Below are 54,258 nucleotides of genomic sequence, written 5' to 3' on the forward strand. Positions count from 1 at the left end.
TTAAAACATGGTCATGGGCTGAATAAGGGCTAAATTGTCAGTTATTAAAGTGATAGTGCCAGTAATAGGTCAAAGATTTCACATCGCTAGTATCCATAAAAGCACTGAACAGATATTTCCTACCCTGTAATGAGTGTCATGATTCTGATCCATGACACTTCACATTTTTTGCCTGCATACAGGCACGCACACACTCACAGAGCAGATGTGAAAGTCACAAACCTCTAACGTAATTCATGCTCCAGTTTAGCAATGATGAGGGTATGCTAAAGACAACACTGCAACTAACATGTCCAATAAATTCCTAAGAGAATAAGACCAATTGTTAACAGTTCTGAGAAACTCTTCCTCTGGGTTATTATCCCATAGAGAGAGATAATGAGTCTAAGCAGTCTTAACCAAACAAACAGCTCTGAGAAACTAGAATATCCCTCTGAGATTAGAGCAAAGGAAATACATAAAAGCAGCTTGTGTTAAAAGTAGCTTGAAGCATACACGACATTGTCAACGAAGTGCTCGGACTTGTTCCTGCTTTTTACATCAGATTAGTTTCTATACTCTCAAAGGAAACTAAGTATTGGCTGGATAAAAATGGAAGTCCCATTTGTCCTGTTTTCTTTTCACAGCTGGCTTGATTCTCTACAGAAGAGCAGGAATGACGAATGGGTGCATGTAGTGACTATTACAGCAGCCAGAAAGCAATGCAGTGGCAAATCAAATGGGTGCCTGTTCAAAAGATTTGTCTAGAACCCTCTGCTGACATACACCAAAAGCCTAACTGAAAGGAAAGCTGCTAAAGATTGCACTTTCTTGTAGCTTTGTCCAACAACTTGAGCTAGCTGGCAAGCTAAAGACATGATCTAGTCCCATGGCAGAAATAGCCAGAAATAAAGTAAAAACCTACCTGATTAATGGCTTAAAATGATTGAGAATTCACAATTGCCAGCCTCCTTTTTCTAACACCACCTCCATACATTGCCTAAAGCAACTTTGCTAATTTTGACTTTGTGTTGTGATGGCAAAGTAACACTTTCCCATATACATGAAGTAATGCTGTTTCCTCAGCTGCCTCTCAGGCATTTTAAGCTGTATCCAAGCAATGAAGTTAACAGGGAAAATGGGGTGAAGAGAGACAGTTCTGTGACTAGGAAGCATGTTTAACTCAACTGTTGGTACTCCCAAAGATTTCCCTACTCAGTCTTCTGTGCTCCTTTTTTCCCTGAAAAAAAAAAAAATCAGTAAAAATACTTCTAAACTCTTAAGTTTTCTGTGTCATGTTTCTCATGTGCTGAGAGAACAATTAGCACAAACACTTGCATGTTGAAGATCATTATTAGTGTATTACTATGATTCCCTCTTCTCTGATGCATTTATATAACCCCAGAGCATCCCTTGAGAGAATACCTGATAGCATCACTCACCTGCATCGTTAGGCAGCATGTATGGTTGCAATATGCAGGCAGCAGGGAGCTAGAGCAGCAGCAGGAGTACAGCCTGCTGCAATTTCCCCTCTGGTGCTGATCTTGATGCATTTGGATAGTCTGTTGGTTAGGAAGTCTACAGCTTTGGGTGGAAGCACCCAAAGACCTAGTAAAGGAAGTACAAGAGAGCAGCTGCACTCTGCAGCTTGCCTACTAACAGATGAACACAGAATTACCAATAAAAAAACCTCAGTAAAAGGTAACTGCCAGTAAGGCCAGTGACTATTCCCTACTGTGCAGAATGAATTTTCTTTCCAGCTCCAGAAGGTTGGTATTCTGCTGCAAATGGACCAGTTCTTAAAGATTTACTCAGAAGTCTGCGTATTTCAGCAGATTAACCATTGTTACCCTAAGCAAAGAGGAAACAAGACTTTTTTCATTTGGCAAAAATCAATTTTATTTCTAGATTAGTTTTAAGAGTTAAAATTTTAAACATTCTAACACGTGTACCCTACCAGACATTAATTGCTTTACTGGAACAATACTGCAAATAAAACAAAGAAATTATTCATCTCCATATAAGTGCAGAGTTCTCAGGAATGTAATTGTTATTTTTGTGTTACATAAAGGAGGGCTTGCAAACTTTGAGAAAGACAGACAACTTCAATGGGAACTTGAAATGTCAAAAAAATATAAACTTTTGCTCTCATTAGTCCAGATTAGAAAAATGTGAACACAGTATGAAGACCACCATACAAACTGGCAAACACAATGCCTTTGCACAGCTGTTCTGAAGTCAGGTATTTCAAGAGGTTTCTAACAACATTTGGTCTTATTATATAACAAAGATATTGCATCTTCCCTTTTGTATTCTATATTTAAAACTACAGGGTATGAAATAGGTCAGATTTTAGGGCTAATTAAGAAAGCATTTAAATAATGTTAAATCTAGCATTAGCTTTAACCTATTTTTTCTTTTTAAAGTGTCTGAAGTTTTGTATTGCTTATTTATCTGTGTGTATCTTTTTAGGTTTTATCATCTATGGAAAACAATTACATTACCAAAGAGAGCTCTTGACAATTTAAAGAAATGACTAAGTCTACAACTTTAATCAGAGTTATCTGAAGTCAGGTTAATATAGATTCTATGGTCCAGAGGGAGTTGCTTAAGCAGAAGACAGGCAGCCCCTGACAGTAAAGTTTTATATTTAGTGTATTCCTGCAGTTTACTTCTGTGTTTCTCACTGAGAACAAAGTATGTAAGTATAGACTGTGAATCACACAAATTTTTCACCCACGAATAACTGAAGGAGCAATTTCAATCACCATTATGAAGACACAGTAGTATAAATGCAACTGCACATAGCAATTTTATCTGGAATACTTCCTAGCTAAGGAAAATGGACAAAATTTACTTGCTGGCATAGAAGATCCCTTATACAACATAAGCATCACTAAAATTATTCAGTATAATGACAGCACTCCTGCTATAGCTGATACAGAGGGCCCTTGCAGAGGCAGAGTTTTCGTATTCATAACATATGGGGAACAGAATCAAACACTAGAGACTTACAGGGATCAGTGAGAGCAGAAGCTACCCATATACACTCCCATTTCCCCATTGAAAAATACTACATACAGAGTAAAAATATAATCCTTTTGCCACCCAAACAGGACTGTGAACATGTAATCACAAACACTGTATGCAGGAACAGATATCTGTGTTCAATCCACATTTGTCATTCTGGTGTCCATTTCTAGGATAACTGGAAGGCAAAATCTGGCCCTCCAAAACGGAGAAATATAGACTGAGTTCTCACAGACCAAACTGTGCTCACTGGTAGTCTCTCTCAATGGTCTTAATTTATTGCTATATGTTTATAGAAAGATTTGCAATTATTCAAATTACCTGAAGAATATAGTCTCTAGTTCTATTTTCAGATCTGGTTGTTCATATTTCTTCCAATAAAGATGGATCCTACATGGCTATTGATATTGATTTACAGAACAGCAGGTTTCTGTTCTTTTCTGAAGGGAAAGACTTCATTTCTCCAGTGCAGCCTTCTTTATTTTAAAAAAATGTCCTGGCAAAGGGAAAAAAAAGGGGGGGGGGGGGGGAAGAGAAACAGCTGCAGTTAGCTGCAGTGTAATTTTCTTCTGCCTTTCTAGTAAGTACAGTTTTATATAACTAGATCTCAGCTGGCTCATTTTGATCTATATTACAATTAACAATTGAGAAGAACACAAATGCTTCACGCAACAGGAACTCTTACCTGTCTTTTCTAGAGATCTATGACTGTACTTACAGAAATGACAATATAAAGAAAGCATACATGGTTAATTGAGTTTGTGAAACCGATCATTTTGGGATAAATTCAGAATATAGTGAAAAATTAGCCAATTTCAGTGAAAAAACAAGAAGACATGAATATTTGCTTACATGCACATTGTAAATATAATAGAAATGGAAACTTGGAAACTTGTTCTTTGGACAAGCCTTACACGGATGAAGTAATTTTCTAGTTACTTATATACGTATGAAATCACAAAGCCACAGCAGTGGTCTTCAGATAAGGAAAAAAAAATAAATAAAAAAATAAAAAATAGAGAGAGAGATTGTCTAGGCAAGGCATATTTGTAGTTAGGTGGATGATGAACCAGTTCTGAAGAGGACCTCCAGGGGATGTTATGCAGTATAAACTAAATACTTAAATTTTTTTAGGGCAGACATGGCAAAAGCCCAAAGAACACTCCAGCATGCCATGAACAAAAGCAAACTGTGGCATGCAACGCACAGACAAGCACATGCTGGAAAATAACGCAGCCTCACAATGGACAGTCATGTTAACCCAGGTATGGCTATTCACCATGAGGGAACACTGCAGTGGCTACAGCTGCAGGAGATACCCTTGTCTGTACACAGGTGCACTGCCTTCAAAAACCTTTCTGTGTGTGTTGGGACTGACTGTTGATGAGGGAATAGTACAGCTAAATATACAGAATACGAAAACACAAATAACAATGGGAGTTATTTCCTTGATTATCAAGATTGTCAGCTTATGTACAGGTATTAAACATAATTTTATAGCAATCTTCAGTTGGTGTTAACCAGTAAACTATATTGATTTAGAACAGGTAATAGTCTAGCACTCTGCACAGAAGAAGAACTTGGGTTAACAGTGACTACAGAACTTCCCTCTATCGTTTTACTTGGTAGTAATGGTATCTTCAAATCTTTTCCTTCAGTCAAGTTAGGAAACAATGGTCTTGCTTTGGAAAGCTAGTTGTATCAGTTTGATACATCTATTAAACTTTAAGGCGTGGATTCTTCTGTTTCACACCTACACTGATTACCTTTAAAAGGAGGAGTCTTACTGAATGTCACAAATTGCCAATACACCCAAACCACTTAGACCTTCTGAAAACGTTACAGATAAGTTGGTTAGGTTACTTAAACAAAACTAACTTGATGTAGTAATAATACCCAGAATTAAAACTCTGGATGTGATGATGAATGTTTGTGGCCATTTCTCCCCCCCCCCCCCCCAAATTATGATCCACAGGACCACAATAAATTATCCAGACTTGAAATAAGCAGTTTTTCCAAAAACATTCTCTAACTGTAAACTGTAAATAAGAACATGTCGCCATGTACAACCAGTTGAGATTCACCATTTCAAGAAGTCTGGGAACCACTGCTGTACTGCATAATAGCTAATTAAACAACCATGTGATGCAGAAGGTTATGCAGTTTACAGTAAATATTTTAAACATTATCTGTCTGATAAAGGGCAAACTGTACAGATTGTTACTAGCAATTTAATTCTCACAGAAAGAAAGCTTATGCACTTACATTTCATCATCATATTCCTTTGGAGGTGACACTGCAATGACTAAGTCAATCCAATCCTGCAACAGAAATGCATAGACAAATATGTGCAGCTAAATACTGCTGTCAGATATGGTTATTGCACCACCATGGAATATCAGATAAAGAATCAGAAAGGTAATCTAGCCCTGGAAAAGGCAGCAGCACAAAGATCTCTTTTAAAATAGTTCTATAGGAAGGCTGTTTTAACATATGGCTGTTAGATCTGCATCCATAAATTAAAGAAAAATCTACTCACTTTACAACAAGCTTTTAAAATAACAATTTCAAAAAATCATCCTGTATTTGCAATTATTTCCAGCTCAGCAATTACTTCTTTCCAACTGAGCAATTAACATATTTCCTGCAGGAAAAAAATGCTCATGTAGCTGAAGTACAATGTTATTTGTATATTACTTCTCAAGGATTAGATAAACATGAAATGTTATCATAAAGTCCCTAGCAGCTTCCAAATCATTTTCAATATTAAAGAGACATTCTGCAGATAAATATACTGTGAACACTCAAAAAGTAATGCGTCTAAATACAGACCTTGACATATGGCTAAACGTCATCAACTTTCAGAGTAAATTACAGGCATGATTTTCAGAGAGGCTACATACCAGTACCTTTTGCAGGTATCAGCTCACTTTAGTGATACATGGCATATCTACACTTTAACTTTTGCAACCTTATTTGTATTGATGTGGTGAAACATCATGAAATGAAAATACATATCATATAAGAATTGTAGGTAGAAAAGTATGCCTAGCTACTTACCCCCCCCATGCTCCAAGATTTTGCAAGAGTTGCCTGTGCTTCTGCCAGCGTATCATCAACTAAAATCTTGCCATTTACAGCCAGTATTTCATCTCCTTTCACTATGCCTCCTGATGAAAGACCAGTCAAGCACACATACCATAGTAAGTAAAATAATTTGTGCCACAGTTTTCTCTGTCCCGTATTTATTTAGTACTAAGTACTTCATAGTACTAAACACTACAGTGAAAAGTAGCTTCTCTAGATGCCTAGGTTTATACTAAAAGTTGAAATAGATGAGGTTTGCTACAGGCAAAAGAAAAAGCAAGCTTTAGGAATGGAAGAGATGCCAATTCTTCTCTTATTGATCATGACCTGTAAGACACTCGTTCAATAGGATTTTCTGAAGCAGCAGAAGTCTGAGTAACCCACCAATACTGCTTATGTAGGCTGTTACTACCATGAAAATGGCAGCATTACTTAAACACCTCAATGTATAAGTGGTTTTGTCAAGGGTTTGCAAGATTGTCATGCCTCTGCAAAAGCATGTGCAATGCTTAGTCCTGAGAACTGATTTTGACTTGCTAATTTGTAATGAAGCACAACCAGCTAACTGGGATTGGATTTGAAGAGGAAAGAACAAAGGGACAGCCTCAGTTATAAAAACAGCCCACCACAGAGGAAGAATCAGAGAGGAACAGGGTACTTTGGGCAAGAGATCAAGTGGCTGAGATGTTTTCATAGCAAGATCGATTTGAACTTAGCTGCAGGTCTGGTCAAGGTCAAAAAAGACCAACTAAGGAGATACTGTCCTATCTATCTACCCAATCATCACCAGTGTGCTTCAAGGAAAGAGTGAGAGAGACTGGGCACTCTGAAACAAAGCCTGGATGCACTGGGATGCCTGCATGTATTCATGGCTTCCACAGAGCTAAGCCTTAAGTCAAAAGGCTGTGGTTTTTAATGGGATTTTTGAGAGTGGGGTCAAAAAGTTTTACAGAACTACTACTAGAAGCAGCAATGAGAATAAGACTAAGCAGTGTAGTATAGCCATAGCCTAGTTAACAGCTTTGCACATTTACATCCTACAAATATTATTGTTTAGGAAATGTGAGATAATGGAGACCAGATTCTACTTTCCTCAGTTAACTGGCAACCTCACAGTGTCTGTAACTTTTTGATGTTGGACTAGACAAGGAGACTTTTTAAGAGAATAGCTCTACATTTTCAGGTCATAGTACTGAAAATTATGCTGTCATAAAAGATACAGCAGTGACTACTTAAATACTATTTATACAGTTTGCATAGTTATTAATATAAGCAGTCTTCAAATCTTTGGCCTCTCTCCGAGTTGCCCTTACAACTGAAATGGACCCTGGCTGCTTTGAACAATCCGAGTATGCCTGTCAATAGTAGCCGTAGCAATGAAGTCAGCTAACAGCTCTCAGTCAGCATAAGAAGTTACATTGCCACAGCATTCAAATCCCCCCTAGTTACTCACCATGTTTGTCTGCAGCACCACCTTCATAGATGGCAGACACGACTATCTTTCCAATCGGAGAATCAATCCCTCCTTCAACTGCAAGGTCTAGTGATCCTTCCTATTAGAGAGTTTTAGTTCAGAAAATGCTGTTAATTCTTACCATCGCCAGAGTCTTAGTATTTTCTTATTCCCAGTGAAAAGGATTCTACATGAAAAGCATAGCATAGCAAATCAGTTTTGCTTTTTTGTGGTACTAAGGATGCACACATTCAAAAGCTAGTAAGAGGAACTGGTCATATTTTTACATTATAACTATAATTAAAAAAAAAAAAAAAAAAAAAAGATTAAACCCAACAGCAGTATGATGAAGTACTCTGTCTTGGTCATTCCAAGTTCTTGTCCTTTATTGCAAAACTCCTCCAATATTGCAAGACTGTGTAAAAATAAATAGCGCATCACACTCTGCTATCACACAGAAAAAGGCAGTGCTTACCGGAACCCTCCAAATATCTTCAGTCAGTAACACAATATTTACCTTTTTAATGCGTAATAGCCGTACATCTTTTCCCATAATCTGTTCTGGGGTAAACTATGAAAAGACATCATGGTTAGTCACTTCTACCTTGAAAAATTGGAAGCATAAAACAGTTAACCTGATGTATGCAGTTTACAAAGGAAAAGGGACCTTTCCCTGCTCCAAAAGAGTGTTAGAGAATGACCAGAATGTCAGAACATCATTTCCTATAAGAAAACTGTTTCAATGTGACTAGAAGAACAGTAAGCAAGCCCAAACAAGCCAATATACTAGAATCCTATCCCCTTCTGCCTGTTCTCAAAATCAGGGATGTGTTCTTCCAGTGTATTTCATATTAAACAATGAGAAATACTTGAATTTTCTCCTTACCATTGAATATGGGTCAAAATCCTCCACATACTTCTGGAAACCCTGAGAATAAAACAATGCTTAGTTATAAAACATCAGGCTCATGCAGACACTTAACACACAAATTCCATTTCATTACTGAGAGAACATACAACTCTGTAAGCTATGAAAGACTGTAAATGAAGAAAAGCACAGAGAGGTAGCAGATAGTCCATCCTGACAGTCGGAAGACATTTCAAAACCTTATAACAGATCAGCAATTAGAGCTCAGTGTACTGTGGAGCAACTCTAAGGAATGGTTCACCACTCTGGAGGCTCAGCAGCTCCTCTCTGCACTTGACAGAGCAAAAAAATCCTGAAAGCATTTTGGGCAGGTTCTGCTATGCTTTTCTGAGCAGCCTTTCTGGGGCCTATCATCATGTTGGGCACTACTTGACACAGGCAGAAGTGACAGGCTCCACTTCTCCTCTGTCAGTAACATTGTTTCATGGTGTCTGGGTTGCAGTACTCCCTTCCAACCTCCTCCTTTCTCCTTCCCATGCAGTTTCAGTGAGTTGAGTTGACTCCATACCACAAATGAATGAGGTAACTGATTTTGTTTTCATAGGATTTGTGGAAGACTTGCAAAGCTTTGGCAAGGGAGGTCTAAAATAAGAAGGACGATACTGCAGATAAGCTGAGCAAGGTTTGAGTCTTGAGAGGACCCATGCCTTCTTTAACCTTGAAAACCTAGTACATTACCCTTGTCAGACCAACAGTGAAGACAAAAGCATGAGCTACTTTCCTGCAAAGGGGCGAGCTAATGAATCAGCTATCAAAAAATCAATGGTGCTTGCGTGGTGGTTTCTTAAGGAGGGTTAGGAGTTATGAGACTACAGGCGAGGTTGCAGATTTATAGAAATTTGACATTTGTTTCACATGCTGGAGTTAGGACTTTGGGATCTAACAGAAATCTTTACTGAGGTACCCAAATGTAGCTCTGCCATAACTTGGAGATATGGGAACAATGTAGAACCATGCAACTCTCCACTGGCACAGCAGGCAAGCCAATATCTGACTTCGGCCAGGGGTTCAATGCTCACCAACAGTTCCAGTTGTCAGGCTCAATATCTTTATTAGCAGCTTCTTTCCTAATGGATCCATCTGATAGCAAAGTCTATTCCAGTCTCAAACTCTACTATGCTTTTTTCCCCACTTGTAAATCAGACACACAATTTACAGTTCCTCCTGTATCTAAGTGCTGATAAATGCCAAGCTGCAGCAGAAAACACTAATGCTTCCTCCCTTATGATTTCTCTGTTGCCTGTAAAATTTTTGTTGCCTCTATAATGTGACTATGAATGCTTCTCTGGAGCTAGCTCTCATCCTTAGCACCAGCATTTCCAACAGTCAGTGAGCACTACTGAAGTGCATCAGAGAGCATTAGCAGACCCTCAGAGGCAGAACAGTACTGCCTGTTTAATCTGTGTTTGCTACATAGAGCATGCAACTGTGGTGCTCATGTCTCTTGCGTGGATTGGCAACCATTACACTCAAGCCCTCCGATTTGTACAGCATAAATTCCAGCATAAATTCCAGCTTTCTTAGAGGCTGCTTGTCTCTCACCTTCTCTCGAGATTAGAGGATCAAATTAAGCAAACAGTGCCTTCATTTTGTGACTACAAACAGAAGAAATATTTACAAAGGTGGAAGCCTACTTCCACAGGCTCAAGAAAATCTTTAGTGCATAACTGCAAGACTTTGCTTACTGCTGTCACTTTTTTTTTTTTTTTTTTTTTTTTTTTCCTCCTCACAGGTAAAAAGGTATCAAAAGCTTATTTTGGAAAGAGGATCATGAGAGATTTTATTCAGTCTTTAAATTAGCATGGGCTGTATTTGTTAACTGCTAACTTTGAGGAACTATATCTAGAGTGTCATCTCTTTGCCACTTCAATGGGAATTTGATCACTGACTTTAGTGAGGCTAGGATTTCATCTTGGGAGAAAAAAAAAACCATGCATTTAAAAGTATAGTAACATTATGAGCACTTTTACTAAAACTGTAAGAAAACCTCTTTGCAGTAACAGTAAGGTAAACAGTCGACAGTTTGAATAGGTGAATCTGTATTTGACTTTCAGAATCATGGCTGAAGCAGACTAATGATCTTGGAGCAAACGATTTAGAGCAAAGAATCCTAATCTCAGCAAAGTCACTAATTTATTATGTAATCTAAAGCATGTCATTGAACTCTGTCCCAGGTCACCCTCAGGGAAAACAGATGTTGCCCTTGAAGAAAGTTTTCCTGGGAAAATAATTTTTGAACAGGGGAAAAAATCCCCACTCTACTCCCACAACAAAATACCTGCAAACAAAGAAATGATGCAATCTGCAAACAAACATACAAGTATGGCTACGATACAATGAAGACATACTCTAAACTGTAATAAATCTTCCCAGAAATGGGCATCGCTAATCCACAGAACAGAGGGCACTCCATAGCCAAGCAGGGCTAATTAACCAAGCAACACTGAGGGGAAAGCATAAGGCTAATCCTACTCCCTGGTACTCAGCTTATCTCAGGGGAAAAAAAATTAAGACTATTCTAGTCCTTTCTTGACTTATAATAATGTTCATAAGACTGAACATAAAGTAGAATATGGTACACTAGATATTTGACTGCACTGCAACAACTCCCTCCTTAGACTTTTAGTTGAAAGATAAAGCTGCTACCTTAAAAAAAAAAAGTCATCAGAGCCAGTGGTACTGCCCCACTGAAGTTTCTAGCATCGATAGTCAATAGCAAATGAGACCTGATTTAAAAAACAAAACCAAAGACCTCCACATTACTGAAAGAGAAACCTATGACCAGACATAACTGAATTTTCAGAAAAACACATTTGCTGAGAGCACAACTGTTTATAGACAGAACACATTAACATTCAATGGCAACTGAACAGTCCTAGATTTGTCACCCAACTCGAATCCAGTTTTCCTTTCTGACACAAAGTTCCAGCTCATACAACCTGAAGTACGTGGTTCCTCGAGGAGTACAAGAACTGTCAGTGGGCCTGTTTGCAGAACCACATCCTCACAAAAGAGTCACCCCACTGAAGTGGGGTTTTCTCTCACCAACTCCATGGAAAATACTTACTATTAAAGCTCATCTTCCATTAATTACAGCAGATGTAGTTTCTACTATGGACTAATGGAAATATTAATATTTGACATTTTGCCAGCATTTCAAATATTAGTTTGACCACATCTATAGAACAGTCCTCATGCAAAATTTTCATAAGAACACATTATGTTTAAGATCAAAGTTGGCCAGAAAAAATCTTTAGTTCTTCTTCTGATGTATAACAGTTTCACTTGTCTGGAAAAAAAACTCTATAAAACTATTTTATTAAGAAATTCATGTTAAATATCAAGAAAGATCAAAACTAATTGAAAGAAAAAATAGTTCTAATTTTTACATTTTTATTCCATACAGTGGGCTTTTGAATTCAAGCACCTATGCTGCAATATTTTCATGTAACATAGCAATCCATCTAACAACTTCCACCAGGTAAGGTGTTTTGCACAGAACCTGGCACATTTAACAGCAGCAGAGAAGTTAAACACAAAATATATTTCCTTATTATGTCCTTTCCTTAAAAAACAAGCTATTGAACCACAGAAGAGTCAACCAAAGAGAAAGAAATGAAAGTTTCACTACTTGTGTTATTCAAACTTTGAATTTGACAAAGTAGTAAAAATAATATTATGACAGAAAAATCCTGCACAATGAGGAGGAAAGGCTATATGAATAGGCGCTTTCCATCCTCAGTTCCTCTGATTTCCTACCAATAGTGACGGTATGATAATAGCTCTATTTGTTGAATTAATAAAATATTTTATTACTGAAAGCATTGTAACTGGAAAGTAAAAGAAACAAAAAGAAGTAAGAATATATAAAAAAAATGCTTGCCCAATATCAGATCAAAGTTCGACTATATTCAAGATTGCACTAAACATGTAAATAGCAACTGAAGATTCATCCTGAGGTGTTTACTATCCTCATTCCTCATTCTGCCTAGGCTATCGGAAGCCACACGCACACATTGAAATTTGCAGAGCCTAACAGTTTTCATGCGCTAGGGCTGCACTGCATTCTGTTTTAGCTGAAAAGCAGAGGAAGGAAGAAAAATTTACAAGCTATGATAGGTCAAAACAAGAAGTACCACACAAAATGGAGAAAGTGTTATTTTACTTGTTTTTTGTTAGATCTAAATGATGAATTGTAAACCACCATCCTTTTAAACATCTCTTGGGGCTGCAAAAGAAAGAAAATTGCCAAACGAGATATTAACTTTTCTCTGTAAACAAGTATCACCTAATCACGAATAATCTCATTGCTTTTTTGCTCTTAAAAAGCTTGACTCACACTTGCAGTTGCTAGCACTCATTCCCTATGCGATTTCAAAATGGGAGAACACACACAGTGAAATGGTACTAAATATAAAGAGAAAAGAATTCTAGAGAAACTACAAAAATAAGGCACATTTCCATACCACAAGATTTCTTAAAAACATTTTCCGTAACTTAGTTATAACTCAGTTTCCTCCTCAGTTTCTACAAAACTGTGCTGTGGTCTCTGCTGTGTCATTTCTGGTCAATCTTTGAAAAAAAACCAAACAAAAGAAAGCCAAAACCCACAAAGTTAGATCAGTAATTTCCAAAACATTGAAAACTAATGATAAATATACATTATACACTTAAGATTACTCTCCTGAGAGGGATTTTCCTGCATTGAAAAGTTCATTATAAAACATGTTTGAGTCTTACGAAGTAAGAATGTCTTCCTACAAACTAAACTATGGTGATTACATTTCCAAACTAAATTTCTGTTAAAATAAATGATTATCTTCCAATTTCACTGCTGTTTCCATCTTTGGAGCCTTTTTTTTTTTTTGTTGTTTGTTTGTTTGTTTGTTTGTTTTTTTTTGAGGGGGGGGATCTATCTATTCCTGAGCTGATGAAAGATTTGCAGTCTGAGTGTATATTAATACTTAGGTAAGAAATAAGCTTTTATGTCTCAAAGGACTTCTGGCAAGTTGGGCCAAAACTTCAACACCCCTCTCTAGCCACTTGAGGGAACGCTTTTGTGTATTTTATTATGAACACAGATGTTTTTGGCATAACTACAGTCAATAATAACTGAAATTTCTGAATGTCACAGACTTGTCTTACTGCATGGGATCTAAACACCTGTCTCAGGTCCCCTGACTGCAGTCCTGAAGAATCAAGTCTCAAATCTTGCAAACTAGAGGAAAGCTTAAATATTCATTCTTCATTTCTGAAATGCTGCATCCAACCACGAAGAATTTGGGAAAGGAAATCCTAAGCAGCAGCAATTGCAGTAGAGCCTTCTAACTCATACAACAGGATGTTTGAGATAGATGGGAGAGAATGGCCTGGTACTCGTTCCGGTTTTGCCTGCAAGAACTCCACCACTACATCATAGCAATCCTCCTCTGTTCTCTGAGGCAAAATCTAAATAGCTTTGCCACAAGTGTATTCCAGTTCACTCTCTAATACAACACAGACATGCAGTTCACACTGATTTTGACCCAAAACAGCCCTATGCATTCAAGGTCACACTCAAGATTTAACTTCCACATGAAATCAAATTATTACTTTAACATATTTCTGGAGGGAGGCAGGTACCTATATGTCTGTTTAGTTTACACTGACACTTTCATTTTTAACTAATAGAAGTTGCCTCCTTCTTCTTTACATTACTTCAGTATCCACACAAGTCTTACTGCATGTACTACTACGACTTCGTCTGTAGCCAGGATGAATAATCGTTAATGCAGTAAGTCAGAAAAGGAAGCAAGAGTTAAGAGTTAACAAAACCAATTTCCAGAGTAATATTTTACCTCCAAATTCAAACGGAACATTATTCCCTCCCATATTGCGAACTTTCAACTAGCATTAGGAAGTTTGGGAAAGAAGATGATTGACATCTGAATTATTTTAGCAGTCTTGTGGTTTGGAAAACGTGCATAAATGCATAACAAATCATGAAAAATTTCCCTATGGAGCCAGATAGTCACAGTTCTTCCAATTAATTCCAAAAGCACATGTGTACAAATGAAGGAAATACACTGAAAAGTTCTTGTACCTATTTTTAGCTCATGTACCTGCCTTCTCTTGACAAAGCAGGAATTAATCTTAATTTGTAAAAGCTGTTTAGCTTTTATTATTTGAACCTATTTATAATACAGAAGGTCTGAGACAAAAATGTCTGTGGTGAAACTGATTACTAAATATCTTTTGAATCTATCCAGACTGTAATCACAGAAATGAAGGAACAAAGCATCTAAATTATTAAATTATTTTCCTCCTCATAAAATGAGGAGGAAATCCATTCCAATAGTGAAAGACAACTAGGGATACAGTGCACATCATTTACTCTGAGATATCACAAAAGACAGTAAATAAGTGAAATATAAATGTAATACATTCGATAACTACATGTGAAAACACATGACTAAATGTGACAACATGCTCACATTTTGCAGTGCACTACCTCCCTCATATATATGTCCATATGTGCATGTCCACACATACATGGATACACAACTGTAATTGTAATGGCGTATGTCACAGCTACCATCAAGAACAAACACTACTAAGTGGATCATCAGTTATCCCAGGTCAATTTTCAGGACTGTCATTTGGGAGTTATCAGTTAGACTAGAATGATTTCCTTCTTTTCAGAGAGCCACAGCTCATCTTTCATATAAAGCAGTTCCCAAAGGTGCTACAAAGTCCAAAAATATTTAGTCTAAGATTTTTTTTCCATTTACATTTGAAGTAGATATGAAGAAAACAAGAAAAAGAATCTGACCATGAATCAACTTCACAGGAACACCGCATGACTATTATTGGAGGCTAAGATAGTAACAACGGAAATTTTTCCTTGGAAATGCAAGAATTATATATATACACACATACATACATAAAAATACAGATTTATTTCAAGCATGTTCATGAATACTTATAAAGGAAAAATACAGTATAATTAACTTTTTACTACTTCAATTCCGACAAATGCAGAATTTGCAAAAACACAAATCAAAATGAATAAAGGAAAAATAAGATCTACAGAGTCTAAAGCTCTACACTTCCCTGGAATTACACATCCTAGCACAAAAACTGTCATTAAGAGTGACTTACAGATAATGAAAAAACAGAGAAATATCCTTTTATACTTACCATTAGTGATCATTTGAAAAATCTGCATAGATTTTAGCTAGCAGAAGTCAAGATGAGCATTGATTCTTTGAGGACAAGTCAACAAGCACAAATCTCACAGTACTGCAGCACTTGGAAAAGAATATAAATGGCTTACCAGGGCCTCCGATTTGATTGTTGGCCTGACCATTAAGTTTGGGTCAGGTTGCAGCATGACTGGTTTAGAGACTATTGGTACCCCTGGATGTCGCTGGGTAGGTGGACTTGGAGCAAATTGCTAGGGGGTTTAATTTAAGAAAGTTACAATGCACCATGTAGTTTGTGCAAAACCATCATTTCACCAAGACCCAACATAAATAGCTTACCAACATCAATTTATTACCACAATGCAACAAAACACTTACAAAAATATTTTAACTAACTGTCCTACAAAGTTAAAAAACCAAAACATATCTTTTTTTTGCACTCAGTGGCATTTTTCTTCTTACGCTTCCTCCACCAGCAAGATTATGGAAAATCTCATCCCTGCCTTTGGCATTAATCCCATAAAGGCAATGAACTGAATGAGAAACTACAGAAAAAAAGCTGGAATTTGAGGGTAAGAACAGTGAACCTAAAATGAAATTTTAATTAATCAGTGGCTAAACAAGTCTTTTAAGGTGAAATTCACTAGGACTGCAATGATTAGCACTCTACATAAAATATTTCAGCATAACCTATCCTGAATCAGCAAGGGCTAGTTAAACAAATTACTCGCCCTTGAGTCTACAAAATACAGTAGATATCCAGAGGCATTTAAGAGCTAATCATGCAACATGTACTCAACCCGATTATACTTTTCTTACTCAGTCAAAACTCCCATCGACACCACGCATAGTTTTATTCAAGTAAAGAGTTCAGAACTGAGTCCTGTGAGTTTAGTGCTTGACTCAACCCCAGCAGCTCTCAGCACACTCTTGTTGACATTTCTCATAGGAATTGTGATGTATTCCAGGGATCATTCATATAGTACAAGCTGTATCTTTGGAAGTTATTTGAATTACTGCCAGTAAATTGGTTAAGCCACCTTTTTTGCCCCCCCCCCTTTTTTTTTTTTTTTTTTTTTTAAAGTTTGAAACCAGATTTTTGAAAATCCCTGTGGAAAAGTTGATGTTGTTTTTCCCCACAAAAAAATCTTAAGCTTTCTGATCTCAGAAGGATCTGAAGATTCACAGATATTAACCTGTTAAAGCTGCACTAGAATGGATGATTTCCCTTAGAGTTGCACACTTTGGAGAGAGATTTCTCTAGAGTGCCTCAGAGTGGAGAAAAACCGGTATCTGGCTATCCCTGAATTAAAATCAATGCAAAAGGTGGTCAGACAAATGGGTCTTCTCAGAACAGTTTGCTTCTTAGCAGCCATTATGTTTAAGATATACTTTGGTCCTAGCTCTATCTGCCTTGATGGAAGAACCAAATATAAATTCTGAAAGACCTAGGCTTCACATGGAAAATGCAAGCTTGGACCTTATATTCCTGAAAAGTTGAAATATGATGTCTTCGGACCTTTAGGAGTCACTTCCACTAGGTGATATTATGCATCTTGCAACACGATGAATCCACACTGAATTTTAATAAACTAGTTATGCAGAATAAGCCCCCTGACATTTCCTTGGCATTTGCATTAGATGAGAAGTTCATAAAACTACATTTATTATTAACTGTACAGCACATACCAGCGGATTGCTTGACACAGAAGATACTTTGCCGACATGGGAGGTGTTTCTTACAACCTAAACAATAACAGATTCAGTACTACATTCAGCTAATAATAATTTTCAGAAACAGATCAGTTTATACCAGATACTTAAACAGTTAGCTGCTAAGAACATATTTGACAAGAAATTTCATTCCTTTCATCAAGTGTTTGTTAGTATTGAATTTGAAATTAAATAATCTAGGGCAAAAGCTACTACTACTGAGACAATTTACTAGTTTGAGTAATAGTGGTGAAGTCTATTTGCAGGACAACAATAGCAAGTCTTCACTATTTTCAGCTTTGGCAGGCATAAACACAAGATCTTTTATTACTGAAGACAAACAAATATATTGTTTCTGTTATATGATATTAAAAGCAAACCTTTTTAAAAAACAGCAAGGACAAATTATCCAGCTTATGATTTTTCTTCTATGTCTGATACCACATTGAAAACATGGGGTTATCCTGCTTACAAACAAAGCCGCTTTGGCTCAGTATTAATATTTTATTAAGAGTTTAAGTTCTTTCCTCATATCCACTACTTATCATCAGAGACAACTGCCTTATCACTTTTGAAAGCTAGGTTTTTTGTTTCTTTTTTGGGGGGGTGTTAAATTGTTGACCCATTTTGTCTAGCGTACCTGGCAGTGAAAACTACCAGAAACATACAGCAGAATAAATAAATTTGGGGTCTGATCCAGCATAGTAGTTTTTATATTTCTTTATCTCAGTATTTTCTATTAGCAGTGGAATAATGTTTCTCCTCTGAATACTGATGTTCTATACACTTGTGTGGTATCACATAAACACTTACATTTTGTGAACTACTCGGAAAACTTGTCATCCATAAGAACATCTAGCTGACATTTCATTTTAGTGACTATAGCATATACTTGACATTTCAGACATGTAGAACATATTGATATAGCACTACAAATGTCTACTTAAGTTTGTAAGAAAGAAAAGACTCATAGTTAAAGCTACAGCAACTATTCAGACAGAAACAATCCACCATTTTTTATTAAGAAATGATTAATTACCATATCCTTCCCCATCCCAACTGAAATCATGCAAAAGCAAAGCTCATTATTCCCAGGTAAACATGCACAAAAATGAAATCCACCCCCCCCCCCCCAAAAAAAAAGGGATCAATCCATGCAGAAAAATGTGCAGGAAGAAAATGACCATATGGGAGCCTCTTCTGCTGTTTGAAATAAATACAAGAATCTTTTACCACGAAAATTGGACTATACGAATGCTATTACACTTCCTAGCAAAGGGAAGCACCACTATGATGAAGCACCAGACATTTCTGTCCTAAATAATGAGATTCTGCACAAAATTTCTTATATTGTCCCTCTTTCGGCTGAGATTGTAATAAGAAAGTCAGAATGTTTTCTCAAATAAAAGCCTCTTCTTCACAAAAACACCAGCATACTTGATTTGCAAAGAGATTAGTGACTCTTGTTCTTTTAAAAACACTTTACTGATAATTTACACTGTATTTAAACGTTTGAGCTTCTGATTTCAAGGCTAGTTTACTTTGGTCACTGTTTTCCTCTAATAAAGTCATTTGATGACACATTTAAAACACTTTGGAATAGTGATTTTCACTATAGATATTTTCTCCTCAAATTTAACTATCAGTAACCCTACCATTGCTTTTTAAGTATTGTGCAGATTTGCTGTATGTCCCAACAGTCTAGTCCAAATTTTATTTTTAACTTACCCTCCATCTGATACCTGCATGTAGTGGGCTGGCAAACACAGAGTGAGGAGAGCACAAAACTCACTGGACTTAATTTTGTTAAATTAAAGCTGCTTCTAGACTTATGGAACTGCATTCAGTACTATGCAACATAATGAAATCAGCTCATTCCTTCATTTAATGTTGTGTGCAACATACAGAAGGGCAGATGCAGCAGATAAAATAGGTGATGGAACAGAGGAGGGAAGCCAGGTAGGGGAACGTAGAGACGCATGCATCCAAACAAACGACGAGGTCACCTGGGAAGCTGGCGAAACTGATGAGGCTGGACCTCTTGAAAGTGGAGCATTTGATGCAGAGAGCAGATGAGATGATGATGCTGGAGTAACAGAGTGTGGTGGTGGCAGAGGTGGCACCACACGTGGTTTAGGCTTATCAACTTCATCTAAGTTAATATCATCAAGATCTGTGGTATGAAGCTGCAAGCCACCAGCAAACTGCCGCATTGATGTGGAAGGAGCAGGAGAAGGGCGCCCACCTGCCAACTATGTACAAGAGAACAGAGATCTGCCTTACTGGCTCATCTGCCTCCAACAGACCTGACAAATTAATGGCAAATTCTAGCACACCACTCCACCTAACTGTCCCTGTGCTGAAAGCTCTTACCTTTTTATTCACAGACCTTTATCCAAAAGCCTGCCTAAAAGCACTTCTAGAGATTACATTTTAAAAAGAAAAAGAAAATTGGAGTGTAATGACAGTAACATGGCTATTGGGAAAGGGGACAAGATTCCATGCAGGCTTAAGTCACAAGAAAATCACGGAAAACATGAACTCTTGCTTTTTAGCCCCGAGGAACAGAAAGCAAAAATTGCAGAGGTGAGCTATATAAAAAGAAAGTAACTGAAGGTAGGCCTTGGAATTCCAAGTAATTAGAAAAAGAAAGAAAGAAGGAAGATTAATGAATCTGGAGTAAAAGCTGTAACTACACCTCAGTAAAAGAAAGAGGAGATAAACTTAAGCAGCTACCAAAACAAAAATCTTAGGATGCTATGAAATTCAGATCACCAGAAGGTTCTAGACCTTCTCGCTTCTGTTAATGAACACAAGAATCATTGTGGGGCTAGTGAACTCTAGAGTTTGAACAAAACAAGCAGTTCACAAAAAAATGTGTACACACAAGTGGAAGGGTTGGACATACATGGTCACACTTACTAGCATTTCTTTTAGCTAAATGCCAGTGATCAGATTAGATTCCTCAAGAAAACTCAGCTGATACTCTTTTGATTGCTATTTTGTGTACTCAGCTGAGGAAATTAGACATATGAGCTGTCCTATAGACACTAATCCAACATTATTTCCCTGAGGTGGATCTCCATTGACATTCTTGGGGATCTCTTCACCTGCCATACTCACACTTAGTACTAAAAATGGACATTTCTTTGGCAGAGCTCAGAAGATCTTGACTGCTGTTGCACCCAGATCTATTACACTTGGTAGCAGTTGAGGGCTATAGCAACTAAATATAGTTCAGCTGCATCTAATCCTCAGAAACATTTCATCTTGATGTTTACCATGAATTTAACTATTTGGGTAGTTTTATAGTAATAGAAGAATTGATGGAGCAAGTACAGTACAGAGTACTTGTCTTGAAACAGAGCAGAGCTCTAGAAATACAAGAGCTTTTCAATAAATGGAACAAAGATATAGCAAAACACAGTCAAGTCAAGTTAGATAGTAACAGAAAACCTGGCATAAACACTTCCTTGTCCTAGAGACCTCAAAGACTTTTGTACTAAAAAGCCACATGGTTCCAAGCTTAAGGACAGGAAGAGAAGACCAGCTGCTTTTTTCAGTGATGTTCCACATTGAAGGAAATCCAAGAGAGCATTCCCCAAAGGTCCCCTCTGCGGTTGCAATTGCTCAGTGATCCCAGGGGAGTTCAGCAGATTGCAGTGTTCCCCTGGAAGCAGCTGTGCTTGGAGAAAAGCCCGAGCAGCAGGATGGTGGGAAAGCCACTCTCCACATGCGGAGCCATCTGGCTGTAAAGCTCAGTCACTGTCTGCAACTCTCTTCATCTGAGGGGATAATTTAAAAAACATATTTGGGAGCTTCCTTATCATTCTCTTAAATATTTGCAAGGGCTATAATACCTGTCCCTTTATTATTTATGATTCTATGATTCTAATTATTTATTAATCATTATTTATGATTATGATTCTAATCACACACAAGGAAGCATTCAAGAGCGCATCACCAATGATGATCTTATTTGCACAGGATACTAAAATACACAGCTAGTTGTTCTAGCCTCAGTATTAGTAGAGCCAGCATGTCCAACCCAGCCCAAACAGTACTCAGGAGCAAACAAAATCATCAATTTTGTGGTCATAATCTACTTATACAGACACAATAAAAGCATTCGCTAATAGTGATATCAAATACCATCATCTGTCTGAAGTGTGTGAACATTAAAAGATTGTCAGTTGTTGGTTACTGATAGTTTTTTTTCCCACCCTCTTAAAATTAAGGCTGAGAAGGAAACAACAGAATAGAGAAAAATTTCTCCTGTCTTGTAAAAACTATTACTTATAGGAGACAGCTGGTGAGTTATTTAGAGATTATATGACACACGGAGGAGTATTATATGATACAGGATTTTACCTCAGGAGACTCATTCTCCACAGAGGAGATCTGTTCTAACCGTGTCTGACAAAGTCTTTCCACCCAATGCTGCACCTTTTCTGACTCCTCCAGGTCTTCTCGTTCCGTCTCAGACACCTTAACCATATGACCGATGTGTGAAAAATGATTACAGATACAGTTACAACACAAGTAACTCAAAACCTGGAGATATCAGTTCAGTTTTAAAATTAATTATGTTTTTGGGAAAGATTTCCTATTTTGCTGTCTTCCATAGGTTCATCACTGCACATAGATGCTCATTAAAAGGTAGAGGTATCCTCGTGGCAAAAGCAGAATATAAACACAAGCAAACTTGTAAACAGAGCTCTTGCAACAAAATAATGATTCTTTTAAAAACTTTATAATCTTTTTCAAGATTAAACAAACTTCCTGCTAACATACTTCTACTGAAGAGTTGGGTCATTCTCTTTAAAGCACATGAATAAAGTTTCTAAGAGAGTTCTAAACATATTTCTCCGATTTTTTTTCAATACACTATTCCAAGCTGTTTTGACTTGTCATAGGTATTCAGGTATATTTTTTAAAAATAGTTGAGCTACATCCTTAATTCTATAGCTACATTATTTTGCACTCGATAGCAGAATACAACATACCTCTTGCACAAGACGATTAATTTTCAGTTGTTTTTCTTTTTCTAACATTCCTTCTTTCTCCTTGGCAAGTTTTTGTTCAAATTCCATTTCTTTTTTATTTTTCTTCTGTTCACACAGACTGTCACTTTTTGATTTGTTTCGGTCTTTCCCTTTCTGGGAAGTATTTTAGTTAATCAGATTTTTATATCAGCTAAAAACATAGCAAACTTCAAGTTCGGAACATGACTGCCTGCCTTGGAAATTTAATTACAGTCTGTGTAAATATAAGGATGGTCTTTTAAAAGTAACTCTAAAGCCCATTTCCTCAGCAATTTGCATGAAATTCAACCTTTTTTAGAGGGCCTATAGAGTATCACTTAAGCTATACAACACCAGACAGTTCAACTCTTGCTCCTCTGCAAAGTTACAACATTAGGATGCATAGGTCCACTATAGAAGCTTGAATATTCAAGCAGTTTTGGTTGTCTCAATTTATGATCTCTCTGTTCTATCATTATTCTATACATGCAAGACATCAGTCTTGCTTTCAGGTGACAGATGCTCATGCACAGGTAGATGTTTCTACATGTAAAACACCTTCACGCTTCATGTATTCCAAACACAGCACGACATGCCTTAACAGAAATGAAACAAGCAATTACAAGGAAAAGACAGTTTAGTGCAGAAACTGAAGTGCTCCCAGGCAAAAACACCGCATCATGAAAACAAAGCACCATCTGCAATCACAGCATAAAACCTACTCATGTGAGATACCCAACACAACACAAAGCAGCCCTAAAATTTTATATGTACAGTGCAACCAAAGGGAAAAACTTCATAATCTTTTGAAGTCTATGCTCCTATAGTCTCAGGAATACAACTGGCTCTGTATTTCTACTTTTAGTGATGTCATATTTCTACTACTTTCCCCTGTTCATACTGGTAGGGCTAATTCATACTGAAAAGTCTGTAACAATATTATTAAGAAGTAAAAATAAAAAAAAGAAAGTTTCAGGCCAAGTCGAACATCCGTTTTCACATTGACGTTTTAACATGAGCATCATGCTCCTGGCATGTTTTTTATACCTTAATAACATTTTTGGATCTCATTTTAATTTTTATTTCTAATAAATTAGAACATACATGTCTGCAAAGTGTAACAATGCAGCAGGAGAACCTGCTAGATTTCAATATTTTAAAAATGATTGAAATTGGCACAGTACTGCTTAGTGTGCTTTTAAAGTGCTCCAGAATATGAGCATTTATCAGGCAATCTTAGCTGTATTCCCTGTACAGATACATTAGGATGAGTCATCCTTTCCATCTATTTTCCCCATAGATTCAGTTTACTTCCTATTAAAGACTTTTTAGTACAGAAGGAATTTTTGCTCTTAAAACAAGAATTGATTTGCAATCTGGAGCAGAGAAAAAAATCATTAGTTTTAGATTTAAAAAAATATTTCTAAAAGCAGAAGAAACTAAGATTAAAATTATTTTTCCCGAGCCTTTAGCCCACACTGTTGGAGAGTTTAACAGGACTGGCTGAGATCTTTATTAATATATGAAAAGGTATTTGGAGGTCATCTTAGCAGCAAAACAGAAGATGACTTATTTGCGTGAAGAGAATTTTCATAACTTGCATTTATATTTTTTAGAAATAAATCCTAACTGTACTGGCTCCAGCACCAATTATAGCTCCAGGATGGTTTATAGTCATTAGAAGTACAAAATGGTATCAGTGTAGAGTCATTTCTCATTCTCTACTCAAAAAAAAAAAAAAAAAAAAAAAAAACAACTCAAAGAAAACCAACACTGCTATTTCCCACCCTGCCAAAAGGCTAAAGTAATATTCCTAAGTGGTGACTTAAAGACTTCACCTGTCCAATACAATCCTGACCTCCTCAAATTTAGATTTCTCAGGAGGCTGATGCATGAACTTTCCTTGACAGTTCCACCCCTTTTAATAACCAAAATGACTGTACAATCATCAGAAAAATCTATAATATTGCTGAAATTTATTGAAATAAGAATAAAGCAACATCAGGAAGAGGGTATTAGTTGGAACTAATTGCAATATGTCAGAGGCAATTTTACAGATACAATAAAGTTTCATCAAGCTCTGTTGTTTTTTTGTTGTTCGTTTTTTTTGATGCTCTGTTGTTTTGGTCCTTTCTATGTGATACACAACCTAGAATATCTTTTGCCTTGAACACTTCTCTTACAGGTAGATTTGCCAAGGTATAAGGGAGAACTATATACTCGAAGTTTTGAACTGAATTTTTATCTCTGTACACTTAAAACAAAATAAAAGACACAACACATTGAGGATTACTGTAGAATAAGACACACATTGCCCACTTGTGCTGAACACCACCTGCAGAGTATTGACACACTCAATTCACCCTCCAGTTGATGAGACTTAAGAATTCCAAAGTATTCAAATGGACAATTTCTAGGCAGTTGCATCCCAAAAGCATCTTAATTTTTGCATGTTAAATGAAGCACTTTACCGTATGGAACATCCAGGAATAACAGACAAGGAGGAGAGGGAAAAAAAAAAAAAAAGAGAGAGGAACTGATATTCAAACACACAGCAAACTAATTTACACACCGACAAACTTTGTACCTTGCGGATTGTGGGAAATTTTCCTTCATAACGATAAAACCATCCAAAAGCTACAAAAAGTTAAAGGAAAAGGTGTTTGTTGAAGAAAAGTCAAGTTTGGATCAATCCATGCTGATACATATAACTGATCAAAATTATTCGAAGAAGTAAAACCAAAAGGTCTGATATTACATGAAAAGTTCTTATACCACTTCTTAATCCATATTCTATAGATATTTAGTCACAAGTTGTCCATATTTTACTGACACACATTCTATGTTAAGCAAAGCAAACACAACAATAAATCTTCATACAAAACCATATATCCACGGTCACAGTCCTACTATACGCTAGTTATAACAAGCCTTCTTAAAATCAATCTACTTTTCAAACTCATTCAAGCATGTGGCATTCAAAGCGACAAGAAAAGCTCCATTCCCTTGGATGAAATATTCCGAGTCAAGTACATAAAGACACTGCTAATTAAAAATATATAAAAGAATTCATTATTTTTATTTCATATAAGAAACACTGATGACGCACATTTCTCAACACAATCAACCTTCTTGTAGGACTGACAGGCTTTGCGTTCATGTCAAGGTGTCCTTAGAAAGCAGTGACCACAACAATGTTGTAATCTTTCATTATTTACTCAAGGACCACTGATACTGCCCTAGCAAAGGGCACTAGCCTCAAGGATACTGCCCTAGCAAACCAAATGATCAGTTCAGTGTCAAGACCAACTGTCAGGAGGAAGTGAGACACAGGAAGAATCTGAATCACGATAGGAAGCTAAGGCTGAACAGCAAACCTGTTTATCCTGCTTCATGATCACTTCATCCATGTCATCTGTTGAAAGTTGGTCATGTGCAACTCCCTTTAAATCTTCTAGAGAAACAAAGGAGGAAAGGAATGAGGAGACAGAAATGACAGTATAACTCGAGGTCCCCATGAACTCTCCAGTTCAGATCAGTACTGTGCAACTGGGAGTTTCCATGAAATGAAATGAGTAGTGTGATATTTTTCACCTAACTGAAAAAAAACTCAGTTCCTGGGTGTATCAGCTCCTGAACATTTCTCTAGTCTTCAAGAGAAGTCAGGATCAAGGCAGATGGCTTTTCCCATAATTAAACTGTCAGTAGTTCTGGGATATCTGGCTTTAAAGAGAAACACCAGCCTCTACCATGCCGTTACCATGGCAAGAACTAGGTATCTAGTGTGTTATATATACATATACATACATATATATATATGTATATATATATACACATACATATACATACATTTTTTATATATATATATATATATATATATATATATATATATATATATATATATATATAAAAACACAAAACAAAAGCCTATCCCTGAGGCATCAGAAAACTAAATGGATAAAAGACAAGGTAGCAGAAAAACCATTTCTCCACTTCTGCTTCTCACCTATAAAAAGTTAAGTGACTTGTCCAAGGTCACACAGAAATACTTTAATCAGGAACAACCCACATCTACAGTGCTCCACAAGCACTTCCTGCTTTTTGCTTTGCCTGAACCACTTTTCACATATTACCTATTGCTCCCAATTTAGCTTCTTAATTGCAAAGTAAGCTTCAGGCATGCTAAATTCTTTTGGAGAGCTGAGTCAGACTTGTGCTTCAGGGTAATTCCTCATGGAAAAGTTAGTGTGCAAATGGTACCTCCTCAGTCTCATGACTGATTCTGAAACCAACTGCCCAACGAAAAAGTAGTTTTCAGGCTGTGCAGACTACAGGGGTTAAACATTTGTTGCAATGCAAAATGGATGAGAACAGAAGGAAAAAAAAAAAGAAAAGAGAAAGGAGGACAGAGGAGGAGAAAAAGGTAGCTTGAGAAGGAAGATGATAATACAGTGGAAACCATTGCACATCTACTCTTAGCAAGAACTGTTCTGTGAAAAGGCTGAAGAGTAAAATGTTCTGAATGGAAACAGCATGGGAAACAATGCACCTAAATCCTGAGCTAAAAGGCTTGTCACTTTTAACAGTTTCTTAGTAAGCTTTTTTTTTTTTTTTTTTTAAACAGCTTCTTAGTAAGCTTTTTTTTTTCTGATTATTGTTAACAAAGATGACTAGGTGGATGCAGATTTTAAAAGTTAGATATCTGCTAAACAGCTGTTAAAATCATATATCACATACTTCCAGTCTTCTGAAAATAAACAAGTCATAGCTAGCCTGGCTTGGATAGGAGCTAGTGATATATTCCATACAGCTCAATGACATTGTGTCCAAAACCGGTATTTTCTTGCAGTAAGCAGGCTGAAATATATTACTTACTTTTGTGCTTAGAAGAAGGGGCTGGGTGCACTTCTGCAGTTACAGTTTTTAGAGATTTGGGAGGCTTTTTAGGCCCCCAGTCTTCTTCCCACTCCTTTTTAAATTTCTCTTCCTCTGCTGTTATCCTATAAAAAAAAATGCAGCTAAGAATTCTGAGTATAAAAATAACACAATCGATGCAAATTCATTGTAATTACTTAATGTTCAGTACACACTTTTTATTTAATAAAGCATTATTATCTGTCCTTCCCCCTCCTTTCTTTTGTCAATTTAAGCATCATTTTACTGACCAACTTAAATACTTTTTTACCTTATTAGAAATATGTTCAAACTTTAAATGAGCAAGCATTCACATATATTTACCTTTGAGATGTGAAAGAAAGCTGTTTTAATATTATCTATTCAGTCTCTAGCATTTTAATAGCTATTAAGACAAGCCATTAAATGCAATTTAACCATAGATAATATTATTTTTTATTAAGATATAAGTTTGAGGCTACTTATAAACACAAACACCTTCACATATTTTAAGCCCAGAGGGGTATACTATATACTCTGACTGCCAACTTAAAACAAGCCAAAACCCATGTCTCACCTCACAGTTCAAGAAGAAAAAAAAATTTTTTAAGTATCCATTAAAAAAAAAAAATCCAGGTGTACTTTTGGCTCCAGCATGTCTTGAACTGGTAGACTGATATATGGTGCCAAAATTTACTAGGTCTCAGATTTTTATACTGCTATTCATGTTTGGAATTTCTTCTGGATCTCTAGATTAGCTAAGTTAAATTTTAAAATACTCACATGTGGTCAAAGCACTAATAAATCTTCACTGGAGGTTAGGCTGGCATTTAAAGTTTTGTATCATAGTCAAGAGCAGGACACATTATATAGATATTTAGGCTAGTTACTACATTTTACTTTATTATTAAAGTAACTCAAATTCCACCAAGAGTCCTTACGATAGAGGTCCTTCATAAGGACCTCACATTTGAGTTTTTCTCCCAAAATGCATGTGGAATACTAATATACAGTGCATTGACTTTGTAGGAGGAATTCCTGCAGAAAGGATTTTAGAAACGGAGGAAAAGGTCATCCACACAAACTGTTAATACAAGAAAGCATCACATTCTAATGAAACCGCCCACAACTGCGTACTAGATTTAAGCTTTACAGTACGTAAATTCCTGCACTACCATCCTCCTCCCCTCCACCACTGAAACTAAGATTGATTTACATAATTTCGATTGTGTTATGGAAATACTAACAATTGTCTGAGCAGCACTTGGAAATTATACAAGGAAGAAACACTAGACACTACAACAATTATCCCCAAAGGCAGGCTAATCATGCAAATCTCACAGAGGAAATAAAGATGCAAATGTTCAGAAAGATACTGCAGATATCAAGAGACAGGCAATCTTGATTGTAAGAGCAGAATCATTCCTGACTTGTGATGGTCTGCTTTTATTACATGCTTCCACTGCTATAGCAGGAATTTCTACAGCATACCACAGCAAAGAACAACATGGTATCTATTCCCCAGGAATTAGAAAAGTGTAAGAATTCATCTGTGCACTGCTGTAAATCCCATAACAGGGCTGTCTGAAGGTTTTTATTTTATTTTTTTATTTTTTGTGAGAGCTGGCAAATACATTCCCATTGCACCTTACACATTCAGAGATCCCTGAATATGCTCCATCAACCAACAGGGAATTTTAGCTAATATAGATACATGAAAAGGAACTTAAGCAAATGAATAAAAAAGACAAACTGTTTAACTTGTCAAAAGTGCTAAGCTGAATACTTCAGAGTCAATTTTAGCTCTAAAAAGCTGTATCAAAACAGGTATTTTGCAATTTCACACTACCTTTCATGCAGTATCTCCAGTGTCATTTGGCTGGGAAATGAATTAATACAATAACAACAGCACATAACTGGTTATTTTTTAAGTTTCAAATGTAAAACAATGTTTAAGTTGCATTTATAGTACTGACCTTAACACAATATGATCTTTGACAGAATTTGGCTAGTTTCTAGGATCACAATTTAAGATCAAAATAGATTGTGATGATCAAAATCTGATTTTTTGGATAGGTTGTACAACTTTCTGCTTTTAACGTGATAGTTGTAATTCAAATAAGCCTCTTTCTTACAAAAAGAAAGGCCTACTTAAAATTTATGATTACAAAATGTTATTAAAGATTCTCACATACTTAAAAATGTAGGCCTTATTTCTAATTCAAATCTACATAGCTTCGCTTTTCAGAACTTTAACAGACTGAAAAGGCTATTGAATTCTACTCTGTATTTTCTTATAGATGGTGAACAAATTATTGGCTTTTGTTTTGTTAATAATGTAAGATAAATGAGTATGTCATTAAATGCCCGAGTATGATCCGGACAAAGGGAGAGAGCACCTCCTTAGCAATTTGGTTGATGATACCAAGCTGGGAGGAGTGGCTGATACACCAGAGGGCTGTGCTGCCATTCAGAGAGACCTGGAGAGGCTGGAGAGCTGGGTGGAGAGGAACCTCATGAGGTTCAACAAGGGCAAGTGCAGAGTCCTGCACCTAGGGAGGAATAACCCCATGCAGCAGTACAGGCTGGAGGCTGACCTTCTGGAGAGCAGCTCTGCAGGGAAGGACCTGGGAGTGCTGGTGGATGACAAGTTGACCATGAGCCAGTAATGTGCCCGTGTGGCCAGGAAGGCCAATGGTATCCTGGGTGGCATTAGGAAGAGTGTTGCCAGCAGGTCAAGGGAGGTGATCTTGCCCCTCTACTCAGCCCTGGTGAGGCCTCCTCTCAAGTACTGCATCCAGTTGTGGGCTCCCCAGGACAAGAGAGACATGGAGCTACTGGAAAGAGTCCAGCGTAGGGCTACTAAGATGATTAGGGAACCAGAGCGCCTCTGATTAGAGGAACAGCTGCGAGAGCTGGGCCTGTTTAGCCTGGAGAAGAAAAGACTGAGGGGGGGATCTTATCAATGTGTATAAGTACTTGAAGGGAGGGTGTCAAGGGGGCGGGAACAAACTCTTCTCAGTGGTGCCATGCAACAGGGCAAGAGGCAATGGGCAGAAATTGAACCACAGGATGTTCTGCCTGAATACGAGGAAGAATTTCTTCATTGTGACAGTGACAGAGCACTGGCACAGGTTGCCCAGAGAGGTTGTGGAGTCTCCTTCTCTGGAGATATTCAAGGCCTGCCTGAACATGATCCTGTCTACCATGCTCTAGGTGACCCTGCTTGAGCAGGGGGGTTGGACTAGATGATCTCCAGAGCTCCCTTCCAACCTTACTGATTCTGTGATTCTGTGAGTATATTTTCTAATTCTTTAGTCACTCCTCTGTGTCTTCCCTGATCTATCCTCAGCTCTGCATTATTCATTTCTTCATTCTGTTAGTAGTCCAGTGATGGCAACAGAGTAAATAAGTTCTGAGACTTAGGAGTTCCTTATTCTTAAGTTTCTCTACACATTTATAGAGCAGATTTTAAATAAGCGCTCATCTTCCGGTTCACATTGAGTTTATCATCACTGTAACCCTCATGTTTTTCCAGGTGCTGGTTTTCAGGCAGCTTCCTGTCCTATAAATCTGATGTACTGATTCGTATATACTGGACCCTACATTTAGCTAAGTGGAATACATATGATTTTAATATAAAAAAAAAATATATATAGAAGTTCTCATTTTCAACTAGATCCAATACATAAGTGCCTTTATTAGGACACTACACTGCGTATGTAGCTTGTTACTTACTGTGCTATTTCTCTGCGGTATCTTTCTTCTTCCTCTGCAGCCTTCTGGGAAATCTCCAGTTTTCTTCTATAATAAAAGAAATGAGGACACTATGACAAAAATACAATTTTCTAAGTAAGAACTTGCACAAAATATGTCAGAACACAGCTGATGGAGTACATACAGGAAGTACATGTGCACTGAGGAAAAATGAATGATGAACTTATACCTCCTTTATAAAAGTCTAAAAGATATCAAGAGTTAAACGTACTTTCCTTGGAACCCTAAAGACATTCGTGACCATCTGTATAAAAAGGGCACATGATCTACCTAAAGTCAAGTCACACTTTCTCCTTCTGAGACAGTTCTTTAGCACATTGTTGTGAGAGTATGAATTTGACTGTCCTGCTAGAGATAACTAAGTGTGGGGGAGTGGCATCAAGAAAATACCCAATATTTCATTAAACCATAGGAAGATGACAGTTGGCGAACAAAGTGGCCCTTCCCTTCGAGATGTATATTTAAACAATTTTGTCTTTGAAAGCTCAGATCATCAACACTACCAAGGGATAAAGAATTATGAGCAGGCTCCACAACAACAACAATCAACCTAATCTCAGTTGAGTACCTCCTCATAGTTACCCTAGTCCTCCACACTCTTTCCAAATCCAAGCTAAGTTTTTCCACTTTCCCATGCAGAGTTCTTACAATCTCTCTTTTTCTTGCTGCTCTTTGAGGATTTTGTTTGTCTCCAGTGCAATTCGCTTCTGATGCATTAACTCCTGGCGCTCTTGCTCACGCAGACATGCTTCTCTCTGCCTCTCTTCTTCAGTCATGAACAGCTCCTTTCCCTGGAATCACAGCCCCCAAGCGAAAAAAAAAAAAAAATCATAGAAAAGTCTCATGAATGTAGTTCTTTCAGAAAATGGTTCCAAACTGATTATGTAACATCTCATCTGCCTGCTATTATGTTTTTAATGTTGTCAGGCCTGGCTGCCTGTGTAAAAACAGTATCACTCAAGGAAGCTAAAAACAGGGAGAATGCATTGCACAAAGTTGCATAGCCAATGAAAATGTTTATCTAGTTTTCCATCACTGAAATTTAATTTCCTTGTCAATTAGAAAGGAAGAATTTTTTGTTTTTTTCAGGCTCAAAGTAGATTGCTCTTGAACAGAAACAGTCAGTAAAGAATGCCTTTGCATTTTGGTCTTTGCTGACAGGAAAACAGGAGTAAAGAAGCTATCTCATTTGCAGTCTCTCCTTCAATACAAGATGTGTACTTGGAAGAGGAGAGGCAGGCAAGGAGGTGAGGTGAAGTAGGGCAGAATAGAAAAGAGGCCCATACCACACATTCACCATTTTAACAATGCAAAACCAGTTACACACTGGAGTAAAACCCAAGTTTTTTTAATAGTTGGTAGCATAACTGGGAGTTGAAACACTTCCTGGAGCCTAACAAAAACAAAAACTAGTCTGGAACATAGTTTAAACAAATGTTTACAATGCCTTTGGACAACTGCATCTTTTGTTATTGTAAAAGTCATTTAATCAAACCATGCATTCCTTAATATGGCTACACACTATACCCCAAGCCCTTAGGACATAGCTTAAGTAATTTAATAAATCTTGTTTTCCTTATTTAATTCAGTTGTGTAGCAATTAGTAAATACTAGCTTTGATTAGCCTATGGAAGTTGAGTATTATATTGTATATAGCCTTACATATTATTATAAGAAGGATTAAAATACTAAAAAAGTTAAAACAGTTATTCAAAACCACACTGAAGTCAGTGAAAATATTTAATTAATTTCAGTTGGCTTTAGATCAGGCCCTAAAGGCATTAGTTCTATTGTACAGAACAATATAAATGGAAAACAAATTTTAAGTGTATTGATACATTAAAGAGATCAAACTAACAGTTAAATGAGGACTTAATTTGGAACAAGACTTTCATATACTAGCTATTTAGGAGGAAAAATTAACAGACTAATCCAGTCCACATTTTATGTTTCAGCAAAAGAAGCCATCAGAACACAAGCTCTCAGACATGAGAAACTATTAATTTAATTAATAGTCTAATTGATTAATTAATAATAATTGATGATTAATAGTATAAATTATTAACGAAAAATTAATTCTTGATCCTTGTCAAGTGAACAGTTTTGTACTGGCACTCATGGGAACAAACTCAGTCATGATGTTGTTTTATTTGAGAATACTGTGGCTAGCTTTCAATGAAATGATCAGAAGCTATTCCAAAATGTCCTGGTTTGATTATAGTTAGCAATATAAACATAACAAAATATACAGCTTTACTTCTGACCTATTTATTTTTACTATTTATTTGACCATATAATAGCTTTCACAACTGTTCCGCTTTTATAAGTTTACTACTTACAGCTCCTGCCACGACAGAGATAGTCAAGGTATGACTGCTTTTTAGCACTCTAACAGCCTGCCAATTAAACAAACAAAACAGTTTGCATTTAGTGATAAAAGTCTTGTATATACAGGATGACAGATGCTAGTTGTTAAAGCTGGAATTTCAGGAAGATCAATTTAAACTAAAAGGTTGGTAGGTATTCAAAACCCTGAATCTCCATGTTTATTACAGAACCCCTTTGGTTAACTGGCACAATAAACACACACATTTTTGCAGAAGAACTGAACAGATTCTTAAGAAGTGGACTACTTCAATTCATGAAGTCAGAAAGTCTTAATCTTACCTCTTTATGATCAACATTAGAAAAATCCACTCCGTTTACCTCTACAATCTGATCACCAACCTAAAGAAATTAACACAAATTTCAGTACAGATGCTAAATTAATACAGATGCGACAGGGAATTTTAGAGAGATACACCCTCTAACATTCCTAATATGATAATCATGGATACTGATGGAGTATGAGGGGAACAGACTGCGGTAACAGGCCAGGCTTGTCAGCATTTTTATTGCCTCTGAGGCAAAACACTGAACTGGATGGACTACCAGTCTGGCCCCATGAGGGCGCTTTTTATGTTCTTAAAATTTAGGAAATTTGCTTCATTTAAAGGGTAACCACACAGTATTTTTTTTTCTGGGGGGTGGGCAGGAATCACAACTAGTGACTTGCACCAATCCAGAACTTTAAGAAGTAAATGCCAAATATGACTGTCTTGTGGGACCTACCTTGGAAAACAGCATACTTACCTCTAGGCCCACCTCTGCTGAAAGAGAACCTGGCTTAACATTGCTGATAAAAATGCCTGGTTTTTGTGTTGGACCACTGGAAATACTGGTATAAAAACAAACAAAAAAGTAAGTATTGTTATAGGATAATTCAGTATAAGCAAGAGATCTTTTTTTTTTCATCATTTGTTTGCGATTCAAGATTCTTTTTGTGATAGCTGTGTGTTCTGAAACAGGCACTGTCATTTACCAGTACATACCACAATGGTTTAGCATGCTACTTCCCTATGCTTTGTACTATAGAACTATGATTAAGAGAAAAATATTCAGAGTTCTTGTTATGTTCTTAGATGCTGTAACATCCGTTCTTAGATTATGTAACATAATACACTGATCTATGTCATCTAAGGGACTAGGTCACTGACAGCATTGTAAAGTTAGCAGGTAACAGTGTAGAGTTAGTAACTGCTTGCGTGGTTACTCACTGGACTGTGGTATACTGCGTGAATAACACCACTATTTTGCAGGAGTACTTACTAAAAGCAAAAAAAGGATGTTGCAACTGGAATCAACATTTGGAGTGGAAGCTATGCTGGAGTCAAACACAGGAGTAATTTCTGTGGATAATATATCCAGCAGGTGATAGCGAACCACCTTTCCATATTTGTAAATATTTTTTTCGTAATGTTTGGCGGATTTAAACTGAAAGAAGTAGTTATGCTTCAGAAAATATTCTAATGCAGCTGACTCTTGCTAACTTCAACTATCATACATTCCTAAATACATAAGAAACCTTACGATACCCCTCCTCCCTCAACCTCTCTATAACTAGCTGCAAGGACATGAGTCTTAGAAGCTTCTGCTCACGTATCTGAAAATCTTGCAAATTCAACCTTAGCTTTAGGAACTGCGTACAGCTGGGTGATGGCTTCTCAGTTCTGGAAAGGATCAAGAAAGGAGTCTAAGTTCAGGGAGCCAGCTTGACAGCAGACAGTGCCAGAACCTACCACGTTACAGAGTCGCATTTGTAAGTACACAGGCCCAGTTCCATTACACAACTTATATTAGGTCACTCTAAGTCTGCTCTTATTTCTAAATTTGTTTTTCTGTTGTTGTTTTAAGACAGAACTTGGCATACAAATAGTCGTATTTTGTTTAATAACATATAATGTATGTCACAAATGTACTCCTGATCCAGTTTGAATCTCCATTGCCCTGACAGCATACCAGTGAAGGAAGGGAATGACAGTCCTTGATGTCTCACTTAAATCAATGACGTGCTTTGCAAACGACATTAAATAAGAATTGTCTACCCACCTGCAACCCATGCCTCTTGTACCAATCAAGCTAATGAAGACTTTCTTCTCCTTACTGTCTCTCCCTCCAGATGAAGCAAGACCAGCAATGCTGCCCTTTCCTTCCTGTAGGGGGATTAAAAAAGCTGCAGATGCTGCCCTGTGTTGAAGTCATAGCAAAACTGCTATTAAACTTCATAGAGTCAGGAACAAACCCTAATACCAAGGCTAGATTCCGTCACGGACTTACTGGAGTTGAATGTGAAGTACTGTCATTTCAGAAGAGGTGTATGACGGAGGTGAAAGATTGAACTTACCCTTCTTTTTGGAGGGGATCACTTAAACAGTCAAACTTTGCCTCCAGGAAAGGGTAAGTGATATGGCAGTTAATGAAATAGGTGTACCCTGACAAAAGAGCTTGTAAAATACATGATAGTGCTCACTATTTATCTGAACCTTTATTCCTGAAAACCAAAGGAATGGAAGTCTCTCTTCATAGCATTCACATCTGTCATCCCAATCTCCACCAACATGGCCAAGATAGGTCAAATAAACTGTTAAAGATTAATATAATAGAACAAATGGCATGGTAAGTTAATAACCTCAAACAAAATAAGGTACAAACTAATGAGAAGATACTCCTTTCATACCATGCACTTTCCACATCTAATGATTCTAGCAATGTTTCATATCACAAAAGATGGTTTTTTCCCCTAGAACAGTTCTAACACGACTTCGTACCTCAAAAAAAAAAAAAAATAAAAAAAAGCTATAAACAAGAAACCACCACTACCACAACCAAAAAGAACCCAATAATTTTTGTGATAAGCTCTGAGAACAAGGTGTTTCAGAACCTTTACATATTTACCCAGAAGACATCTTAGTAAAATACTGATCTCTTACCCCAGAGTCTGACACAAACTGGTCCACATACTGCCATTTAAGGGGTTCATCTGCTGAACTAGAAGGAAAAAGTGATTAAAAATAATGGTGAGAAAATAATGTAAATGTATTCAAGAAGCTAATTTGGAATGCAACCACCTATTTGGCATCCACAAGTTAATTTGGACAGCATTCACAACAACCAGTATCTGTTTGCAGCTATTTAAATAAGACATCGAGTAAACATGCAATTATTTACACTACTAAAGCTAGTCAAACATAAAACTGAACAAACTTGAAGTGAAACAATTTTGGGAAACTCTATACAAAAAGTAATAATAAGAATTTGAAGAGTTTATATGATTGTCTATGCTCAGAGACACCTCCCTATCAATAAAATTTGTAAGGCATTCTAGTTATATTATAAAGAATCAACTTTTCAATAAAAACTGGAAAAGGACATTAACATTAATTTGAATTTCTTTTAAGCACTGCTGCTTCTCTAAAGCAATCCTCAAATGCCATTTGCATGCAGAAGTAGTAGAGCTGTTAAGCTAGGTGCATGGATAATGACATTTCTAGGTAAAGAAAGCTATAATTAAGAAATAGAAATTGGTTCACTTAAGGAGGCTCCTGGCATAAAAAGCCAGATTCAAACAAGGTATCTGCCTAGCTATTACAAAAGATGTGGGCCACTATAATCACCTATAGTGTTGATTTACAAGTTTATACTACAAAAGAAACTTTACAAATTTTCAAATATAGAAAAACACTGAGAGAGTATTTAGATATTGAAAAGGCTATGTGAAAGTGAATTAATCTGTATTCAAATTAAATACTAACTTGTAAGTACAACGGTTAAATTTACCTTTTGACAGGTATCATGCCAATATCTGGAAAAGAAAAATACTGTGTTAAGTAATACTTTCTACAGATCACTAGTCACCTATTAACAGCAATCTTTAGTGACAGAGGTGATTTTTGATTTTACTTACGTCTTACTTTTATGGACACTACTTTCTTTGTGCGGATGAGATTTATCACTTCCTCATGTGTGCAGGAAGAGATGGAATATCCATTTATACGAACTATTTCATCTCCAACCTCAGAAATAAAATGTAGGAGGAAAAAAATATGTGAATCAATGTAAAAAAAAAAAAAAAAAAAAAATCAATGAAATGATATGATCTGGCAACAAGTTTGCTGAAGAGGTTCAATATATTGAGCCATGAACATCTCTAATTTCAGGTAAAGTCCAGACAAGAATTACCTGTATTTGTTTCAACTTAGTATGCCCCATTGGTGCTGAGTATTAATGGCTAGAATAACAATTTTACAGACATATTTGGATTCAGATCACCCTGGAGTCACTTTCTTTTATTACACTTTGGCACCTTTAAGTTTGCTTTTACCATATGTTCATCTGAAATACCTTTTTCATTCTTTTGATCATTAGGAAACTACACTTGATACAAGTAACTTGCCTGATTCTGAATTCAGAACAATGTGATTGTTTTAATACTCCATTTCAGATACAACATTTTATTAGTTACAGTGATCTCTTACTAGCATAATGAATGCTCATTCTAGGGTTTAATAGCCCAAGTCTTGGTTCTTCTCCATTAGTTAAGAATCTGCAAACTATTGATAAAACTGACAGCTTTTCAAGTGTTTCACAGCCACAAACCATCCTTCCTCCTCCATTTACTATGGTCAGGAAAATGGTACTGCCACTCTATTGCAGCTCCTGGTCTGTGACATTCCTTCTGTAGTATGACATTGGAAAAACAAACAAAACAAAACAAAACCCTACACTTGCGAAAAACGTAGAAACAAGTTCTCACCAGATAGAAAGCAATTCAACCATTTACTCCCAAGCTTACATAGGCTTCTATGTCTGTGATATATATGGGCTCCATGGATGAGAGGGAACGTGGTCAGATACAGAATAAACAAAGAATAAGCACTCTGAACATCAGAGGCAAAACTATGGTTACGCACAAAGTAAATTGAGATGAAGAGATCTTAACTCAGAGCAGCAGGAACTCCGACTTATGCTCCCTACTCCAAAAGTTTCTGGGTCTATACAGAGAGGCATGCCCGCTTTGATTTCAAAGTCCTTCTTCCAAACCTATCTGCCTTTTGTCTCACAAGTGTGGTGTGTAATATACTGAAATAAATAAATAAATAAATAAACAAACCAGAGTTTTCCATACTGGTTTCACCTGCTGTGCAACAAAATATACAGGCTTTCAAGAAACAATGGCTGTCCTCATACAACTCTACTCGGGGGAAAAAAGACAGGTATTACAGAGAACAAACAATACTATATTCTATGGGACAGCACCCATTGTTAGCATATACCACTTAACTCAGAACAATTCAGTATTTTTTCTAAACAAATAGAAAAACACAAACTCATTAACAAAGAAGCAGAAAAAAAAAAGCCAAACCATCCTCTAGCCCCTCTATAGGAAAGTAGTGCACTATGCCGCCAACAGAAGTAAAGTATCTAGATGCAAAAGAACTGTAGAAACAAAGCGACGTGGTACATTCAGTTTACCTCCAAGACTTACTATTAGATTCTGAAAAGACTGGCTATACAAAGAGAGTACATCTGCACCAGCACAGCAAGCATGGAGACCTTTCTCTAGTTGTCTTTCCCAAAGACAACTGTCATGGGAACAGCCCACACACTGACAATCGACTCCCATCTTCAAAAGTAGGGTGGCTCCATGTGAACTGTCCACTCGGAATAGCCTCTTGCCTCTGTTATCTCCCCAAATGTGAGTAGGAATTGATCGGAAGTGCTGGCTGGCACAGATCAAAGCTGCCTCAGGGACCACACTAACTTTTATCAGCAGGCATTCAAATGGCAGTATTCCAAGAATACTCTCTGGCACTGTTCAATTTACCAGTGCAGAACAGCTGCCTTAAAAAGAAATACCAGAACAGCTAACACTTACTTTGTGATAGTATTATTCTGTGACAAAATGGCCATATAGCACCAGAAAGCTTTTATTTTAAAAAGGCATCCTTTTCTCTAATTTAAATCTAAGTTAGGAATTAGATCTGATGTGACAACTAGACTAGAAGTCTCCTGGTTTCTCTGAACTCTGGCTAATGATCAGCTTAAGTAGTTAATATCTCCAACACTGATTCCTTCTCATGCTAACTAGCTCAGTTGAGGTTGCATTTTATCAGCTGCTCAAAATGATATTGAAGAATGTCAGGCCCTTGGCTAGAGCATTAAAAGCAAAGAATTTTCTCTCGTGAATCACTACACGACATGACTGTGTGAAACTACTACATACTCTCTTTCACTAGGCAATGCAAATTAATCCTCTGCACAGAAGGATATATAAATGATTACCAGGAAATGGCTTTAATAAGAAATCATCAGTGATATCCTCTTACACCACTGTACTTTGATCTCCACCCATGGCTGCACCATTCTCCAGTAGCTTTTCTTATGAACTACCCAATACTTACTGCTGTGAACATATACTATGCAAAATGGATCAAAATGCCACTCTGATGGTTGACAGAATGTCTCATTAACACCAACAGAACAAGACTGTATTCTTAATTAATGAAATTTTGTTTGCCCTCTTGCAAATACGACTGTCTGGACTGAAGCTTTCAAGGCAGCGCTGTTCCTAGTTAATGATTGCCTAACATCTTCCATCTAAAGATGCAGTTTTAAGCTGCCAAATTTCAGCTGTTTAGGCTTAAATATTCACAGAATCATGGAATGGCTGAGGCTGTAAGGGACCTCTGGAGATCATCTAGTCCAACTCCCCTGCTGGTATTTGCCTCAGGCTGCTTTTAAGTTTCAGCAAAGTTAAAACAATTCCTTCTGAAGAGCAAAGTTTGGGTGAAATGTGTTTTCATGTTCATTTTATAAAGTACTTATGGTTACTTCATTGAGAGGCTTTATGCTCTCACTTTAAGTTTGGAATAGGTACTTATATCTGTTGATTACTGATTGGTTGATAATTGTGCTTTTAATAATAATTGGTTTAAAAAGCCTACTCTTAGCAAACATCTTCATTAACTAAACACTTTAGGAGGAGAGGGAGGTTAATCATGACATGTTTGGTGGAAGCTTGTTAATATAAAGATTCTGGTTATAATAATTATATTCTGGTGGGACTACTGTTTTATTCAGTTGCTTTGGGACTGCTGGGACACCAGCCACCGGTACTAAAAATCAGTTGTGAATGCTTTCAACTGTTGCTGTGGAAGAGTTGAAAAGTTAGCTCTTCTTGAATGCAGTGGGCAATAGAGTCTTGGGGAGAAACAAAGGGATGAGAAGCATTACTCATTCTTAAATGCTAAATGAGGAAATGCCATTATGCAAAAAATATTACCTACTTACATAACTAAAAATTTGATTGTAGTATTTATACAACGATACAGCAATAAATGGTGTCATCTTTAACACAGTGTTTGTTAAGACTGCACACGTAACTGCCAGTTACCAGATCCTGCAATTCAAATGTTTTTTGATATAACATATCAATATTTTTTTATGGTAAGTCAGAGTCTTCCAGTCTCATTGAGACTTTCCAATTCTACTGTTACTGGAAGGTCAGAAGGTAACACAGAAGGCCAGTCTTTCTTACATTGAGAGTGATTTAGTGTAGCCACACAGACTAAACTATGCAATGCATCCACTGGGAAGCTTTCTATCACACAACTTTGATGGGAGTATCTGTGCATGAAAAGGCAAAAAAAAAAAAAAAAGAAAAAGAAAAAGAAAGAAAAAGAAAAAGGTGGGGGGTGGGGGGGAGGGAGAGAAGTCAGTCTAGCTCATGGAGGTCTATCTACCCTGCACCTTGCTGCCAGTTTCAGGGAGCAGAAGGGTACAGCTAGAGGCTTCTCCTCCAGCACTGAAAGCCTAAATTCACATTGCCACATTCATGTGGGAAGAAGTGGAACCACAAGCAGTGATACCTCAGTGTGGTCTGTGTCTTAAGAGACTGTCACATTAACACAAACTGACAGGTCCACCACTGGAGAAGGGAACAGTAGGACATGCTGTTGACCACTGTTTCTGTTTTTCTTCATATATAATAAACATTATCATGCCTTCCTGCTGTAATCTATTCATATGAAAAGTCTTCCCTGTATTTTCTAGTAAGCATCACACCCTCTGTAACAGTATGCAAAATACTAACATGTCCATTCTACCAGCATACCTCATATATTTCAGTCTCTTCTCCATTGCACTCACAAAGATTATTAACTGACAACACAGAATTGTAAGATTACAAAAGTGAAAAATCCAATGAAGTATGAATTTCCTGAAAGAAACATGCAGAGGCAAAACAGGACTGCTGTCCACTTCCCCAGACCAATGGGACTGCTCCACCTGCTGGACCCCTGAAATTCTCACTCCTGCATGCAATTCTCAGCACTCGCAAAAGCTTAACTCTTCTTTCATCGGTGCCAGTCAGATTTTTAATATGATCAACAACAAGAGCAGAGGCAGGTCTGAAAATACAGTCTGTGGCAGAAACACAGAAGCAGATGAGGAGCAAGCACATGGGGTCTGCAATTTAGTGCTGCACCCCTCACAGTTCTGATTATGGGAGTGACACAGATCCAAGTTGTTCAAAATGCTCTAAGCCACATCCATCCATTCGTACCGGAGACAGCTGTGCCATTGTACTATCCTTCTCCCCCCAAATACACAGTGAAGTAACAGTAAGGTAGCTCCCTGTCCCAAACCCACGGGATAATTTAGTCTAGAACAGTCATGTTGCCTTCCACGCTTTAAGGAAAGTTGTTTTTATGGCTGGGGTTAGTGCTGGCAATATGCTTGTACTGTAAAGAAGCAAAAACAGCTCACACATAAATCAAACTAAGCATAAAGGCTTAACCTCCTGTACAAACCATACAGATTCTCAATCCACTCAGGATTCTGCTGGAACCTGTGGCTATTCTAGGAAATGGTAGAAAAGCAAGTGAACCCTGCTTGACAGGATATTTCAGCACTAAAATGTTTGCAAATCTTGTTCCATTCCCCTCTCTGGGCTCTCTCTAGGTTACTCACTTGCAAAAATACTAGAAGCTTGTGTATAACCATTGTAAAAATAAGTTTAACACAGAACGGGTAATTTATTTTATTCTCCACAAGACTAGGCAGATTCTTGATGAGAACCAAGTTAAGTAAGACCAAAAATAGAAAAGTTTAGTTCAAGATACTTCCTTCACTGTCATCTTGTGAGCTATTCAGGCTATAATGAACCTGGAAGCCTGAGTTTGCATAAACTCTTAAAAAAAAAAAAAAAAAAAAAAAAAAAAGAGAGAGAGAGAGAGCAGCTTAACCTACTGTTATTAACTGCAATGCCATGACACTCAGAATCATCCCAGTTTTACATCTGCAAATGTAGTCTCTTCACACAGTCTTGTCACACAGCTTTTGTATTAGTAGAACTCATGTTGCTCAGCAGATGTCATTACTTGCCAGGGTAGTTATATCTGTTAGTATATTATCTTCCTAACAAGCACACACTTAAATTACAAATGTATCTAACAGCATATTTTATTTTTTCCATGCATATAGGAAATGAGTTTCCCTGCACAAAGAATTTCACTGTTCATCTTTGCTGAGCTTCAGAACAACAATCCAGCACCCTCCACTCATTCCAATGACATTTCTGTCACTCACTGATGATGTACGATTGACAGTGGTCGAGAAATATCTTACCCTAGACTGAAACTACAGGAGGTATCATAGATGTGTAACAAACTGCTCCTGATCAGAGCACTTCAGCTATTTCTCTCTCAAAAGAGTGTCTAGATACTTAAGTAGTAATTGTTTTAATTGCTGCTGCTACTACTTTTGTACTATTATCACTGTATACCAATCTTCTGAATCAGAAGCAGCAAAGAAAAGTCTGCAGGACTGAGAAGAGTACAACAGTAAAAATTTTGACATTACATGTTTCTACTTTCCCTATCTAACAGGGAGTTAATTTATTTTTGCACCTTCTCTTTTAAAAATTACTCTCCCAAGTGAAATCTCCATTATCTATGACTTCTAACGTAAGAAATATTATATTTAGCTTTCTCAGGATATTGAAAGGTTTTAAATAATCACATTACTGTTTCAAACTTCTCATTTTGTATACTTCTACTTTCATCATTCATACCAATCTCAAAGACTTTGTATTCAAAAGAATCCCCAGATGTAAGTATCTGAGAAAGTGGGGTAGGGAGAGAGGGGAAGGAAGTGAAGTATATTTCTGCATGAAAGGACTAAATACTTGCCTTTTAGAGAAATTGTAAAAAGAAGAATCAAAACTACAAGTGCCTCAGTGAAGTTCCATGATTATTCAGTCATTTTAATTTGACTTGGAAACTACTTCAAGGAAAAAAATCATCATGTAAGTGAATTAGAATAAAAAAAACAGGATATAAAACTAATGTTATAATAGAAGACCATTATACCTTTCTCAGACAGCATTTTTCAGCTAGAATATGTGTAGAGATTTAGTTAAATAAAGCAGGTGGATGAAATTTCAGAAGCAGTTGGCTTTACTGTGAGACAGTAATTTAGAACAATGGACTGCCTGTCAATTCTTGTTATTCAGTTCATTTTAGAAAGTGTCCAGTGCCACCTATTATGAAGGCATTTTAAGCTGATCTTTAATACCGCATTTAAAAAAACTGAAGCCAGACAGATTAGCTGCAAATCACCATCTGTTCATATTAATACATATAATCTAACCTTAACAAATTCACAGTCAGACACTATGAGTCTCCCTTTTTTGTTCCTACTTTGTCTTCCAAATGCTAGCGAAGTTCTGTTGTGGTACAGTTTGTACCAACTGGCACAAAAACCTCGTACAATCCTATTTGCTATCAACCACCAATATTCAGAACGATGGCCACAGTCATGGGAAAAAGCTACTGGTGCTTTTTGTTTGCACCCAGGGGAAAAAAATGAATATTGACATCCATACAGCAGCACAACACCCGAGTGTAAACTCGGTATCTATCAATTGTGTCTACATACTGCTCTGAGACAAGCTGACAGAGCAGCAACACAGCAGTAAGATGAATGTACTAGCGAGACAGTTTGAGAGAGCAGCCATTAAATCCTTTATTGCTCAGCCGTATTAATGCCTTCCAGTATTTTCCAGGGAATGTTTTCAAAAGCAATATAAATGACTAATCTTTGTCTTTTTCTCAGTTCTCTTGCAGCGGAGGGAGGTTATAGCTGGAATATCTCACAACCGAGAATATACCTGTTGTCTACACTCCCCACTTCACTGTGTGGAATAGTGCATGACGTACTTAAGTTTCCAAATGCTGGGAAGTTGCGTGAATGTCCTTTTCTGAAGTTTCCCCATCTGCAAACCCCATCCTTAAGAGCAGGCTGCTGACAAACCTGCACATTTGTGCCTATGCCACCCTCTCAGTTTTAACTAAACAAATATTTTGCACTGGTGTATTTCTTTGAACTTTTGGTTTTGTTTCAGGAGTGAGCTTCTAAGAGTATCCAGGGAACAGCTCATGTAGCTCATCTGAGCAGATAGCTGGAAGATGGTACTAATCTGACAGTGATTCTGATTTAATAGATGGGCTATATAGGTATGCATGCATAAGCACAAGTGTATGTACATGCACCCAAAGAGGAACACTTACTTCAACTTTAGAAACATCTCAGAGTGAATTATTCAACTATGGAACTCCCATTGTGACTGCCCAACTTGCGGAATGGGCACTTCTTGATTTCTAACAGCGGTGAGGGGTTACAATGAAGCATGTTTACAGAACACATTAGTTGAATTCAATACTATACTGATTTATGCCAGTCTGGCATGTTTTGGACTAATATGAAATATAATCCTTAAACGCCAGCACTTCCAGCAACTATCCACACCCTACAAATCCGAATTAATCAGACATATCAGTGCTATTGCTTTCTACTGAGAAACACACCAACACTTCACTTGTTCAGCTACACAGGCATAGGAAGAGGCAGGCACTTCCCACAGCAATTGCTCACTTTTCTTTTAGCTAAGGTATACACATAAACAATATACAACACATTTAAAAAAAAACTTTGTTAATGCGCACTACAGATGTACCAACTTAGAAAAAAAGTATTTTTATATATATATTTGCCAACCTTGTTACAGTCATGTACCTAGAATTTAATTATTGAAAAAGAAATTGCATGCAGCTCAAAGGATCTTGTAAAGAGTTAAAACTAGGTTATTGCTTTTATGCACTTCCACAAGATAAACCAAAAAACCCAGTCTATTCACAGAAGTTTAACTAGACATCTCATTACACAAATGGTATCAGTGCAAACTGGAATTAACATTTTTAGTAATTTTGTACTATGTCCTACATTTAATCAGAATTTGGTGCCTTGAAACATTCTTTCATAGGTAGTTAGAAAAGATCTTCTTTTGTTCCATCTGCTTACACTTAATTGTTCTTATGCATGAAGTATAAACATTCCAGAAAGCCCTCTTATCTTCAAAAACTATCATACCCAAACCATGAAAAAAGGTTTATATATCATTATAATTGGTAGAGGAAAGAAAACAAGACAAAACATGAACAATAACTTAATTCACCATTGGTGTTAAAAATAATTACTATGGTATTGACTTGCATATTTTATCAGTTTTATTACAAGAGAAAAAGAGCATGTTAGTCACAGCTATTTGTAAACATTAAAGAATTTTTCTTACTGGATGCATCCCTAACATCATAGTAAAAAGTTTTTTTTTTTTTTTCAGGACAGACACTATTTTCTTACCTGAAGACCAACATTGTCTGCTTGTCCTCCTTTAACTAACTGGGAGATAAAGAGGCCGCAACCAAATTCCACACCACCTCTCACACTTATTCCAAGTCCTTCAGGATGCAAACGATCCAGCCTCACCTCTTTCAGCTTTCTGCAAGATTAGAAGACATTTGGCTGTTCAACTGCAAGATACTTTGTGGCAGTGATGCTTCATAAAAGGCTTATGGATTACTTTTCTATTGTCACATATAGATTTGGGGAAAAAAAAGACTAAGCTGACTGAAGTTTTGATGGATGTTTTTGCTACAACCATTAGGTATTTCCCCCCACCCCCCACAAAGACAGACACCTGCTACTGTTGAGACTGTGTATATTTCTACAAGGCTAGAGCTGTAAGAAAACGTATTACTAAATGCAGGAAAAATGCAAAAAAAGATTGCTTCGGGTGAGGAACACCGTTTTTAGACTCCCATACCCTGCTTCTACTAGATTAATTTCAGGTAGCTCAAAACTGTACTTCTGGCAATTATTGCAAATGTCAAAAAATTGTGCCTAGCTCTATAGAGATGACAGGTATTTTGCTCAGAGTTTATTTGAATAACAAAAATTTCTTCAAAATTTATTGCTTGTATTTATCTGAAATTAGCTATGTTGTTCTGCATTCCCTTACCGTGATCTTTTGGGTGTAAGCTGATCATACTCCACCTGGTGTTTTAATGGGATAAGTGGGCGGATAGCATCAAACAGAGGCAATCTGCTTGGTTCATTGATCACGAGCTTTAAGTCCCCCACAAGCACTGGGAGGTTCATAGACCTACAAAATTACAGCGAGAAAGAAAGCTCAACTAACGAACGTACCAACACAAATTATTAAGTAAGTTGTTCTACACATGGCTGAAATATCTATGTATCCCTTCAACCTACAAAGAAGTTATTTATGTAGCTCTTGGTTAAACCAAAGCAAAATAGCCTTTGAAAAACTAAAATTGCTGAAAGCAAATAGAAACAGTAACCACATCCTTAAAAATAACTGAAGTCTCCTATACCTTACCTTTCTCTTTTAAGGTCATGTACATCACTTTTTATAAAAGACATCTTCAGGATCATTCTCAGAGTCCTCAAAAGAAGATTTATGGAATTGTTCAGAAATAACTTTCCAGACCAGTTATACCTGACTATTGTGTTTCTATTTCCTTGCTAGTTCACAATCCTGCCAAGTGAATCTTGGCTACAAAGTCCTTCCTCTCCTGAATTCAGGAGACTAATTAATTGTTTCCACACAGTAAGAAATCATATGATACTCAGTAGAGAAAAGATCTGTTTTAAGATTTGTTTCAAATCAAAAAAACCCAAAATTTAAGGGCCATTAACCAAGTTAATTATCAAAAAAAAAAAAAAAAAAAAACTACAGAAGTGAAATCATTGAGATTGTTTGTTTTCAGGAGAGCTATGCTCATGAGAGCTTGATGTTGTCAGCACTGAGATACTCAGATCTTTATTGCCCAGCTACAAGTGTGGAACAGCTCTACGTAAGTGGAACTATTCCTCCACAGCATCCAGCTAAGATCATCTGCATTTGTCTACAGCATCTGCTGTTCTCTCTCTTACCATGTAGGTTTCCTGGCATAAAGTATTTTTGAGATATATGTACTGAAAATAAAGATCATGAATGTCTGTTACATGAAACTAGAGGTCAAATACTTTGATTTACAAATGCTATTCTCAGTGAAGCGGATACTAAATGTTAACTCCAATAGCAATTATGCATATTTTTGTCCCTAAAATGCTTTGTAATTAAAGAAAAACTTGATCAACAAATTCTAACGGCAATATTCAAAGTTTTACTCAAAATTTACTGCAGTTCTAGAAATTGAGAAAAAGTTTCTATATGCATTGTTAATTTTGTAACTGCTAGAAGATTTTAAATAATTAAGAGCTACCAACTCAACCTGCTTTCCAAATAACAAGCGTTATGAATGAAGAAGCAATTACACAGACTCGACTGAAATGAAATCAGATATGCACCTGAATACACCCAAAATGATAGCTCAGTACAAACACTGCATAGAAACATCTACATTTCACTCAACTGAGATGCTATTAATTACGATATGAATGGAAACAAGGTCTATGAGAGCCAGTTGTCTGTGATGAGTGGAAAATACACTCTCATATTCTTCAAGAAACAATAGATCAGAAGCTGATCTCACTTGCAGTCACTTAAGTCCTAAGCAACCATAGTTTAAATCAGTTCAGTAAAAGGACTGGTAATTGGCCTATCACCTCACAATTTTTTGATTTATTAAAACATAATGACAAGAAAAGTTGTTAAACGTGCTAGACAGATTCCCAGCCTATTTTTTTCAGCTTTCAGATAAAATAGTTGAAAATAATTCTTAATTTGAATAGTTTACAAAACATCTTTAAAAAGCAAACTCAGAAAATGCCTCTGACCAAAATAAATAAGCATTCTTTGAAAATATTAATGAATTTGAGCAATGCTCTCTTCTTTTTTCTTAAGTATAGCTTTATCTATCACCCCTCTAATAAAGGTACACAAAACTGAAAAGTCATAAAAACAAAGTAACTTTAATATTAGACATAATAACTCTCCCCTTTTTGTTACACTGTAAAAAACTTTGTTAAACACAAATTTTTGATTTTCTAGATCTTACTGGTGGTACATCCGCAGCACATCATAAAGGTAATCCTTCTCGGCTTCATTGTCAATTAGCAGATTAACCTGAAAATCCAAAGACTTTATTGTAATTTTGTTACTAAGTAGCTAAAAATATTGAACATGAAAGGCTTTCACAAAATTCCTAAGCCACAGACCAAGGGTTTCAACAGGGAAAGACTTTATCTTTTTTAAAAAAAAAGATAAAATAAACAAACACACTTTTGCAAGACAGTATTATCTCAAAACACAAAGTTTATAACAAGACTTTCTAAAATTAATATTACAGCAATTAAACAAGACAGTAAATACTGAAGTCACATATTCCGAATGCTAAATTTCCTCTCAGTAGAGCAATATCATTACAGTAATATCACATTTGCCTTACCTGATAATCGCTGTACTGTTGAATAAATGTTTTCAAAAACCTTTTTGGCCATTCATTAATATAGCACATTCTGTCACAAATAAAAACATCACACTGCTATAATTACGATTATGTCCTGTGGCTCCAAACCACTGATTGCAGCATCTTACTTAAACATTATGCAAACTTCTACACTACTGTTCCTCTTTGCTCCAGGTCTGAAGTGATAGAACTTGCTGGTTATTCTTTCCTTCCTTAGTAATGGTACATTTACTTACACCAGTGTCACATTACAATGCCGGTTCTTAGATAATTACAGTAAACTAAAATATCTATCTATCTATCTATCTATATGTATATATAGAAATCCGGTATGAGGAGCTCAATTTATAGTCAGTGGCATCAGTAAGACCCCCACTGATCTTACTTGCAGTAAAAGTTCATATCACAACAATTTCACCTTTAGACAAGCTTAATGTTTAGGAAAACAATTTACATCTGACCTAAAGGGTAATATTACTGTGACATGCAGTCTGAAGACCAATTTGCATACTTAAGTCCCTTCCTTTCTAAATTTGCACCAGTTTGTATTATACTGTAAACTAAATGAATGCTTCATATTCTCTTCAACCCTTTCTGCTCTCTGAAGTCAGCCAGATTTCATGTATAAGTGATCTTCTATTAATTACATTCTGTGAAAGAAAATACTTCCAAAATAATTAGAAGGCTACAAAAATTACATAGAGGAGGGGACTACTTGAATCATACTTGAGATCACTTTACCAATAACTAATTTATTTACAGTGAACTTCAAAACACAAAAGAGAAAGTTTGCCTTAAAAGGAAATAATACATTACATTTGCATTCATAACTGATTGGTTCACCAATATCATAGACAGAAACAATTCAAAGCAATAAATACAAAACTAAATCCAATACTGATTTTCCCCTTCCCCATCAGTAAAAATACTCACGGTATGAATCAGCTTAAGGCCTGTTCTAAGGACTCAAATTCTACTGTTAGCTACAGCTCTGTACAAGCCTACTTAGGCGATTTCACGAAGGGCATCAAATATTTCAGCGCATCTCCCCTATAGAGAAAAGGCCAAAGCCTTCATCTTCTATTTCTTCTGACTTGGAAAGCAACTAGTAACATCACAGTTTTTCCTCTGATGTGCTACCTGGTGAGCACATCTCCTATGCCCCCCAGGGAACAAAGGTCTATGTCTAAATTTCTTCTCACACAACATTCAGCCTTTCTGTGCCATGCGACCACCACACTTGTCACTCTGTACCAGCAACCTGTTCCTTCCTCCAGGCAAGCAACATCCAAGTGACCTCAAATCTATTCAGTACACCACTGCTGGGAAAGTCTTCCTGGGCCTTCTCTCTGATTAGGTCATTCTTCTCTTGCTGCCTCCTATTTCACCAATTATCACTTTACTGTAGCCACCTGCTATCTCTTACCATTTTTCATGAACTCCTTGGGACAGCCTTATTATAGGCATGTACTTTACCTAGACTCATAAGCATCTTCTAAAAGCTGACTCTACAGAAATCTCAAAAGATTGTGCCCTAACGTGCTAAGAAAAAATAAATAAGTAGAAACATGATATAACTTGGACCAGTAAAATATTTTGTGATCTCTCTAGTTTTTGAGAAATGTAGCTTTGGAAGCATGGGATAGATGATTTCATAGCTTGTAAACCCAGGAGAGTCCATTCTACTGATTTTCATTATATTAAACTTCTGTACGAATTTTGTTGATTTGTGCACCAAGCCCATGGCTTCTGGTTGAACTGCACCATCTCTTTTAGTAAGCTATTCAACTGTGATATTCAAACATTGTAAGTGATAGAGAATACAACCCATGTATACTGGATTCCCAGCCTGAGCAGGAGGGATACATCTCACCTATACTTTGCTATCTGTAGGTTAGACATATAGTTTAAAGCATAAGGCTGTGATCCCTTCATAGTCAATGGATGAAGGTAGACACTTCCATTTGATACTTCATCCTGAACAGCTTCAGAAGACAATTCATTGCAACCTTTATCCAAGGTTGGAGAGGAATCCTCCTCCTTCCTATAGAGGAATCCTAAAGTGACAATTTTTGATGAAAATGAATTGAAGTTGTACCCCAAATTAGGACAGATTATTCCCCTACAATATGTAAATTATTAGATTATCTTACACAGAGGCCTGTTAAATTTAGCCTTTTCTTTCCAGAAACATCCCCTCTACGTCAGAGGGCTGTAACACACCATTCGTTTTCATATATACAAAGGTAATTTACATTTATACAAGCACACACACACACAGACTAAACTCCTCTGCAAATGTACGAACTATGATAAAGACACATAGCTATCTTTTTAACAAGCTTAACAGATGGACCTCTCCTAACCTCTGACTTCAGCATAGTGAATTTTTGACGCTCCTTTCTAATTTCTCGGTGTTATTCTTTGGATAATCTGTCTGGACACTGTGTTGGAGTAGTGTTATTATTAATATTACATTGGTACTGCAATAGCAACTTTAAAATGAAGACGCACTCAACATACATTTATCTAAAGAAAAATAGCATCTGAAATTAAAATAGAGACTGCAAGTGACAGAAACTCTTTTGGTTGTAACCGCAGGCCAATCTCAGTAAGTTATGAAGCAGCTCTCCATTACAGGTTTCTTTTACTAGTTGCTGAAGCATCTTGCTAGCAGTTATTGTAAAACACAGAGCTGATTACAGACCTAATCAAGTCTACTAATGTATTTTAATATCTGAGTAATTGTTAAAGACTTCAGATTCAAATGTGTTTTTAAGAAAACTGATAGAGACAGATTCTGTAAGCAAGAAAGAATATGTATAAATGCATATATGGATTTACTGTTTCCTCAGTGGGCCTCAGCACATGCACCATTTAACTTGAAACACAAAACAGTAAACAGCAAACAGCATGACATCTGCTGCCCTTTCTAAAATGCAGCAAAATCTATTAGCTGAAAAATAAATCAGTTCTGAGGAGTCTTGATAAAATTAATAGGTGTCCTGATCATTTAGCATAAGGCATTAGCACTGTTTTTGTAGTCTTTTATAAGAAAGGTCAGAGCTCATGTGATTACATATCTTACAAAGTTGTCTCTTGTAGCAGATGCAGAAATATTATGATAAACAGCTGCATATACTTCCATTAAGAGGTAATGTTATTTAGATAGACACACAATGCATTTTCTTAATATAACTGTATTATATATTCCTTATTTAAGGGATAGTATAGTAGCTGTACAACTTTTGTATAGTTGTTGTGTAACTCTCAATCCTAGAACACATACAAAAAGTTGCTTATGCTCTATTTTCACTAGATATATCACACATTGTTTTGTTTCAATTAATAAGAAATCATCACAAAAATTATACCTACAACAAAAATGTCTGCTAGAGACCTATATTAGGTTATTCAGTAGAATAAAAACTATGAAAAAATGCCAAATTTTCCATGCCAAAAAGTGCTTATTACAGTGATGCACTACCACAACAGTAGCCAATCTGTCAGCTTTCAAAAATTACCATAAAGCTGTATTTGAACTGCCAGGCCTTTCACAAACTATTTGAGACAATAGAAGAACTGGCCAATAAATTTGTGAATAATTTATCTGTCAGGTTGCTGCTTGGTTGATAGGGAGAACTGATTAAAATTACAAAGAAAACGGACAAAAATGGACATGGCAAAAAACTCAGATCCCATGGCTGCGTATTTGCATTGTTTTGACACAGCTAAAGCAAGTACACAAGGTATTAAAATCCTACAGTGACCACTAAAAGCATGCTAATACAATTTAAAGAAAAACACCTGCTCCAATACTGTCTGTCTTAGATAAACTATTTTCATGTAGACATGCATCATATTTACTTTCACCAACAAATGCTGATGTCAAGCTTCCTTGTGTTAGCAGGGTGGGACTAGCATAATTTATGAATTATAGCACAGATGAAAAGGAAGAAGGTTTAAGGTTCAAGATGGTAACCATTTGCCCAGACTTTATAGGTCTGTTGCACAATCCACTGCCCAGTTACACAGTAATAGGTTGCAAGGCAGAAATAATTTCCTAGATACCTGCAGTCATCAGTACATAGTATCCAGGTCCTTAAAGTTTTCTGGACTTCATTTTGTATATAGGTGGTTCTTTGCAGCCGCTTTACTTCATTCTAAAAATTCTTTAGTTATGGGTTTTATTACCCGTTCATGTCTAACTACTATAAAACACAACATTACACTACTGTCTTTTCTGAAACTACCTCAGAGAAACTCCATTCACTAGCAGAGAAAAAAGAAGAAAAATAAGTACTACAGACTCTAGTCTGAGACAGTCATAAACTGCTAAGGCAAAACCATCCCTTAAACGTATACACTTTTTTTCTCCCTTTCACTTCCTTAAAAAGTGCTCTTTCGGCTTATTTTGCTCATGCAGTTATGAGCTCTGCGAGCACCTGCTAGACTGGGTAAAGGACAGCACGACGCGCCAGGCGGACCGAGCCGCTCCATGCATGAAGCGCATTTGCACACGGCTGCACATGCACAAAGGTGTCGCAGGGAAGTTAAGGTAGCTCTGACCGCTCCCGAGCCGCGGCTGCTGCTGCTGCTGCCAGAGCTCCAGATGCGACCTCCCTGCTGCAACAGTGTTTTCCAAGACGATTATATTGGGGTGCATGGGGGGGGAGGAGGAATATTGGGTCAAGCCCTGACAAAAACCTCACGCACGGAGGACTGGTTTTGTCTCTCCCTCCCTTTTTAGAGGCCGCCCCCCCCCCCTTACCTTGTGCCTGAACTCCCGCGCCACCCGCCGCTCCATGGCGCGCGCGGGGCCCGGGGGGCACGCGCGGGGCCCGGGGGCGCGCGCGGGGCCCGGGACGCCGAGCGGCTGCGCCCGCAGACACCGCGCCGCGGCCCGCGCGAGGGAGGCGCGCCGCAGCGCCTTCCTCCTCCTCCTCCTGCTGCTCCTCCTCGGCGGCTGCTCGAGGCTCAGCCCCCGGCCCCGCCGCAGCAGCCGCCTGCCAGCCAGGAGCGGGAGGCTTTTGCTCAT

At 37.0% G+C, this 54,258-nt stretch overlaps 1 protein-coding gene across 2 annotated transcripts; it reads right to left on the bottom strand.

Moving 5' to 3' along the window:
- Positions 1 to 1,888: 1,888 nt before the first annotated feature.
- USH1C (USH1 protein network component harmonin) lies at positions 1,889 to 54,045 on the bottom strand. Of its 2 annotated transcripts, XM_062576158.1 has the most exons (22): positions 53,992 to 54,045; positions 49,200 to 49,269; positions 48,810 to 48,877; positions 46,805 to 46,948; positions 46,147 to 46,285; positions 37,352 to 37,460; positions 37,225 to 37,249; positions 36,378 to 36,435; positions 35,497 to 35,600; positions 34,201 to 34,285; positions 33,736 to 33,795; positions 33,408 to 33,464; positions 31,717 to 31,859; positions 31,030 to 31,095; positions 27,274 to 27,398; positions 25,776 to 25,852; positions 8,436 to 8,477; positions 8,067 to 8,120; positions 7,550 to 7,649; positions 6,070 to 6,179; positions 5,275 to 5,330; positions 1,889 to 3,505 (listed from the first exon to the last, which is right to left on the bottom strand). In XM_062576158.1, the coding sequence occupies exons 2-22, from the start codon at positions 49,266 to 49,268 to the stop codon at positions 3,493 to 3,495; spliced, it is 1,704 nt and encodes a 567-aa protein (XP_062432142.1). In that variant the 5' UTR covers position 49,269; positions 53,992 to 54,045; the 3' UTR covers positions 1,889 to 3,492. The 2 variants fall into 2 exon arrangements, with proteins under 2 accessions (XP_062432142.1, XP_062432143.1); XM_062576159.1 differs by lacking the exon at positions 49,200 to 49,269 and having other exon boundaries at positions 53,992 to 54,027.
- Positions 54,046 to 54,258: the final 213 nt, after the last annotated feature.

This window comes from Rhea pennata, chromosome 5 (genome assembly GCF_028389875.1).
Source record: "Rhea pennata isolate bPtePen1 chromosome 5, bPtePen1.pri, whole genome shotgun sequence".
NCBI classification, from domain to species: Eukaryota; Metazoa; Chordata; class Aves; order Rheiformes; family Rheidae; genus Rhea; species Rhea pennata.

What these genes read in the sequence shown, in the direction of transcription:
- USH1C (XM_062576158.1), bottom strand. Translation starts at nt 49,268, where the DNA reads ATGTGCTATATTAATGAATGGCCAAAAAGGTTTTTGAAAACATTTATT. An exon ending in AACAGTACAGCGATTATCAG is followed by an intron (nt 48,878 to 49,199) that starts GTAAGGCAAATG and finishes TTGGATTTTCAG; the next exon opens with GTTAATCTGCTAATTGACAA. An exon ending in TCATGAAGCAGGATAAACAG is followed by an intron (nt 8,478 to 25,775) that starts GTTTGCTGTTCA and finishes TTTTATTCTCAG; the next exon opens with GGTTTCCAGAAGTATGTGGA.